General features: G+C 31.8%; 3 protein-coding genes across 10 annotated transcripts in view; 2 read left to right on the top strand and 1 right to left on the bottom strand.

Annotated features, from left to right (window-relative positions):
* LOC139498086 (uncharacterized) overlaps positions 1 to 8,533 on the top strand; it is a 21,214-nt gene extending 12,681 nt beyond the window's left edge. Inside the window, exons 9-14 of the mRNA XM_071286427.1 lie at positions 1,287 to 1,351; positions 1,868 to 1,996; positions 3,010 to 3,255; positions 4,441 to 4,547; positions 4,828 to 4,966; positions 5,683 to 8,533. Coding sequence (XP_071142528.1) covers positions 1,287 to 1,351; positions 1,868 to 1,996; positions 3,010 to 3,255; positions 4,441 to 4,547; positions 4,828 to 4,966; positions 5,683 to 5,828 — 832 coding nt within the window. The 3' untranslated portion in view covers positions 5,829 to 8,533. The remainder of the gene's footprint in view (positions 1 to 1,286; positions 1,352 to 1,867; positions 1,997 to 3,009; positions 3,256 to 4,440; positions 4,548 to 4,827; positions 4,967 to 5,682) is intronic.
* An 8,696-nt stretch (positions 8,534 to 17,229) lies between these two features.
* On the bottom strand, positions 17,230 to 54,893 carry LOC139497786 (CAP-Gly domain-containing linker protein 3-like). Of its 8 annotated transcripts, none has more exons than XM_071286036.1 (13): positions 54,743 to 54,893; positions 36,056 to 36,326; positions 35,509 to 35,764; positions 34,503 to 34,646; positions 33,663 to 33,862; positions 29,959 to 30,094; positions 28,727 to 28,924; positions 24,443 to 24,565; positions 23,870 to 23,993; positions 23,149 to 23,231; positions 22,252 to 22,291; positions 21,389 to 21,483; positions 17,230 to 21,111 (listed from the first exon to the last, which is right to left on the bottom strand). In XM_071286036.1, the coding sequence occupies exons 2-13, from the start codon at positions 36,323 to 36,325 to the stop codon at positions 20,861 to 20,863; spliced, it is 1,920 nt and encodes a 639-aa protein (XP_071142137.1). In that variant the 5' UTR covers position 36,326; positions 54,743 to 54,893; the 3' UTR covers positions 17,230 to 20,860. The 8 variants fall into 8 exon arrangements, with proteins under 8 accessions (XP_071142137.1, XP_071142163.1, XP_071142157.1 ...); XM_071286062.1 differs by having other exon boundaries at positions 28,781 to 28,924; XM_071286056.1 differs by lacking the exon at positions 54,743 to 54,893 and adding an exon at positions 41,688 to 41,862 and having other exon boundaries at positions 28,781 to 28,924.
* A 212-nt stretch (positions 54,894 to 55,105) lies between these two features.
* Positions 55,106 to 67,538, top strand: LOC139497777 (R3H domain-containing protein 4-like). Its single transcript, XM_071286015.1, has 7 exons — positions 55,106 to 55,269; positions 58,627 to 58,781; positions 59,630 to 59,751; positions 62,570 to 62,723; positions 64,012 to 64,097; positions 64,884 to 65,025; positions 66,111 to 67,538. Exons 1-7 carry the CDS (start codon positions 55,208 to 55,210, stop codon positions 66,215 to 66,217), a joined length of 828 nt encoding a protein of 275 aa, XP_071142116.1. The 5' UTR covers positions 55,106 to 55,207; the 3' UTR covers positions 66,218 to 67,538.
* Positions 67,539 to 72,089: the final 4,551 nt, after the last annotated feature.

The following is a 72,089-nucleotide window of genomic DNA, read 5'->3' as shown; positions in this document are numbered from 1 at the left end:
ATATTTGTTGTATGAAATGATTGTAAGGTGTACATGTCTAGCTTGCAGATGTCATGTGACCTAGACCTCATTTTCATGGTTCAGTGGTCAATGTTAAGTTTTTGAGTTTTGGTCTTTTTATCTAATACTATATGCTATAGGTCAACTATATTTGGTGTATGGAAATATTTTATGATCTTTATGTCAGTGGCGCAGGTTTTATTTGACCGTGTCCTCATTTTCACGGTTCATTGCACTGTGTTAAGTTTTTGTGTTTTTGTCTATTTTTCTTAAACTATAAGTAATAGGTCACCTATATATGTTGTATAGAAGCATTGTTAGCTGTACATGTCTGCCTGACATGGTTCATCTGACCTTGACCTCATTTTCAAGGTTCATTGGTCTTTGTTTAGTTATCTTGGTTAATGTTAAGTTTATGTGACAGTTGTTATAAAGCTTAACTTTATACTTAGGACTATCAACATAATATCAATGATTATAGTATAGAAGGCGAGACATTTCAGCGTGTGCACTTTTGTTGATTATTGGCCCTGTTTTCAAGTTGGTCCAAATTGTGGTCCAAAATTAAACTAAAATTTTTGATATTTGGGCCCGGTTATCAAATTGGTCCACATTGAGGTCTATTTAAGGGTCCAAAATTGAACTTTATTTGATTTCATCAAAAATTGAATTCTTGGGGTTCTTGATATGCTGAATCTAACCATGTATTTAGATTTTGGGTATTGGACCATAATAGGTAAATGTCCAATTTAAAATTTTTAAGTTTTTAAGTTTAATTTTTTAAGTTCTAAGACCACATTCATTCTGTGTCAGAAACCTATGTTGTGTCAACTATTTAATCACAATCCAAATTCAGAGCTGTATCAAGCTTGAATGTTGTGTCCATACTTGCCCCAACTGTTCAGGGTTCGAACTCTGAGGTCGTATAAAGCTGTGCCCTGCGGAGCATCTGGTTTTGAATGTTACAAAAGTTTCTGTATGCATAATGTCCCTTATTCTTGACCTCTTTTCATGGTTTAGTGATTGCTTAAAAATATTTACCAATTGTGTATATATTTTTTTTCATGTGAATTTCTCACTTATTACCTAATTTACATGGAGCAGTGATAATGTTAATTTTATGTAAATACAATTTTTGTGTATAAGTTAATAACCTTTTTCTATAAGATTCACACATAAATTTAACGATGATCAGTAAAGCAGGCATTTCTTCAAATCAAATTAAAGTAAATATATGTATTTTTTTAATCGAATTGTATTGAATAGTCATTATGTTAAATTTTCAGTGAAGTGGATTTTGTATGTTTTGATTTAATGCCTAGACATCACAGTGTTATCAGATACAGAGTTGGTATGTACATGTATAGACATTTAATTTATCATAACATATACTTTGAATTACCAGCTGCTCATAATGTATTGAGGGTTGTAATGTTGGAAAAAGGGGTCAAAAGATACCAATGAGACAATCAAAAACCATAAGTGAAATCAGACATCATGCTAAAATAGAACTCGGCAAAATAACAGTCTACAAAACACTACTAAGAAAACTAAAGATTAAGCAATATGAATCCCACTAAAAATAATTTGGTGTACTCAGTTTCTCAGTAAGGATAGGCAGTTCCTGCTCCACAATTGGCACCCGTAGTGTTGCAAAGATGTCCTTAATCTTCAATTATTTAAACAATGTTTTTTCAATGAAATTACCATATGTAAGAAACTTATAATTTTGAAAAGTTAACCTTATTATTTGAAAAAAAGTTGTAAATTACAATTTAATCTCATTTTCACAAAAACTGTTCCTTTATATGTGTGAAATGTTTGCTTCTGGATTTAAGTGTTTATAATAATTTTACTTTATATTCAGGTAAACCCAGTAGACTGTCCGATGAAGACACAGGAAATTTCATGGTGAAGAAATTCAGAGAAACCTGTAGTTGGATGTCTTTTACCTACAACAGAGATGAAACAGACTGGAAATATGAAGTTCTTATTTGTAAGTTTTCAATTGCATACTGCAAACCAACTTAATTTCAAGAGAGATTTATTTTTGCGATTTTCCCAAGTAGGAAAATAACGTGAAATGAAATTGTCACAAATATGTAAAACTTAGATCTCTCCTTATCTAACTTCATCAAGTTACATCTTTATTAGTCTTTTAGGGGTTGCTGTCGTGTCATAAACTGACTAGTTTCTTTAATTCTTATTATAATCTGCATTTTATGTCTTTGCTTTTGCAGGTTGAAATTTAAGAATAAGTCTGTTTGGTTTAAAGGACCACTGTATTTAGGGAACAAAGTGACATTTAAAATGTAACTCATGTATGATTTTTAACTGGATTTTTTTTTTAGGAAAATGTCGGTTATTGATTTGAGGATGGACTGCAGGCGGGTGTCCGTGCGGGCGGCAGCCAAATGTTGTCTGTGGATTTACTCATCAACTGTTCGACCAAAGCTTTTAAAATTTTACTATGTTGTTACTGATGACAAAATGGAGGTCAAGTTCAATAATGACAATTTTGACTTTTACCCTTGCGGAGTTATGGTTCTTGAAAGTTTGAAAAATGGCGTTTCCAGTCGTGTCCGTGTATTTACTCATGAACTGTTCAATCTAAGCTTTTCAAATTTAAATATGTTGTTACTGATGACAAAATTGAGGTCAATTTCAATAATCGCGATTTTCACTTTTTCTGTTCAGGAGTTATGGTTCTTGAAAGATTGAAAAAATGTGTTTCCAGTCATATTGTTGCATTTACTCATAAACCATTCAACCAAAGCTTTCAAATTTTAATAGGTTGTTACTGATGACAAAATGGAGGTCAAATTTGATATTGACGATTTTCACTTTCACCATTCAGCAGTTATGCATGGTTCTTGTGATATTGAAAAATGCCAGGACACAAATAAATGTTAATAAATCCGGTTTGCTGTCGCTCTGACAGCTCTTGTATAAAGTATTTTTAACTGTAAAATGTCTTGTTCATGAAAAACATTGTTTTTTTTATTTCAGTGAACCCACCTACTCCAGTGCCTTGTCCAATAGCAGGACGATTTAACTTTGAGCAGTGGCCTGTCAGAGATAGTGAGAAGATTGCTACCAGGATCAGAGGTGTTACACCAAGACCACGTATACAGGTTGATTGCAGGATCATTGTTTCTGAAATAAAGTCTTGTCCTGTTGATATGAACAGAATATCTATAGATGCAGAGTACTGTGAAACTGTTGATTACAGGGGACGTCCCATTGGAGAATATGGTTTGTAAAAACTGTTTTACTCATTTATTTTTGTAAAATGTTGTTTTTGAATCCTCAGTATGTACAATGAGTTAAAATGGATAATTTTAGAGGTTGATATTCAAATTTATTACGGATTTCATAGTAACAACAAGACATCCTTTGTGTTAAAATATTATTTTATCATTTTATAATGGATGATGATCAGTCTCAATATGTAAGATCCGTATAAGCACTCATACACTGATGATTGAAAGAGGGAGACATCTAAATATTCCCAGAAATGAGAGATACTGCTCTGTATGTAATTCTGGTCAAATTGAAAATGAAAAACATTTTCTTTTACATTGTGAAAAATACTCAACTAAGAGGGACATATTTTACCATAAAGTTTCAAATATAATCGTTGATCCTACAAAATTTCAAAAACATGAAAATAATATAATCTTTTTATTAAATAATAATTCATACACAATCCTAAAATTAACTTCCTCTTTCATCTCAGACAGTTTGAACCTGCGTAAAGCAGAACAAACTCTATAAAATTGCTAATAATCATTGTTCATAATATTACATATTAATATTGTCATTATTTTCAATACTTAATATGTTTGACCAACTATGTAATTGATATATTTTTTTTTAATCATTTACTGTTGATGATATTGATATCGTTCGATGATATTGTTCTAAATATGCCTATTGATATTCTATGCATTATTACTATTTGTATACCAGTTGTATGGGCCATTGCCAATTATTGTAATTGTGTTTGTGCCAATAAAATATTTGTATTTGTATTTGTAATAGAGACGGGTGGTAATCAATTCCTGATTCTAATGCAACATCCATTGTAACGTTCATTTTGATTGGATAACGTCGACAAATTTAGTTTAGATGTATGATTTAATGTTGTTTCCTGTCGGATTCATTAGAATGGAGGTAACAATATTGTATTTCAAGCTCCGACAGCATCAATTGGTGATGCCGTCTGAGCTAAAAATACAATACAATTATCTCCTAATTTATGATATGTGTAAATCCCGATTTCCAGCAAAAATAACACCCCAATTCCGATATCTGGAAAATTTTCCTTCTGCTCCTTATGTTTATGTTTTCTAAAATTCTAGCATATCATCTGTTGAATTGATTTAACCAGTGTATTTGTATTTTATCAAATCTGTTAAACTTAACCATCTATTTCAGATGTATCGGATTATGATTTGACCTGTGTAGGGTTTTGGATGGAAGATTATAAATCTTACCTAATCACATGGGATGAGGAAGATGCCATTTCTAATTTTAGATGTTGGGTAAGTTCTATACTAATCTAATAATAACTATCAGTAGCAATTGTGTTTTAATTTTAGTTATTTTGTCTCTTCAAGTTCAAGGAAAATTCTGAACTATCATTTTTTTAGAGAGAAATTTTAGATGATGATAAACCTGTTTTAATTTTTTCTTGGAAATATTGCTACTTGTAGCATAGATTATCTTATTTCACTGTTACAACATCTCATTTAAAGTGTCAGCAATGTTAGCTGTATTGAAAATTATTTTTAGTGTCATTTTCATATTAAATATTTTATATAGGTTTATGAACGACTTAGCTGGACTGATGTTATGATGTCAAGGTCTCAGAACGCACGATGTGTGCCAGATCAGAGGGCAGATTCATTTCAAATACCTGGAACAGGACTGGCTTTGAAACTGACAGAAAGTGAAAGACTATGTAAGTTGTAATTTAAAATGGTGTGAACTGTTTGTAAATAGGTTGGGAATTTTGTGGAGCAAAATGACAGTTTGAATACACTTCACAAATCATTTATCATATAAAGAAGAATCCAAGATGATAAATTGTTCTATTATACTGTTTATGTCAATTAAAGATTTGAAGTATAAAAACCTCAAAATCAGATACAAGATAATTTTCAATAAAATTACAACATTTTTCACTTGAAACTTCATACCATAGAACAATTTCAGTATTTATGTACTGATATGAGATACAGATATTGAAGTGCTAGAAAGAAATAGAATTGTTTTGGATTCACAAGTTTCTGTTCAAGAAACAATAATGTAATTTGAATAAATAATCATCACGGAGGAAGCTTTATATACAAATTGTTCTCTTTTACAACCTTCTTTTCGCAATAATTTGTGGAACGAAATGGAGTTTCAAAATGAATAACTATTTAAAAATCTGATAAAGCACTGTACAGACAGACTAAATAATTGACTTTAAATGAAAATAACATGCGATTGCGTTATGAATGTTTGAATGTTAATAAATCAATTTTAGATAACCTCAATAACAAAAAAATGCTGTTACAACTCTTATCAATATTTACTTTAACCAATACAGTTTTTATTATCATTAATTTTATCATACAAGTCCAATAGCCAATACGGATGCCAGATTTCTGATTATTTTGTTTTGTTTTGCAGTTGATGATTGCCCACAGAGATTTGATCCTGGGTTAGATCCATACAGAAAGCCAACAATAATTTACATATTAAACAAAAGTGCAGCTGTTACACCGTCCATCATCATCATATCAATACTATCATTATTATTGACATTTATACACTGATCATTGAACCATGATCACTGAAAGCCTGTGCCATTATACACATTAACCACAGAATGAAAGATTCAAGCAATGGTTTTGACTTTCTAATGTTAGATATATTGTGATATAATATGTATAACAGATTCTGAATGCCCCATACATTTTGTATGGTGTAAAGATGACAATGTTATCATGAAATTATATCTTATGTTTATACATGTTATACTGCATCATGCTGCCAGGTTTACATTACATATAATTCAACATTTATTTTCAATCAAGAATTTACATGATTTCGAGTAAATTATATATTGTTTATTCTTTTTATATAGATCTGATATGTCTGAATATATGAAGGTTTTCATGTATATCTATTTATATACCATAGATACACCAGCTTGTTTTATGAATGAAAATACTGTCTGATATACACTTTCTCTATTTTTTTTTATTTAGGAAGTCACAGAAGATATTATATCATTATTTGCATAATTACATTAATCTGTTAAAATTATAATCTGCAAACATTTACTCATTCCTCAAAGAATCTCACTTTACCTTAACATTGGATTATTATTTGAAGTTAGGATCTGATAGATGAGCTTTTATTGAAAATCTTTACAAAAAATAGTTATAGGTTTATTGATGTGTTTTGGTGAACTGGTCGTCGTTTAGACTAACTGTTTAAAGGGATACGGGTGTAAACGAAAATTTATCTTATGTTTACTATGTTTATACATAAAAATGATATTTTGTTATTATAATTCAACCTCTACAATCTGAAAATACATAAAAAAAATAGACTGTTTTTAGTTTATCAGTCTTACCAGCATATTTTTGTTCTGCATATTTTGCACTATTTGAGATTTTAAAACTGTCAGATATATGTTGTACTTTATATTTTAATTCATGCAATAGTTAATGTGTTGGTGCCTTTTTCAGATTTTTATAAAAATGTTTTGTGACCTTAATTTATGAGATTCTTGCAATTGTAAAGGGCATCTTTTTCAGTGTTGTATTTTTTTTTAAGAGATTATATATTACGGTACATATTGTAGCTAGAATTTACTACATTGTTATCAATACTCCTTTTACTTTGACTCATTTGATTCTTAACTTATTCAGCTTTTGGATTTGGATTTTTGAGATTATGATTAAGCATAATATGATAAATTCCTGTGTTGTAAGAAATTTGATGTTAAAAGTGCTTCCAAAATTTGAGATTTCTATATTATATTTTTTCCTCTTATGAGATTACTTATCATATTGCTTAAAGCTTTACAGAGATTATTCTGAGGTGAAGAAAAGAAAGATTTGCTTTCAAATGTGTTTATGAGATTATTTTGGATAATGAAAATCTGCATTTGATTAGAAATTTTTTAATGTAGTTGAAGAAGTGCTAAAGCATCAAATTTGTATTTGAGATTATTTTTGGATAGTTAAAAGAGAGCTAAAACAGTAAAATCTGTATGAGAGATTATTTTAAGTACTGTTTGTTTAAAAAGAGCTATGTTAAGGATTACTTTTGGATGATGAAAACAAAGAGGCCCAGTAGTGGTAGTTAGCCAGGACTATAGTATATTAGATTTCCATTAATGAGGAAAATGTAATAAAAAATAAATTAAATTACCTTTTTAACTACTTAAAATTTATGTATTTGCTGCTGCTGCAATCACTGATTTAAATGATATTGTAAGTCAACAAATCTTCAGTACCTATATTAAAATAGTACTTTGGTGTTTCAACATAGTTGGCCGTGCTGTGTACCGCTTTAGCTTACAATCATATTAATCATTTTTCTAATGTATTTTTATTAAGAAATACATGTTTATGATGTAGATCTGATAAACGAACTTGAAACATCAAAATGTATTGGCATTTTTAGGGGGAGGGGGGTGTCATCAATATGCATTTATTGGTGATACTGGTAAGTTTTATATTTTATAATCAAAGTGCTTTTTGTAAATAGTATATTTCTTGATACTTGATTATAAATAAGATTTCTAATGTATGTTTAAAGTGTATATTGTACATATTTATAATAGAAAAAAATGTGTTATACCATTTACAGCCAAGAGTGAATACACATGTACATTAAACCATATACCTGTATTTCTATCTAGTATTATTGATTTCTAGAAATTATGAACAAATTATCTTGAAATTTGATCGCAGATAAAATATATAGATTTAATGTCGCTTGGCTACAAATATTTTGAGTTTTAGCATACCTGATGAAGGTAAATCAAGAAAAAAAACTTTTGTCACACCAAATTTATAAAATAGTATGTTCATATTTGAATGACAACAAAAATAAGTAAAAGTAACTTGTCAACAAATAAACTAACAAAAAGATTTACCAATAGTTGAAATTTATATATTTTACATATTTACTATTTTGAACTCTGCAGCTGAAATAATAATGCTTGACAAATTTTAATATGGTGTCCAAGTTGTCTAGTGAATTGTGGCTCAGTTATACATTTGGCATCTGAAACTTTACATTTTTCTTTTAAATAATTGCAATAATGTTTTGTTTTAATATAATAGGTTGTCAGTCCACATATCAGATACATATGCATGTAAAGTATCATATGTTAACTTCATACATATCATTTTATTATGTACATTCCACTTTGTATATTTTTTCTTTTATCAAATCATTGTAATTATCTTTTATATGGTTAATTTTTAATGATGTTATTTCCAATAAATATAAATCAAGATTTTGTCATTTTGTTACATTGCAATCAGACAACTAAGATGTGTTGTTATATTGCCACCAAACATCTAAAATATGTTGTTTTATTTCCATGAAGACAACTAAAATATTTTGTTCTATTCCTATGAAGACAACTAAAATATGTTGTTATATTCCAATGAAGACATGGTCACTAAACATCTAAGATATGTTGCAATGCAACATTGCCAATAAACATTTAAGATGTGTTGCCACATTGCCATAAAACATCTTAGATGTATTGTTACATTCCCTCCAGACAACTTAAATGTTTTTTTGCATTGACACCAGATAACTTAAATGTGTTGTTTCTTTATCACTAAGCAGGGTTTTGGCTGGCGGTCGCCATTTTTCGCTTTTTGCGAAAAAATAATAATTGCGGCGATTAAAATTCATCATTTGCGAAAGAATTTGTGGAAAGAAATATATTTAACGATTTAATTGCATCCATCTTGTTTATTTTATTTTTTTTGATTTATCAGACTTTACCTGATCAGACAATACTCGGTATTGACCTTGAACTCGTTAAGATTTTTTAAACAGAAAATCAATAATCAGCTGATTGCATTTTATAGCTGTCGTCTACAAAGGACTAATTAATAAAGGTGTTGATTACATTGTTTGACAAAATAATATGGTTAAATGGCGTCTGCACATGTCACACAAAGGATTTATTAACCACTGTGTACGTGTTCAAAGCAAACGTTTGACATCTCTTTCTTTTTACCGATAGTCCAGAAAGGAAAACTTGTTATGATGAAATATGTTCAAAAGCAAGAAAAATCTCCGACTTAAATCTTTATCCATTGACTTTGATATATTTAATTGAAAACTGTCGTTATAAAGAAATATAATCAAAAGGTTGGGAACAACCACTCAAAGGAGGGTAACCCTTCAATGTATGACTACCCCTTAATGAGATATCAATTTCAAACCACTTCTTAGTACGAAGGGCACATATTATTATTTTATAAAGAAACTTTTTTTCATGTATTATACATCTATCTGGTAATATATGGTCAAAATGTGTCCTAAAAATTTGCTATGTACCTGGACTTATCTCTTCTTTATTATTAAAAGTAAGTGGACCCCTCTTTTAGAAAAGTTGTTCCAAATATAATGAATTTCCCCCCTTGTAAGTTAAAAACAAATTTTGCTTTTAAAAAGAAAATGTTTAGTGTTTATTCATTGTACAATGTAGACTATAAGACAAGTTTGAGAGAATAATCATAGACAACAATTAATTAGAAAATGATCATCTCATATCTTTGTTTTTGGAGGGGGAGAAAGAAGGAAAATCTTAAACCAAATATATATTTATGCTCCTTGGCGAAAAAATAATAAAGTGCCGCAAAATATATTATTTTTGGGAAAGAGGTGGCAAAAAATAATTGACCAAGGGGAAACCCTGACAAAGCATCTAAGAAAGGTTGCAACACTGCCAATTAACATTTAAGATGTGTTGTTTCATTGTCACCAGACAACCAAGATGTGTTGTTTCATTGCCACCAGACTTCTTATATGTGTTGTTGCATTGCCAACAGACAACTAAGATTTGTTGTTACATTGCCAACAGACAACTAGGTTGTGTTGTGACATTGCCAACGGTTTAAGATGTGTTGTTATATTGCCATTAAGACAACTACATGTGTTGTTTAATTGCCATTAGACAACTAAGATGTGTTGTAACATTGCCTTCAAAAACTACGATGTGTTGTTACATTGTCATTAAAAATCAAGATATGTTGCTACATTGCCACACAACACTTAAGATATGTTGCTACATTGCCACACAACACTTGAGATGTGTTGTTACATTGCCACTATACATCAAGATGTGTTGTACTTTGCCACAATAAGTCTCAAATGTGTGGGTGCATTGCCAACAGACAACTTACTGTGCCTAACCGATCACCTTTGGGGTATTATAATACCTACAGTGTTACCTGGATAAAAAATTGTCAACACAACTTGTCCATTTAAATTGTATGATAGGTATTGTGAGAGCTCATCAACAGGTGGTCATTTAACATCCCAGTGAAAAAAAATCACTAAAAGGTAAAATTTAAATGACTGATAGCTAGCTTGCTTTCCTCATGTATCATGACCAATGTCCTGAATAGACTATTCTATTTAGAGATGGGACATTTTAAGCCATTTCTTTTTGTGTCTCTTTACAGTGAAGATGGAAATTCAAGCAGTGAATTTAGTTTATAAACTAGAGGCTCTAAAGAGCCTGTGTCGCTCACCTTGGTCTATGTGCATATTAAACAAAGGACACAAATGGATTCATGACAAAATTGTATTTTGGTGATGGTGATGTGTTTGAAGTTCTTACTTTACTGAACGATTTTGCTTCTTACAATTATATCTATAATGAACTTTGCCCATTAGTAACAGAGAACTATATTTGGTAAAAATTTACATAAATTTACCAAATTAATGAAAATTGTTAAAAATTAACTATAAAGGGCAATAACTCCTTAAGGGGTAAATTGACCATTTAGGTCATGTTGACTTATTTGTAGATCTTACTTTGCTGAACATTATTGCTGTTTACAGTTTATCGCTATCTATAATAGTATTCAAGATAACCAAAAACGGCAAAATTTCTTTAAAAATTACCAATTGGAGGGCAGTAACCCAACAACCAGTTGTCCAATTCATCAGAAAAATTCAGGGCAGATAGATATTGACTTGATTAACAATTAAACTTCTTGTCAGATTTGCTCTAGATGCTTTGGTTTCATAGTTATAAGCCAAAAACTGCATTTTACCCCTATGTTCTATTTTTAGCCGTGGCGGCCATCTTGGTTGAATGGCCAGGTCATCGGACACATTTTTCAAACTAGATACCCCAAAGATGATTGTGGCCTAGTAGTTTCAGTGGAGATTTTGTAAAAGATTACTTAGATTTATGAAAAATGGTTGAAGATTGACTATAAAGGGCAATAACTCCTAAACGGGTCAACTGACCATTTTGGTCTTGTTGACTTATTTGTAGATCTTCCTTTGCTGAACATTATTGCTGTTTACAATTCATCTCTATCTATAATAATATTCAAGATAATAACCAAAAACAGCAAAATTTCCTCAAAATTACCAATTCAGGGGCAGCAACCCAACAACCGATTGACCGATTCATCTGAAAATTTCAGGGCAGATAGATCTTGACCTGATAAACATTTTTATCCCATGTCAGATTTCCTCAAAATGCTTTGGTTTTTGAGTTATAAGCCAAAAACTGCATTTTACCCCTATGTTCTATTTTTAGCGGTGGCGGCCATCTTGGTTGGTTGACCGGGTCACGCCACACATTTTTTAAACTACATACCCCAAAGATGATTGTGGCCAAGTTTGGATTAATTTGGCCCAGTAGTTTCAGAGAAGATTTTTGTAAAAGATTACTTTAATTTACGAAAAATGGTTAAAAATTGACTATAAAGGACATAACTCCTAAACGGGTCAACTGACCATTTTGGTCATGTTGACTTATTTGTAGATCTTACTTTGCTGAACATTATTGCTGTTTACAGTTTATCTCTATCTATAATAATATTCAAGATAATAACCAAAAACAGCAAAATTTCCTCAAAATTACCAATTCAGGGGCAGCAACCCAACAACCGATTGACCGATTCATCTGAAAATTTCAGGGCAGATAGATATTGACTTGATTAACAATTAAACTTCTTGTCAGATTTGCTCTAGATGCTTTGGTTTCATAGTTATAAGCCAAAAACTGCATTTTACCCCTATGTTCTATTTTTAGCCGTGGCGGCCATCTTGGTTGAATGGCCAGGTCATCGGACACATTTTTCAAACTAGATACCCCAAAGATGATTGTGGCCTAGTAGTTTCAGTGGAGATTTTGTAAAAGATTACTTAGATTTATGAAAAATGGTTGAAGATTGACTATAAAGGGCAATAACTCCTAAACGGGTCAACTGACCATTTTGGTCTTGTTGACTTATTTGTAGATCTTCCTTTGCTGAACATTATTGCTGTTTACAATTCATCTCTATCTATAATAATATTCAAGATAATAACCAAAAACAGCAAAATTTCCTCAAAATAACCAATTCAGGGGCAGCAACCTAACAACCGATTATCAAATTCATCTGAAAATTCATGGGCAGATAGATCGTGACCTGATCAACAATTTTACTTCCTGTCAGATTTGCTCTTAATGCTTTGGTTTTTGAGTTATAAGCCAAAAACTGCATTTTACCCCCATGTTCTATTTTTAGCCATGGTGGCCATCTTGGTTTGTTGGCCGAGTCACTGGACACATTTTGTTAACTAGATACCCCAATGATGATTATGGCTAAGTTTGGTTAAATTTGGCCCTGTAGTTTCAGAGGAGAAGATTTTTCTAAAAGATTACTAAGATTTATGAAAAATGGTTAAAAATTGACTATAAAGGGCAATAAATCCTAAAGTGGTCAACTGACCATTTTGGTCATGTAGACTTATTTGTAGATCTTAATTTGCTGAACAATATTGCTGTTACAGTTTATCTCTATCTATAATAATATTCAAGATAATAACCAAAAACAGCAAAATTTTCTTAAAATTACCATTTCAGGGGCAGCAACCCAACAACGGGTTGTCCGATTCATCTGAAAATTTCAGGGCAGATAGATCTTGACCTGATGAACAATTTTACCCCAAGCAGATTTGCTCTAAATGCTTTGGTTTTTGAGTTATAAGCCAAAAACTGCATTTTACCCCTATGTTCTATTTTTAGCCATGGCGGCCATCTTGGTTGGTTGGCCGGGTCACCGGACACATTTTTTAAACTAGATACCCCAATGATGATTGTGGCCAAGTTTGGTTTAATTTGGCCCAGTAGTTTCAGAGGAGAAGATTTTTCTAAAAGATAACTAAGATTTACGAAAAATGGTTAAAAATTGACTATAAAGGGCAATAACTCCTAAAGGGGTCAACTGACCATTTGGGTCAGGTTGACTTATTTGTAAATCTTACTTTGCTGAACATTATTGCTGTTTACAGTTTATCTCTATCTATAATAATATTCAAGATAATAACTAAAAACAGTAAAATTTCCTTAAAATTACCAATTCAGGGGCAGCAACCCAACAACGGGTTGTCCGATTCATCTGAAAATTTCAGGGCAGATAGATCTTGACCTGATGAACAATTTTACCCCATGTCAGATTTGCTCTAAATGCTTTGGTTTTTGAGTTATAAGCCAAAAACTGCATTTTACCCCTTTGTTCTATTTTTAGCCGTGGCGGCCATCTTGGTTGGTTGACCGGGTCACGCCACACATTTTTTAAACTAGATACCCCAAAGATGATTGTGGCCAAGTTTGGATTAATTTGGCCCAGTAGTTTCAGAGGAGAAGATTTTTGTAAAAGATTACTTTAATTAACGAAATATGGTTAAAAATTGACTATAAAGGGCAATAACTCCTAAACGGGTCAACTGACCATTTTGGTCATGTTGACTTATTTGTAGATCTTACTTTGCTGAACATTATTGCTGTTTACAGTTTATCTCTATCTATAATAATATTCAAGATAATAACCAAAAACAGCAAAATTTCCTCAAAATTACCAATTCAGGGGCAGCAACCCAACAACCGATTGACCGATTCATCTGAAAATTTCAGGGGAGATAGATCTTGACCTGATTAACATTTTTACCCCATGTCAGATTTGCTCTAAATGCTTTGGTTTTTGAGTTATAACCCAAAAACTGCATTTTACCCCTTTGTTCTATTTTTAGCCGTGGCGGCCATCTTGGATGGTTGACCGGGTCACGCCACACATTTTTTTAACTAGATACCCCAAAGATGATTGTGGCCAAGTTTGGATTAATTTGGCCCAGTAGTTTCAGAGGAGAAGATTTTTGTAAAAGATTACTTTAATTAACGAAAAATGGTTAAAAATTGACTATAAAGGGCAATAACTCCTAAACGGGTCAACTGACCATTTTGGTCATGTTGACTTATTTGTAGATCTTACTTTGCTGAACATTATTGCTGTTTACAGTTTATCTCTATCTATAATAATATTCAAGATAATAACCAAAAACAGCAAAATTTCCTCAAAATTACCAATTCAGGGGCAGCAACCCAACAACCGATTGACCGATTCATCTGAAAATTTCAGGGGAGATAGATCTTGACCTGATAAACATTTTTACCCCATGTCAGATTTGCTCTAAATGCTTTGGTTTTTGAGTTATAAGCCAAAAACTGCATTTTACCCCTATGTTCTATTTTTAGCCGTGGCGGCCATCTTGGTCGGTTGACCGGGTCACGCCACACATTTTTTAAACTAGATACCCCAATGATGATTGTGGCCAAGTTTGGTTTGATTTGGCCCAGTAGTTTCAGAGGAGAAGATTTTTGTAAAAGTTAACGACGACGGACGACGACGACGGACGACGGACGACGGACGACGACGACGGACGCCGGACGCAAAGTGATGGGAATAGCTCACTTGGCCCTTCGGGCCAGGTGAGCTAAAAATGGAGAAATATGTTTGCTTCATGGTGTTTTAATGTGGGATATATTTTAAGTTTCTGATTCCTGATATGGAATTAAAGTGTTTGTGAAATGGATTTTTTTGGATAGCCCATCTAATTGTGAATTATTCTACAAGATGAATTATGTGTGGCTTGGTGTTTTCTAATGGGATATATTTTCATGTTATATTTAATATGATTCCTGAAATGGAATAGTAGTGATGCTAAGTTTCATTTAATATTCAGGATCTTCTTCAATTGGAATTACTGTGAAAAAATTATTTTCAATATATCAAAAAAAGTACAAATAGCTTAGTGAATAGAAGTTTCAGTGCTTTATTCTTCATTATGAAAGTGGGATTTACCAGCAACGATTTATTTGTGATTGTTAGCAAAACAAAAATTTTACAATAATTATCTTTATTAGTAGAACAAATTGTGTATTAAATGTAAAATGTCCCAGACCTAAATAGAATAGTCCATTCAGGACATTGGACATGAGGAAAGCAAGCTAGCTATCAGTCATTTAAATTAACTCTGTCAATTTAAACAACCAGGTAAATCTACAGGTAGTTAAATGACCACCTGTTGATTATAGCTCTCACAATACCTATTGTATAATTTAAATGGACAAATTGTGTTGACAATTTTTTATCCAGGTAACACTGTAGGTATTATAATACCCCAAAGGTGATCGGTTAGGCACAGTAAATGTGTTGTTACATTGCCACCAGATATCTAAGATGTGTTTTCACATTGCAACCAGACATAAGATGTGTTGTATCTTTGCAGCAATAAATCTAAAATGTGTTCAATGTGTACATTCAAGATATGCTGTGTTATTGCCACTAGTAAATATGATGTGTTGTGGCAGTACCACAATAATCTAAGTCATCTAAGATGCGTGTCAATTCTTGTTATCATCTTGTCTGGGAACAAAGTTCATTCATCTGTCTTTGCAAGTAATATCCAATTCAAACATTTTGAATGCCTTGATAGATATAGCCGATATTCATCTTTGTTGTAACAGCAGAGTGAATGTCATCAATAATGTTGGATTATATGTCTGCAAAGTCAATGTCACCATCATAGTTCAACTAATTATTCCCACAAAATACAAAGTTGAGTCTTGTTCTTGTTGCACACAACATAGAGTGTGATACATATAAAGATGGAATGTCTGTAAGGTCAACCATCATAATTTGTATATTAAGATGAATACAAGGGCTGGGGTACCATTTATGAGCTTTGTTGTAAGAACATGTAGTTTAACCTTTCAGAATTACTTGTATCTAAATTTTGTTTGCTTCTGAATACAGAAAGTGAGACATAGGTGTTTCTTTCCTGGATGCTTTGACTTCAACATATATTCTGTTTTCTACTTAGGTCAGTTTGATAGGAACTACTTGTGATAGATTAAGGATATTATCAATAAAATTGCATAATTATCAGTACATATCAGTTTGATGACTATTTTAAGGCCTTACCCCTTAATTACATTGTTATCCAGTGACTTTCAATTGATAAGCAATTTTCCATGTTAAGTTTGCATATGAACTAATTGTGATAGATCAATAATAATTTCTTTAAAGTTGCATTAGCATTAGTACAAATAACTTTTTCTAGGCCCTTCTCCCTTGATCATATTGACTAATTAACCATAAAAATGAGGCCAAGGTCAGACGAATCCTGACAGACAGACATGTACATTTTACACTCATTCCACACAACAAATATAGACAACCTTTTGCTTAATGTGTATGATTTACAGACTTAACCTTGATCACTTATACATGAAGAGGTCAGATGAACCCTGTCTGACAAAAATGTACCCTTGCAAGAATCTTGTATATCAAAAATGATTATTCTATTAAACATAATAATAGAATATTTCAAGCAGTTGCAGAACCGAGAAAATGAGGTCAATGACAATTGGCATATGACACACAGAAACTTTGAACCATTTGCATACAAGGTATAAAGCATCCAGGTTTTCTGCCTTCTGAAATATTAAGCTTTATACAAATAGTTCATGCCAGTCGGATAGTAATCCCCTTGTCTAGCATTCTGTTGTTTGTCAAAGGAAAGACAAAAATCTATGTGTTCCCCTGTAATAACCTGATAAGTATACTTCTCATTAATTGAGATCAAGTACTAAAGGCTATAAATAAAAACAGATTGTCCTTTTATGATTTTTATAGAATTTCTTTTTTTATTTTTCCTTTCTCATGCATTTAACAAACTGTGTATACAATTTCATACAAATATATCAAGCAAAACAAATCAATTTTATATCAAGTTCTTTTCATTTGTATTTGAATTCTGCTGAATCAATGTATTAAAAGTATAAATCATTGTGTGGTTTGGCAAATATAACTACATTTAAACCATCAGCAATAATTGACATACTGAAAAAGGATTGATGTGTCCTATATTTCTAGTACATGTATGGAAACGTAGGTCAATCATTTTCTTGGTTTCAACTTAAAAGCCACAAGGCCAATCTGAAATAATGTGCCAACTCGGTTAACTGCTTGTTACACACATACCCTTTTAAACCAAATAAACTGGTAAAGTATAAAATGTAGGTCATGATGACACAGTTGAACAAAAACTGTTTAAGCATATAATAAATATATATTGAAATTATTTCTAAAAATCAAGGGAGACAACTAAAGATAAATTTTATCTCAACAAAGTTTGACTATTTTTTCTCACAAATGCATGATATAAGCACCAAAAATTGTAGACGTATAAATAAATGTGGATGGTATGTGAGGCAGTAACAAAGCTACAAAGCTGAGTTTCACAAAAAATGTAAGGTCTTAAATTGATCACAAGTATACTGAATTGTTCATGACTTTTGTTGTAAGAATTTGTTGTGAAATGAAGGCCAGGAAATCCAATGAGAAGGACAAGCAGTTGTATGTATAAATCAGTTATTGTGCCATAAACAATAATTGTGTTACTCATTTTTTTGGGTTCCTTTTCCAGAATATTTTACAACACTGATGATTTAAACAATAATTGCAGCACCAGCTGCTATAAAAGCATTTACAAAAAAGGAATGTATGTGCAAGCTCTTCTGCAAATAAAAAGAAAAAGCTGGTCAAAAGTTGTATAACTAATTAAACATCAATGATGAAGGCACCTTGGTCCCATGTTGGTACTCAAAGAACAAATACGAAACTTGCAAATTCAATTCATTATATTAAACTTATCTCAAAAATATCTTAGAAGCATATATCAATACCAAAGTGTACTATGTGTAAGCTGTTGGAAATAACAATGTTTGCCATTTAATGGAGAAAACAATATTGTCAAATAAGGTTGATGATGATTAATTTATTAAAGTTTATTATTATATTATAAAATAAATATATATGAAATAGGTTTTCCTAATCAACCTGTCCTCTGAAATCTACCAAGTGTATAATTATATCACTATTCTGATAATTTACGATCAACATAAAATGTCAGAATTGTGTCTTTATAGTGAAATTCTAGCTCAGTCTGTATCAGATAATCATTAATTCCTAAAAGAATTAACACAAAGAAACTTGTGCTAGCAGATATTATCCAAAGATTAAACATTTTCTTGTTACTTATTCTACATGAAGAACTTTGTAACATTATGAAGATAGCTGCCATCAAACTCTGTCTAACGGCCAATAGTACAAATGCCTAAGAAGACAAATGATTGGACAAAGCCAAGTTGAATTCATCAAACAGACAATCATTTCCGTTTAACACAGTTGTTGGATAAGGTTGGTACTGATATCAGTATATCAATGATATGTCAAAATTAGGCAACATTAACAGAAATTTCTGATCTCTCTTCAACTCTGGATCAAGAGTTAAAATTACATTATGACTTCCAATAGATTAAACTTATTGAATATTAAATTTGTGTAATAATCAGAAAAGACTAAAATGAATCATGATTTGATATACACTCTGCACTGTGGGAATACACAAAGTGACATACTATAAAGTTGTCATTTGGTACCTTCATCTTTTAACTCTGATCATAAAGTTCAACCAAACAATAATAATATATACAGCCTTTAAATACGCTTGACAACATAGCATTCTGTTATGATTTTGAATAATGAAGCTTTTGAAATTTTTCATATGACTGGAATGACTTTATAATGATTGATGAGAAAATAAATAAATTAAGCAAAAAATGAAATAAAAGAAAATATATCAATCATTAAACCACAGAAATTCAGCAACATGTAATTGAGTTATATATTGACATGCAAAGGGCATGATTTATTTCTCTCACAAAGTTGACAGCAGTTTTTTCAGAGAATTCTTGGTAGAAGGATGGCATAACCATTTGTATTATATATATGTACTAAAGTGCTCTTATAGATAACTCATAACAAAAAAGTCAAATTTGTAGAAGTCTTTGGACAACATTATTTAACAAAACAGTAAAGTCCATTCAATTAAAAAAAAAACTTTTTTAAATATCATCTTAAAATCATAAGCAAACAATTTGAGTTCTTATTCTATGAATCAAATATCGTAAAAAGATATAACAAGTTGTAAACTTTATAAAACATCTCACCAGATGTATGTATATGTACAGTATAAAAATGTATATAAATCTTAAGTCATTAATAACTGTAATTCCTCTTTGTATCATAAACTTCAAATTAAGTAAATAATTTAGTGAATAGTCCAGTCCTTTAATACATGGTAACTGATTTCCGAAAACGAAAACTGAAATCAAAAGCTACATGTAAATTTTATAAAAACAAAACTTAAAGGGCAAAAAACTTCATAAAAATGGACTTACAAAAAAAATTCATATCAATGAAGACTAACATTAGGGCTGCTCCAGATTTAAATGCATAGGAGAATGTGAGGCACTTTTTTAAGACCCAGACACCCTTAAAATTCATTTTTTTCTAATAATTCTTACAAAATTCTAAAGAAAATGCAACCACCAATATTTAATTAATTTGAATGCTTCCCATCCTCACAACATGATTAATTTAGGAACAGCTCTTAAATAATTACATGACAACATAATTTGTGCAAAAATATAACATTTTCTTAAATTGATTATTTAAAGCAGTATGAAAGCAGATTCTTATGTAAAATTTCCCTATCATTGAAGTAATGTAGAAAATGTTGAGACTTCTTGTTCCATCATATCAGAGACTACCACAAGTCACTTCTATTACAGTCTTCTTTAAATATGTACCAGAACATAGACACTTAAATATCAAATAATGATTCAAGTATGCAAAGGTTTATTTTATTTTAACCCTAAATAACAATGTACTGTAAATTCAGAAATTATTGAGATGTTATTCTTATTGCGAAAAATGCGACAAGGTTATTATCGCAATAATTTAATCTAGCATTTTGAAATATTTGTTATGAATTTAACAGTATTTATTTCATGTCGCAAAAGTTAACATCGCATTATACATGTAGTCCAAAATGACAAAATCGCAATAATAAATGCATACAATTTCTAAACTTACAGTATAATAAACCGAATGTTGTCATTAATAATTATAAATTCAACTGGTAACAAACAATTTTGTACTCCTTAACTCTAAAATTCTCAACAACAACAAAAAATATCTGAACTTTTACCCCAGAACATAAATAATGATACTATATAGATAAAAATAAATATCTAGATTCAAGTGAAACCTAACTCCATTATTCTAAAAAAAAAAAAGAAAAGGAAAATGAAATGAGACATTTTTAATTATACAATTCATAAATATTGAAGGTAGAAATGTATTTGATTGCAATTCGAAGACTTCCAATATCACATGACTAATTATCTTCCATCAGTCCGAACATCTTCAGGCGTTCCTTCCTTGGACCCAAAGTAATCTCCTAGTAATTTGGCACCATTGATTCCACGAACAGTTATTTTATTTGGTCGTACAAGTAGTCCATGATCTGGTTTACATGTAAAGTAACGTCTTTCTTGAACACTTCCATCATTTTTACCTTTAGGAGTTCTTAATTCCACACCAACCCAAAGCCCTTCTCCAAATTCTGCAGGGCCAATGTACCTAACAATACCTGAAATATTTTAAAAGATAATCATAATGTGAATCTGTACTAGCTCAAAAGGAAATTATTGTCTTAATTATAATGCATTGCGAAAACGTAGTGTGTCCTTAATGAAAGCATTGATATTACTGATAGATTTCTTTTTTTTAGTTTTTAAAGTTAACATATTTTACATTTTTCAACAGGAGAAACTATTATAATGTCAATTTTAATGTATATCTGTTGGTGTTAATGTCATTTCATATTAACAAGAAAATACATTTCCTGTCTTTATATTATAACCTACCTAATTCATTATTGCAAAACACACTCATGCCTACTTCTAATTTAAACTCTGAACTAGATCCAGGAGTCCTTGATATGCTGTGGCCACTTTTTGGTCTGTAAAAACAATACTTTCTGTTTTATTGTCATGGTAATGTCCACAATTTTAACTTATACATACATATGCAAAATTTTCATATTCTAATCATACAGCTCATCTACCTGTATTTGACTTGATGAAAATATATTATGTTCCTTTGTAAGACTTCTAAGAGAGTGTTTAACAACTGACAAGTAATAAAGCTCCCCTCCATGGTCCTTTGAAAATTGAATATTACATCAGTTTTCTGAAGGGAGCAAAGTATTATTATGGGCCAATCAAATCATAAGATTTGTGGAAAAGGGGTCAGTTTGTTAAGGTAATAAAGAATCCATGTCCACCTGAATAAGTAAGCTCTCAGTACACATACAAATTACGTACTCATTTAGCTTTCATTTTTCAAATCAAGCATATCTGCAGTTATGTTAAGGTTAAAAATGGGCATCCAATTTTAAAAATATTTTAATCCTATACCCTCAGATTGGGGGCATAGAATTATTTTCTGCTGTCTCTTTTTATATGGATGCAGAATGGGCTATCTTAATTTCTATTTTCCATGTACTAAAATGTATATGAGGATGAAACATTCATAAAGGCTATAAACCTTTGGACAGCTTTGTATAATGTCGTCTAATATATACTTTAAGGCCATACAGAGACCTATAGTTGTTAATTTCTATGTCATTTTGGTCTCTTGTGGAGAGTGTCTCATTGGCAATCATACCACATCTTCTTTTATATACCAACAAATAACTGTTCTATCTTATCAATCAATTAACGCGTACCTTTTAATTGGAGTTCTTGATCTGCCAGTAAATGAACCACCTGAAAAACAATCAAATATATTTATAAAATGTGGAAATACTAAACTGTGAAGAGGAAATGCTTATAGGCTGTCACAGAAACTAATGTATGGAAGTGTTAAAACAGCTTTTTCAATTCTTTAGATCTTTTATTCATCTTTTTAATTTATCATATTAATAAAATACCTACCAAGCAAACATACTATCATTTATATAATCATTAAGTTCATCTAAACACTTTATCTTTCACTAAATTTTATAGCCAAAATCTGGTCCTTTTTAACATATTATGACTTATCACCAACATGTTGCTTTGCAAGAGCAAACTGACAGGTGCAGCTAGCAGAGCAGAATCTGATTACCCATTCAAGAACTCCTGAGTTCACTCTAGTATTTTGATAAAGTTTGTGATGTTGGTCAGTTTAAAGTTTTCTGTGTAGTTTCTTGTACTATGCTGCTTTGGTTTTGGGGCAAACTTTGTTTTGTTTTTTTTTGTTGGTGTTTAACGCCACTCTCAGTAAAGATGGTTATCTTGCAGTAACAAGTTTTTATTGATGAAGGAAGTCAGTGTAACAGGAGTGAGCTCACAACTTTTTTCAGGAAAGCAGACAATCCTTGTCAGTTAAGATGTCATAGGTAGGGTTGTAACTGTCAATCTCAATTGTGACAGACTTTTACTCACTTTAATGGTAAGAACATTTGATGCCCTTTTAAGGCCCTTGGAATTGTTTTCTAGGACTTTATACCTTATTTATTCATTTGGTATCTTCTGTGTCTTTTTATCATATATATATTCTTACAAATTTCTTAAAAATAGTTGACAATGTTAACTTGACATTCCTTTAATTAAAGGAAAATAATAAAAAAAAAAATACTTACTCCTCCTGTCCACCTTCTCTGATACAGCTCCCCAACTTATTGCATCTAATGATTCACTTGAACTAAATCTTCTGTCCCCTAACCTGAAATAGTTACAATTTTAGGTGAAATTTATCTAGTCAACTGGATTCAGAAATAACTGACATTAACTGACAAAGTTAACCACTTGACCTATCCAGATGACATAAAATCAGATCTTTACAAATAGCCAAATCTTTAGATAATCAAATCTAATTTTAATTTTTTTTTTAAACTGGGCTCACTTTTATTCAGAAAAATTCTGTTGTATTAAAAAGTTAAATGACTTATTTTATTATTTCAGATTAGTAAATGATCATTAAAATAAAAATTTAAGATTCCAGGTTTAAAGCATTCATTGAGAATTTTGTTCATGAAGTTATTTATACCAACGAATAGTAATGCAAATAACAAATCAAATTATTGTGTGGCTCATAATCCCTTTAAGTCGTTTTCACTGTACTGTTAATTGCATTAAACATTTAAAAGAAAATCGACCACTGTTCTTTTTAATTCAATTTTGTTTTAAGGTAAAAATAAACTCTGCACAAATAAAGATGGCATCAACTTGAAAGAACAAGATTGCTCCCAAATTATTAAGGTTTGTACTTTGTTTGAACTACATCTTAAATGTAGCATCATGCTTGATAGTTATTAGGGGTACATTAACTTCTGTCAATTATAGAAAGGAGTTACAACCTACTTCTGTATTCTGGAGAGAGGTGCAAATACACCATGTTTAGTTTTACACTGAAAATATCGCTCCCCATTCACAGATCCATCATTTTTCCCAACAGGACGGTCCAATTCAATACCATACCATATACCTGTTAGAAAAAGAAGATATATGACCAGTCATGTCTAACATGTACAGAATAAGTTGCATGATCTTACACAAACTTCATATAGATAAAATGTAAGAATGATCCTGTTCCAATTGCTCTACTTGAAGGATTTATTGGTTATCATATAAACATGATTAATTTAAGTTATAATCTTTAAAGATGACTTGACAATAAATTACATAGGTCAGCTGGTCTAAAACAGTGAGGGAGGAAATAACTTCATCTTTTGATGTCCCATTTCATTTTTGTGTACAAATGTCTTAATAATAAAATCACTTAAAAAAGAAGAAAATACAGAGGGAAACCAAGAACGACTTTTAATATATATAGCAACTGTGTGCAAAGACAATACCAACCAGAAAGGTTTTAATTATAATATGTCAGCTAAAATAGAATGTATATCAATATTTCATAACAATTTCTTTACTAACCTGGTGCAAATTTTGATTCACCAACATATTTGACAGTTCCTTTACGTTGTCCAGCAACTATAACTCTGTCACCATATTCTATATCACCAAGATCTGTTATTGATGGTGCTCTACCCTTTAATCCTGCAATATAGGAAGTTTATATGTGTAGTTTTATATATATATATAATTCCCCTGCTAGTAGTTTTCCAGTCAATAAAGGGACAGAACTCCAGAACAGGGAAACTGATGCCACCAAAATTCACTTGATCTGGGTTTGCTGGTAATAACCATTGTGTTCAAGTGAACAGAAGTTGAAGCACAGTAAGGTTAGCATGCTGAAAACAGCAAATTCAGCAATTTTTACATTCAAATAAACAGTTTAATACAGAAAAATGCTACAAAGAATGAAAACTTGTAGAAAAAGACTGGTCATATGTAGAAGATGAAAAACCATTCTACCAAGCAGGGCTTTGGAATTCTCATTTCCCAAGGAAAGTAAAAAAAATCATTGTGTAAGTGTAGACATCTAGGTACCAGTTTCCAATCGGGTAAGTAAATCATCTTTACATGGTACTTTTTTGTGTTGTATTCATGTTTGACAAAGTCTGTTATTGGATATAGGAAGATGTGGTGTGAGTGCCAATGAGACAACTCTCCATACAAATAACAATTTAAAAAGTAAACCATTATAGGTTAAAGTACGGCCTTCAACACGGAGCCTTAGCTCACACCGAACAACAAGCTATAAAGGGCCCCAAAATTACTAGTGTAAAACCATTCAAACGGGAAAACCAACGGTCTAATCTATATAAACAAAACGAGAAACGAGAAACACGTATATATTACATAAACAAACGACAACTACTGTACATCAGATTCCTGATAAATATTGGACACATTTTAGTTTAGAAACTGGTTCCCTGAAGTTATCACTTATTTCCTTACGTTTACAGCAGTAGTTTGTTATCATCGTTAACAGTAATGAAGGTCATGAAGCAAAGAGTTTGCATAAATATTTTATCCCCGCTGATTCATCAATGAAATGGAAATTATGAGACTTAAACAGTTACTGAATGAAATCAAACCTGTTGTACAATGTTGTATGTTTATATATAAAGTTGTTTATGTTTTTTAATTGTTCAAATATCAAACTTATTTCGGACTTCCAAGTAAAAAAATTATGAATGCAGTGTTCTCCCCAGATATTTCATTTAGCATCATGGTAAACAGGGGAAATTGAAATACCACCTTGTTTCTAAAAATTATAGCATCATATTCATGACATAATCTATAAAAAAAAACAAAAAAAAACACTTCAGATAGCATCACATTACCATAAAGGCAAGAACACTGGTCAACGGGAAAGTGAAAACTGATGCGGGAAAGTAAAATTGTAAGATAACTTTTCCAAGGATAAGTGCCTTTTCAAGAAAATTCCAAAGCCCTGTCAAGTATGAAGGCTTTCTGGCAAATGAGTGTGTAGGCAAACCGACATATATGGAATATTTCTTTTTTTATAAAAGCCCAGGATGAGTATAGTATATGTAAGTATGTCTTACTACACAAATCCCCGTAAATTGTTTTTGAGCATATCATATATATACACCCCTCAGCAAGCGCGACTAATTTATGTGCAGACCAACCTGTCACACAATAGTCAAAAGGAATCTGTGAAGTTCCCATCCATATTACAGACGTGGGAAATACAGATAATGCAATGTTTTAAAGTGCAGGACTAATTCATAATTTTAACTTTGAAATACTTTTAATGTAAACTTCATTATAAACTGTCTATTTTTAACTTCTCTGATAAGTGGACAAGCTAGCTGTGTGTGCTCAAATTTTGGAAGGAATGATGTAAAGAAGGTTGCTTTAAAGCTCTAGTGATTATATATATCTTATTTCAGGCTAAACAATTCTAGACTCTTTTTGAAATATGTGTGTGGCTCTTAAAAGAGCCTTTATAAGTAAGGAGCCTCCAGATGGTCTGTTCAGCTGACTTCCATTTCGTCTATTTCATCTTCATCGTCATTATCCTCAGAATCTTCTTGTGACGAATCTTCATCGTCGTCCAATACGGCTGACAAGGAGTATCCACGAGAGCTGAAATCATCTTCATCGTCCGACATCTCTACGTTGACTTGAAATCGAAGCTCTGAAATCTCATCTGCTTTCTTGGTAGCATATTCGTAAAACATGTTTCGAACACCTTCGACAACTGCAATCTGCAACCTGAGGTTGTAACGGTACGATCGCCTGTTTTCTCGTCTGGCCATGTCGTATCGTTTTGAAAGGTCTTCGATCCTTCTGTTCAGCGATAGGATCTCGTCACACGCTCTCTTAAAACACCTCTCGGCTTCCATCAACTTTGTTGGAGTGTTTGATAATATGCTACTCATCTTTGATCTTGTTCATTTAACTGTTGAACTGCTTAATTTATAAACTTGATTTTACCGCTTTGACAAAGCGGAAGTACTTTAACGTTTGATTGTTGAGTAAAAGCCCGAGAGGTTCCGCGAAATTAAACCACGTGACGAACAGGTGGATATAGAGGTTCAAAAAAGGGTTTTTACAATAAAAATAGTGTAAGCAATACTAAGTAAAAATGAAATAGGTATAAAATAATGACCATTTAGATGATACAACTAAACTATTCATCAATTTTGTTTGAGACAAAAATAATGAGCTATCTAAAAAAAATTCTCACAAAAAACTTGTAGTAAAAAAAATAGGCTTTTCATCACACTTACAAGATTCATTATTTTTAAATAAGTATAATCTGAGGCATTTGATACATGCGAAAGAGGACATATTCCATAAAATATATTTCTTTTAATACTGATTTTTTTTGGAAAATTAATACTGTAGAAAAAATGTACAACATTTTGATCACCAAAATTTTGTTTTTATTTTACAATTTACAAAGGGTAGCAAATAATTTACTAATGAAAATATAAAAAAATCACTGTAATTTAAAAACCATCCATAATTTTAGGATAACTGTCATCATTGGCTTAATGACTGAGGGATTGGCAATAAAAACCTCTTTAACATATTCCCCATTTCCATTATCAATTTTAAGTATGTCAACTGCTGTTTTTACCACAATTTTAGTTTAAACATATTTATTCATAGTGGATTAGGAAACAGTTTTGCAACTTATATTAATCTCTTTCCACTTTGCGGTGCGAGTACTGCCTTGTAGCGGCATTAGCCTGCTCTTTTTCAAAATCTACAAGGGTGTCTTTTACGTGCGAGAGATTGGCTCTCTCTTAACACTGGTCAGCCATTTATCGTCTCCTTCCGATGGACTATCAACGTTTCCTCAAGACCATACTCGAAAATGGTGTCAAGGGATAGCCGAAAATTCAGTACCACAATTTACTTAGCATAACAGATGTTTAAGTAGTACATGAGATGATCAACGATAATCTATAATTCTTTTTATAAATCCTCCTACAATCCTTGTACTTAAACCTTATATCATATAATCAGATGTCATAATATTTATAATATAGAGCCAAATTATTAAGTGTTTAAATTATGAAATAATGAGTTGCATGTAAAATCTGTGAGATCATGAGAAAAATATAATCCTGCAAAATGAGCAGTGAGCTTTATGCTCCCTACATGTCATCATTAAATAGAGTATCTCTGAACAACACAACTAATTTTCATGTGACCTAATTACATCTCAGATGTCTAAAAGACATGTCTACTAGCACTATTATAATATAATTTCAAAATTGTGTGTTTTGTTACCTGTATCTACTCTTGCTTTCACATTGGACACATCTACTGGTATTGTTTTGTTACCTGTATCTACTCTTGCTTTTACATTGGACACATCTACTGGTACTGTTTTGTTACCTGTATCTACTCTTGCTTTCACATTGGACACATCTACTGGTACTGTTTTGTTACCTGTATCTACTCTTGCTTTCACATTCCACACATCTACTGGTTCTGTTTTGTTACCTGTATCTACTCTTGCTTTCACATTACACACATCTACTGGTACTGTTTTGTTACCTGTATCTACTCTTGCTTTCACATTGGACAAATCTACTGGTTCTGTTTTGTTACCTGTATCTACTCTTGCTTTCACATTGGACAAATCTACTGGTACTGTTTTGTTACCTGTATCTACTCTTGCTTTCACATTACACACATCTACTGGTACTGTTTTGTTACCTGTATCTACTCTTGCTTTCACATTGGACACATCTACTGGTACTGTTTTGTTACCTGTATCTACTCTTGCTTTTACATTGGACAAATCTACTGGTTCTGTTTTGTTACCTGTATCTACTCTTGCTTTCACATTTGACACATCTACTGGTACTGTTTTGTTACCTGTATCTACTCTTGCTTTCACATTTGACACATCTACTGGTACTGTTTTGCTAGGTGATGACTTAGAAGGTGATGATGCAGATGATGGACGAGGTGCTGGTGTACTTCCTGGCTTAGCTATTTTACTTACTGGAGCAAAGATACCTTAAAATATAAGTTCTCAAATTATTTTTATACTACTGATTTCCAAGATAATTTGAAGCAATTTCATCAATTGATATATTTTCTGACAATTATAGAAGACAAAACATGTGCTTAACAAGAATGTGTCCATAGTACACGGATGCCCCACTCGCACTATCATTTTCCATGTTCAGTGGACCGTGAACTTGGGGTCAAAACTTTAATTTGGCATTAAAATTAGAAAGATCATATCATAGGGGACATGTGTACTAATTTTCAAGTTGATTGGACTTCAATTTCATCAAAAACTACCTTCACCAAAATCTTTAACCTGAACTTCGCACTATCATTTTCTAAGTTCAGTGGACCGTAAAATTGGGGTCAAAACTTTAATTTGGCATTAAAATCAGAAAGATAATATCATGGGGAACGTTTGTACTAAGTTTAAAGTTGATTGGACTTCAACTTCATCAAAAACTATCTTGACCAAAAACTTTAACCTGAAGCGGGACGAACGGACGAACGAAATAACGGACAAACAGACAAACGAACGATTGGACACACAGACCAGAAAACATAATGCCCCTCTACTACCGTAGGTGGGGCATTACAATACTTATTACCAAAAGTATTGGAAAGTACAAATAGAACAAGGAAACTGTACTAGAAAGTGCTTCATTTTCAATAAAAGATTAGGGAATATGAACTTTAATAATAAAAAAATGACACATATATCCTAGTATGAATACACATGTAAAATATTTTATTTATTTGATAGTATTTATACATATTGATGTATAGAACATTTCATTTATTTGATTTACCATGTTTCTGACAAAGTCTGTGGTCTTTAAATTTGACAAACCGTGATTTTTTAAAAGTCTGTGGCCAAAACCCTAATTTTAACAAAATTCTGTGGTCAGCCGCTATTTTCACACAAAAATCTTATGAGTAAAAATACTTGTAAGTCATTAACATTTAAGTATAAATTACTACCAATTTTAATCATAAGATATTTTTGTGAAAAGAATCACTGGTCTTTAAATTTGACTAACCATGATTTTGAGGACACTGGAAGTAAGATATTCCACCAATGCTACCATCATTCTTGCCACCGGGATCATCTAGTTCTATTCCTGCCCAAATACCATTGGCAAACTCTGTTGGTCCACAATATCGTAATGTTCCAGTCTAGGAAATATAATGTAACTGTTAAAGCAAAACCTTACATTTATTTCTATTTTAACTATCATGGGGTCTGCTCCAAACTTTTAAATAGGTTCAGGTAACTAGTCATTTGCAAGGTGGAAAAAAATATTGCATTATTTATACTAAAGAACAATCATTATGGAACTTTAACATATCTTCAAAAGTTGTAATCATTATGCCAAAATAAAAATAAAAATCTTTGCCCACTTTCCAGAAAATCCAGGGGGATAACTCAAGAAAAACAATGTGAAATATGTTGACTTAATCTGTATCTAATATTTTTTTGCTAAATTCCTAAATATAAATTTTTTAAATACTTCACCAAGTTATTGCATTCATGTCCAGTGAAGGATGTTTATTCAATATTGTCGACATCCCGATATCTACAATGTTAACACGATATAATGTCAACATTGTTTACATTGTTTGAACCCTTATATAATGTATACATCGTTGACATCGAGATGTATACAATGTTAAAACGATGTTGTGTTAACATCGTTGACATTGTTTGAACCCTTATATATTGTTTACATCGTTGACATCGTTAACATTGCGATGTATACAATGTAAACACGATGTCGTGTCAACAACGTTGACATTGTTTGAACTCTTATATATTGTTTACATAGTTGACATCGTTAATATTGCGATGTTTACAATGTTAACACGATGTCGTGTCAACATCGTTTACATTGTTTGATCCCTTATATATTGTTTACATCGTTAACATTGCGATGTATACAATGTAAACACGATGTCGTGTCAACAACGTTGACATTGTTTGAACTCTTATATATTGTTTACATCGTTGACATCGTTAACATCGCGATGTTTACAATGTTAACACGATGTCGTGTCAACATCGTTTACTTTGTTTGATCCCTTATATATTGTTTACATCGTTGACATCGTTAACATTGCTATGTATACAATGTAAACACGATGTCGTGTCAACATTGTTGACATTGTTTGAACTTTTATATATTGTTTACATCGTTGACATCGTTAACATCGTGATGTTTACAAGGTTAAAACGATGTCGTGTGAACATCGTTGACATTGTTTAAACTCTTATATATTGTTTACATCGTTGACATCGTTAACATCGCGATGTACACGATATCTAGTCAACTTTGTTGATATTGTTTGAACTCTTATATATTGTTTACATCGTTGACATCGTTAACATAGCGATGTATACATATAAGAAGATGCGGTATAAGTTCAAATGAGACAACTTTTTATTTAAGTTACATCTTTTATAAGTATACCCCTATAGGTTTGACATTAATACGGAGTTTTGGTTTTTATCGAGTAGCAAGCTATGAAAGGCACAAACAAACACTAATGTAAAACTATTTGAACAGGAAAAATAAAGGTCTAAGGTAAAAAAAACATGAAACCAGAAACACGTATGAACAATTAACAAACGACAACTACTGAACGACAGATTCCTGACTAAGGACAGGTGCAAACAAATGCAGTTAGTTTAACGTTTATATACGTACCATAGACTCAATATAAAATATAAACACGATTTTGACACAATATTGTTAGCATTGTTATGTGAACTAATTTAAACAGAAAGGTATTTATAAAAATAGAAGTGGTATGATTGCAAATAAGTAAAATTTCCAGTACATACATACTAACTGGCACATCTATAAATAACCGTATGGCCTTTAACATTGAGCAAAGTTTATATGTCATAGTTAACAATAAAAGACGCCGACATGAAAAATGGAAAACAATTTTAACACTATAACTAACTGCTTAACCATGTTAACTTATTTAAAAAAAAAGAACGAAAAAAAATGTATATACAACAACAACGAGATGTTGACACTATATTGTTAACATTACGATGTATACGATGTGAACGATGTAAACAGAAAGGTGTAGACACTATATATACAATTTAAACACGATGTTGACACAATATTGTCAACATCGCGATGTATACGATGTGAACGATGTAAACAGAAAGGTATAGACATTATATATATAAATACAATATAAACACGATGTTGACACGATATTGTCAACATCGCGATGTATACGATGTGAACGATGTAAACAGAAAGGTATAGACTCTATACATACAATATAAACACGATGTTGACACAATATTGTCAACATCGCGATGTATACGATGTGAACGATGTAAACATAAAGGTATAGACTTTATATATATATATATATATACACAATATAAACACGATGTTGATACAATATTGTCAACATCGCAATGTATACGATGTGAACGATGTAAACAGAAAGGAATAGACATTATATACAATATAAATACGATGTTGACACAATATTGTCAACATCGCGATGTATACGATGTGAACGATGTAAACAGAAAGGTATAGACTCTATATATACAATATAAATACGATGTTGACACAATATTGTCAACATCGCGATGTATACGATGTGAACGATGTAAACAGAAATCTATAGACTCTATATATATACAATATAAACACGATGTCGACACGATATTGTCAACATCACGATGTATACGATGTGAACGATGTAAACAGAAAGGTATAGACTCTATACATACAATTTAAACACGATGTTGACACAATATTGTCAACATCGCGATGTATACGATGTGAACGATGTGAACATAAAGGTATAGACTTTATATATATAAATACAATATAAACACGATGTTGACACGATATTGTCAACATCGCGATGTATACGATGTGAACGATGTAAACAGAAAGGTATAGACTCTATATATACACGATGTTGACACAATATTGTCAACATCGCGATGTATACGATGTGAACGATGTAAACAGAAAGGTATAGCCTTTATATATATATATATATATATATATCACAGTAGCATGGGTTCGAATCCCGGCGAGGGAAGAACCAAAAATTTGCGAAAGCAAATTTACAGATCTAACATTGTTGGGTTGATGTTAAGACGAGTTGTATATATATATATATATATATATATACAATATAAACACGATGTTGATACAATATTGTCAACATCGCAATGTATACGATGTGAACGATGTAAACAGAAAGGTATAGACATTATATACAATATAAATACGATGTTGACACAATATTGTCAACATCGCGATGTATACGATGTGAACGATGTAAACAGAAAGGTATACTCTATATATACAATATAAATACGATGTTGACACAATATTGTCAACATCGCGATGTATACGATGTGAACGATGTAAACAGAAATCTATAGACTCTATATATATACAATATAAACACGATGTCGACACGATATTGTCAACATCACGATGTATACGATGTGAACGATGTAAACAGAAAGGTATAGAACGTATTGATAGGATACAATGTAAACACAATAACGACACTATAAAGTTGACATTGCGATGTTGACAATATCGACAAAACATCGTGCACTGGACATAGTTCAGTTATTGAAGCTTTTAACTGAATAACCACCTCATATTTAGATATTTGTGAATAATTATTAAAAGACCGAATTATTCAGAGACATAATTGAAAATATATGTTGAGGACTTACCTTTAATCCTCCTACCACGACCTTATCACCTAAGTCCAGTCCTAATGACTGGAGAGTTACTTTACTTTGGACTAGATCATAATTCGGTGGAGGTAATTTAGGTGCTGGTTGACTAGCTTCTTGTAAAACTTTCTTTAATTTGATGACTAGTTTTCCCATATCTGGGTCTGAATCTAAATCACTGGGATCTGGAATGCATTCTGTAAAGAAAAACTAATGTTAACATGGTACATATAATATTGGTACATTTCTCCCAGTTTCAAGTTATATAACCATATAAGTGCCCGAGATGCAGGCTTTTGCCTGGTTTGAAAAAGACTTCCTAAATTTTGATTGCTTAAGTTGATATTGAGGACTACACTGATTTTTATCAAATGGCAATTCTACACACTAACTTTGAAAGAGCTTCTGATACTTGTACAATTTACCCTATTAATTTCCTATTCACTTATTATTGAGTATAAATCATCTAACTAGTATAAAAAACTAAAAATTGAAACAATCCAGACACCAATCTTATGTTTGTTTCTGAGTAATAAAGTCCAATTTCTTTTACAAAATCAATGGTCCTTGGTAATATTCTTCCAGGAGATTAGTTTAATGCTTTAGTTTTAGTTACTAGTATTCAAATCTTGTTCATATAGTTGTTGGTTAATGTCTTGTACAATACGGGGACTACTGTTTGTCATATTCCAACTTGACTAATACTGTGAAAAACTTGACAAAAAAATCAATTTCACCTCTTCACAACTTTATTTATTAATTCGAAAAACAGTTCATCTATTAGTCTTTCACGGCACCTACCACTTCAGTGGCATAAAAAATCTTCATAAAACATACCTATTGGTGTTCGTCCTTTATCATCTTTCAATGAAGGATTAGCACCATTCTGTAGTAACACCTTTATAGCTTCATATGCTAAATTAGATGCTGCGATATGTAAGACACCACCATTGTCAAATTCTGAACAGATACTATCTACATCTGTAAACAATAAAGTAAAACTGTGAAAATGATATCAAGTCCCTGAACATACTGAGTAATCTGCCCACATTCTTTTCATCTAATAAACAATTACGTTAGTAACCAGATAACTGATCCTATGTGAATATCTGATTTGATAAAAGCATTGTAGAATTGTAAATTAAAAATCATTATGAACATTTTTTAAAAATAGGCTTGAAGAGGATATGACTATCTCTTAACGACTTTTATTTGTTTTGTTTTTTATCAGGTTGTAGTCTCATTGATATAAACTTAACATAATCCTTTATTCACTTGTAAAGAAGTTTTGAACTTAAATTTGTATTGAATTCTGGTAATTGTCATATAGATGAGAAAATTCTGTACCCTACCTAGGGTATATTGCAATTCTCAATACACTATATAAAATATAATAATCTTTTAATAAAGTAAAGGTCAAGGTCAACTTTATCTAAATGTGGACTTTCATCATAAATGATTGATTAATTGATTGGCTTATAAGCTACTTTTGTAATAATTCATGTTGGTCAGTTTTTATTGGTGGAGGAAACCGGTGTGTCAAAAGAAAACAACAACCTGTGGTAGGAAAGTTGATAATGCTAGTCAACTAAGAATGGTGTTGAAAGCAGGAGTTGATGACAAAAACTGCCAAACTGTCCATCATACTATAAGCAAGTTTTGTGTTTTGTGCAATCTGGCATAAACCCAAAATAGGTTGTCAATGATAATTAAAAAGCCCATCAAAAAAGTTGTTGCATCAATCTAATATGGAATGACTTTTGCCCCATACTGCAAAAAGTTAAAACCTTAAAATTAATATAACAACTACTTAAATCATTATAAAAAACCTAAAATCTCATACCTAAAGCTTTAGTTGCCTTCAAAAGGACTTTTATCACAGGTACCACATCAAAATATGCAGCATAATGTAGAGCAGTCATGTTAGTCCATCTGCACCTTATATTTACATCTGCCCCTTTTGATATTAACATGGATGAAACCCTAGCTGCAATGTCTGAATCACCTATCCCAGCAGCTCCTGATTTGCTGGAATAATGTAGTAATGTCATGTCTGTAAGGCCATCTCGATCATTGATATGTGCTCCACGTTTCAAAATCTGAAATATCAATTTAATAAAAGTCATAAAATAAATGTCTATATAATAGTAAGGCATGGTAGTAGCAAAGAATTAATGCATATGAAAAATAAATGTCATAATTGATGTGGATATGTCTACCAGTACATGATTAATGCAAAATGTAAAGAAATTCACAATAGTTTATTCTTGAAAGAAAGAAAGAAAGAAAGAAAGAAAGAAAGAGAATCTATGAATTACTTTTGATGGCCTTATTTATTGAAGGGATATTTCAGGAATAGTTGAGGAAGTGAATATTAATTTTCAAAATACCTCATTAACAAGTAATTCTAAATTTTGTTGTGTCTGAGGTGTCCATTGTCGTAATACTGCAAAAATTTCAGGGACGGTGGTGTTTGGATTTTCTAGTATCTCCTTGCATCCTGGACATCCAGGATCAAAGAAAGATAACTCTAGTCTCTGACAACTCTCACAAACAGGAGGATCCACACAAGGATGAATCATTGGTTTTTCTCTGTCTGGATGGTAGTTATTGTTGTCTTCTATTCTACAATGATTTTCATCATCCTCTTCAAGAGTCATTCTAAAAATAGATAAAACTTAGTTATCATTATGGTTTATCAATATACAATAACCAGAGGATATAATATATATTAAAAGTCACAAAAGTTTCAATAATTGCCACAGTGCAAACAAGTAAGATGTAATAAGAACATTCAAACGCATATGATAAATAAGAAACTGTCATATGACGGAATAGCTTAGAAAATAAATTGCCTTCAATTTAATATTAACAGAAATATTTAGATTAAGAGTTTATTAAGAATTCTAAAAAATGGAAAGGTTTAGACCATGGGATGTTACTCTAGTGTTGTCATTAGTTTTCTTCTGAAAAAAAAGCTTTCCGTTGGCTCCATATTTTTTAGTGACCATGTATGTATGGTTACACCCCTGTGATCATGCATTTATGGTCACAACACTGTTACAATATTTTATCATATTCATGAAGTCAAAAAGAAGGTTCAATTATTTTCATTTTGACCAACCTGACTAAAACTAAATTAAAAACATGTAACAAAATATTTCAGGCAGCTCTCTCTTATTCAGCAACTAAAATTCAAATGGCAGCAACAATAATAACAATTAGTTGAAACTTGTATATTATGTATACAATGTTTACAATACAAAAACCAGCTTTAATGAGGAAAACAAATAATCTAGTAATCTCTAGTATTCACAATTATATACCTGCACTTTGTACAAAGTAAGTATTTGATGGGTGTCTGACATCCCACTGTTCCACATTGTACAGAGCAATTTAAAGTCTGACAACCAACTGATCCCGATTTAACTTTCATCTTTATTCGTTTGTGTGGCATTCCATTTTACACTATACAGTCATTAAAACCTCCTTATTTAATGTTAACTATCAAAATGTGTTAGTGACTCTCTGTAATATCCATTGACAAATTCACTGAAACTCAGACACCTTCAGAGTAGACCCTATCTGCAGTTCTACAATTTTTTAAATTATCTGATCCAGACTTTGCACTTATCTTTTCTGATATCACTTCCTTCCATATTCATTTAATTATTTTAGCTAGAATAGTTCCAATGTATTTTAAACTAGTATCAGCATATACTACACATTAAATTGTATCAATCGAACTATAGTAGTATTAAATTCCTTATTTGTTATAGCTTAATCTCATGTGATATCTGTATAATTCTCAATAGATACTCTTTGAAGAAATGCAAATATCTAGCATTTTATAAATGATTCCACACATTGTATCTTGGCAAACATTGAAGATAATTATATGTACAAAGGTGTCAATAACGCTGCTGTCAATTTAAATATTCACCCGATTTTCAGTGTATAACAATAGTTTAATGACTGTCTTTGTTTAGAGAAATAAATCTGTTTTTGACGCATGTTACAAACAGAATTTAACTTTGAGAACCAGATTTAAATGATTCAGTGCCCCTAATCCAGCATTTAATTATTATATGTGTATTTAGACATTTAAATTATGAAGCTTATAGTATTGTTATATTAGATTGTAAGATTGATAATAATAAATGATGATCTAACTATGAGTCATACAATTTTATATTTGTTTTTTCAATGCATAAAGGGTTAGGAGTATTTATAGATTTAAAAATTACTAAAATAAATGTCTATAAGAAAGATTTTACTAAATTCAAAGTTTTCCAAATTGTATTTCTTTTCTCAAAAAATCCTGTGAAAGAAATCATTTCTACTACACAGTATTTACTGTCTGAATATTGTTTTCTGTCACAACAATCCTCCTGACATTAGTAATTGGTTTTGAGAATCCTAATTAAATGATAAAACGCATTAAAATTAAATTACACGTTTTTAATGTTTTTTTTTTTTTTTTATTTTTTAGTTAAAACTTTTTTTTAAAGGGTTAATTTGTATTTGAAGCAGGCCTATTTAGATGTTTCCATGATCATTTAAGAATATAAACCAGCTTATGATTATTATCTTCAATCTCCAGTACCCGAGATTCAGATAGGAAGGTCATTTATGTTAATAAACTAAAGGTATAATTAGTAAAGGAAAGTTTTACCTTAAACCATTATGCATTAGCCATATAAGTCCAAAACATAGAATAGCATGTAAATGGACTGACATAAAACATTTATAGAATAAAGTGGTTGTACATTGTATTTGGCTGGTGTCATCTTAATAAAATCATAACAGTAAAACCTACATTAACTCCTTAATAATACTGCATACAATTTAATTGTTTTAAAAATAAAGTTGATATTTGTTCTGATTTTCATCTTTTTAATAAAAAATTAAAACATGTCATTTTGCTAATTATAAGTAACCACACAAATCATTATACTGTACAGAAAATGCTACTAACTGCTTTGTTTCCCTATAACATAAATAGTTTGCATTTAATTGCCAATTACCTGTAACCTATTAAATATTGGCTCACTTAAGTTATATGACTTTCTTTCAAGTGGTTTAATTTAATTCTGGCATTTAATTGATTTATATTGGAATCAGTTTTCAAATGATCAATAAAAAGATGAAACAGTTTATTAGAAAGTTCTTTGTCATCTACCATGCTCCAGCAAAAGGGAATCCCAAGCACAGCATTTTAAAAGTGTACCATATCTAATTAAAAACCCTATAGTGTGCATTAAGTGTACCATATATATAATTAAAAACCTTATAAAGTTATTGATTATTTGCTTAACATCCAGTTTAAAGTTATTGAGGCAATAGTTACTATCATGGAATAAAGTTATCTGCTCATTTGTATGTCAGTAATAACACTTTCAAGATAACTTTCCTTACAAACGATTTAAATTAATGTACCTTAAAAGAAACACAATAATTATGATATTATGCACATTTGGTATTAACAAGATTATTTCTCAGTGATCAAAATTCACCAGTAAGTTAGCACAGGGAATTTTTACAGGGATAATACACCAGATATTTTCTTAACAGCATTATGCACTGGACCATAAAGACAAACCAGCAGCAGGTAGTTTATATTGATCCATATGTTCAATAAACTGTTGGCAGAGATGTGTCTTGCATATCTGCAAAAAAATTAGAAAAAAGACATCTGATGGACAGCAAAATTAATAATTAATTCAAAGGGGCTGGACCATGACATAGAGAGCAGTTCGTCAATGATTGTCAAACTGAGATGTACTATAAATACTAATGTAACTTTATAGAAAATTCAATCATAATTAGTTCCTATCAAACTATAAACCTAACCAGAAAACTTTACATTGAAAATTTGGAATAAATTGAAAGTTACATGACCTAACGGATCAGGGCATTGAAATAGTTATTAAACTGATATTAACTGATAATATTAATGCAACTTTAGTTTAATGAAAATATCATTGATCTATCACAAGTAGTTCCTATCAAACTTAATTAAGGATGTACTTAGGTAAGGTTAGGTGAAAATTAATAAATTAAGAATCTAAAATTGATACTATAAGCTGGTAGAGCATCAATTAAGGATAAAAATAAGCTAAAAATATTGATAGGTCATGGACCTCCTTTTCGAGATATTTGAGATTTAAAATATGGCGGGAAAAGTCTGACTCGGACTTTTACCTTATATTTGATTTGTATTATTTGGGTCTCAAAACAAAAGAAAGAAAATCAAGAATCTTCTAAAATTTTGGTAAAAGATCTTTCATAAGTTATTAAAGTCATAAGAAACCTCAAATTAAAAAAAAATATGCATCTGTTTTTTATAACTAAATGGATAGTTTTCATTATAAAACTTTTGTACATATACTTTTTTCTGAGGAAAATTCTTTAATTTGTCCACATTTAGAAGAAGTTTACTTATTTTTAATTGCTTGCTTCCAGGAAGCAATTCGCCGACATATTTTCCGTATGCATAGTGACCTGAGCGTAACCCTCCTCGTAAAAATCCGGTGGTCGCAATACGCATGAATCTGTCATTAAAATAAACAATTATCTGATTGTACATGTTAAGCACGTGCTCAATACCCATGCTTTTTGTTATTTATTTACTATAAGGTGACAATCGGTAAACTTCGGCTTCAAAACACGGCATTTAATGAGCAGCCATATTTGTTAAATCATAACAGACAGAGAGATTAACAATTGACGATTATACGATATATTTGCGTAAATAATGATGAAATCGTGCACAGAGGACTTAGTTTGTGATATATACATGCATTGGTTCAAGAATTGGAAACACATTATTTTTCACCACTCACTCGTTTCATATGACTTTAAGTTTTCTATGAAAAAATAAATGGGTGTTATGGGGCAAAATATTTTACATTGTATTGTATGGAAAAACACCAAGGAGTCAGAACATTTGACACAAATTCCAAAACCTCACCTAAGAACATCCGTAAGCAGACAACTTTAAAAATTGTTCATATTCAAAGGCCCTGGACTATGATTTAGGGGTGTGTGGGTCAAAACTCTACTTTGGACTATACTAATTAAAGATAACATGATAATGAACATGTCTCTAGTAAGATTCAAATTGATGCCACTACAACTTCTAGGTGAATTAATACCTCAAACCAAAACATAAACCTGATACAAAACAGACGAACAAATGGACTATCAGATGGATTTACAGACAGAAAACAAAACACCCCCTTTACTATCAAAAGCAGACCATAAAAAGGATTCTTGGACTGGAGTATTGCAGATGTACTTATGGTGTTTCAGGTGTTTCCAAGATAATACATATGATACATTATACCCCTAAAGACTAGCAAAAGGAATAGTCATTCTAATGTCTCCCTTTTTTATTTATTTTTTAGGATTTAACAGAGGCATAAAATATATAACTTGTACAATAGCCACATATATTCAGGACATAATCCACTGGCACAAAGCTTTATACCTTACACTTCCCAGTAACAATGAAGTGGTATACATTTTTAAATGGGAAATGAAAATTACTCAATCAATGGGTTTTTGGTTTTTAAATTGTTTCATTAGAAAAGTAAAGGAACAATGCCCTCTTCTCTCTACGTTGTAGTAGTACTCAAATGAGACATTTTGTTACACATAAATAATTAAGTAAAGAAATCAAAATGAAACTTCAAAATATTAATGAAATAATAAGAATATACAAAAAGCTCAAATATAAAGGCAGTCTTGAATAAAAGGAGATGTAAGTACAAATCAATGAGACAGCAGCCCAATCACAGACACAAATAACCAATAGACATACATGTACATAAATAATAAACATTGTGAGACTTCAAATGTAAATGTACATGATGCAGCTTCTTTACAAAGCAAATTAACATGTATGGAGTGCCGGCATATCAAAATACACTTATACACATGTTATATGTATGTTTCTGCTTCTAAATCGTTTTTGTGTGTTCAAAATATTGAAAATAAAATAGTAAAACATTTACAAACCACAACAAATGCCTTCTTCATCTCCAGATATCGTCTTGTGACACAATACAAGTACATGTATAAGATTACAGAGATTAAATTTATCTTGTTTATTTCGAGAGTGAAAGGGAAGTCATCATTGAACCAGACAGGAAATAAAACAATGTTGTCAATATCAAGAACATTTCTTGTCAACAAATGATTCATATTTCTTCCTTAAACTAGATCAAATTTAATCTTTTTCTCTTTAACTTACAAAAGTTCCCAGTAAAACAGTTACAGAACAATGTACATGGCATAATTTTTTAACTATGAGAAGGAAATAAAAAAGCATTTTATTTTTACTTAATGTAACTGTTGTTAATTTTTTAACTATTATATTTCAAATATAATCAAATATAATATGAACAATAAATTTGTTTTACTGATACTTATATAAAAAAAGAACAAAGACCAAAAGTTCCTAGAATAGTCATGATTGTAACTTTATCAACTAACAAAAATGATAAATATTTTTCCGTTTTATAAAGATAATTAAATTCAGAATAGATATGAGGAATATGTCAAAGAGACCCCCCCCCCCCCTCAAGGCCTTCAATGCATCTAGAAAATCCAGCACCCGGAGGTGGGCCTTAGCTGGCCCCTAAATAAAAACGTGTGTATATATAAGGCAGCAACCATTTGATTTTCTGGGGGGGGGGCTATGGTTTTTTTTTCTGGACAAATTTTTTTTTTCGCCTGCGGCAAAAACAATCTATTTTTTTCGAGACAAGTCGAAAACAATATTTTTCTTTCAATTTTAGCATTACATATAGTGGCAGCTGAGGGTGAAACAAACAATTTTTTTTTCTCAGAATCAAAAACAAATTATTTTTTCTCCAAAAACTCGAAACAAACTTTTTTTTCCAAAAAAAACCATAGCCCCCCCCCCCCCCCCCCAGAAAATCAAATGGTTGCTGCCTAAAGAACAATATTTGTTTTTTTTATATTTTTATTTTATTAACCTGGCAGCCTCTGACCAAAATTTAGTTTGCTATGTTTATTTTATATACTGTTGTCTTTTAGTCATTGTTGTCATGACAATTTATTTCTAACTTATGAGTTTGAATGTCCTTATCTCTATTTTAACATGTTTAAAGTTGAGAAAATTAAAAAAATAAATTATTTCCATCCTTGACATGTGTTACCTACATGAGACAGAAAATTGGCATAGATTTATTTGGGAATAAACTTCCTTGATTGATAAGTAATTTCCACACGGCATTCAAGATGCAAGGCAGCAGTATATAATGAATCAGTTTAGTTGTACATTTACTTTACATTTATGGAAGAAGGAAAGTATACTATAGAACGTAGTACATATGTTTTTTCAGCATTGTGCTTTCATACAAGACAAGAGTGCACACGCTGAAATGTCTTGCTTCTTTATTAATTAATAATATTATATTGATAGTCCGTAATATAAAGCTTTATTACAACTGTCACATAAACTTTACCAAGAAAACTAAACATTGACCAATGAACCATGAAAATGAGGTCAAGGTCAGATGAACCATGCCAGGCGGGCATGGACAGTTTACAGTTCTTCCATACAACAAATATTGTTGACCTATTGCTTATAGTTTCAGAAAAACAGACAAAAATACAAAAACTTAACACAGAGCAATGAACCATGAAATGAGGTCAAGGTCAAATAAAATCTGCAAGACTGACATATAGCTTATAAAATATTTTCTTACACCAAATACAGTTTCAAGACCTATTACAATAAGTATTAGAAAAAAAGACCAAAACTCAAAAACTTATCTTTGACCACTGAACCATAAAAATGAGGTCAAGGTCAGATGACATCTGCCAGCTTGACATGTACACCTTACAATCATTCCATACAACAAATATAGTAGACCTATTGCATACAGTATAAGAAAAACAGACCAAAACACAAAAACTTAACTATAACCACTGAACCATGAAAATCAGGTCAAGGTCAGATGACACCTGCCAGTTGGACATGTACACCTTACAGTCCTTCCATACAGCAAATATACTAGACCTATTTCTTATAGTATATGAGATATGGAGTTTACCACCAAAACTTAACCTTGTTCACTGATCCATGAAATGAGGTCAAGGTCAAGTGAAAACTGTCTAAAGGGGCATGAGGATCTTGCAAGGTATGCACATACCAAATATAGTTATCCTATCACTTATATTAAGAGAGAATTTAACATTACAAAATCTTAAATATTTTTTCAAGTAGTTACTGAACCATGAAAATGAGGTCAAGGACATTGGACATGTGACAGACAGAAAATTTGTAACATGGGACATCCATATACAAAGTATGAAGCATCCATGTCTTCCACCTTCTAAAACATAAAGCTTTTATGAAGTTAGCTAATAACGTGACGCCGCCAGATCACTATCCCTATGTAGAGCTTTTTGCGACAAAAGTTGCAGGCTCGACAAGAATTAAGAATCACTACTCAAGTTAATAGATAGGAACAGAACTAGTTGATTGACACCATTCTATTTGTGGAATGAACAATTTTATCAAATTAAATAAGGTCTGCAGTAACATTCACTTTGTATCAAATTATGGAAAATTTGATTATATAATTCCCAAACCTCTCAGGATATGTTTTCCAAAAATACAAAGTACCTGGATAATCCCTTTGATAAAAATAAATAAATCTGGAATGTGTCCATAGGGACACATATGATACCCCTGCTAGCATATAACAGAATAAAGGGACTTTAAAAGTAATGCTTCTGAAAAGATTATAAAGGGACAAAACTAAAGAACAGTAATCAAAGTGCTTGTAAGCCCAATGGGTAAAGATTGTTTTATTTTTTTCAGTGAACATTGCATTGTATGAGCATGGGTTATAGTTGATGTAATTATTAAAATCCCTTTTATCTTCCTTTGTCCATAATTGTAGTTGCATAAAAAGCATAAAGCATAAAAGATTTATTTAAAGTCGGTTATACATATAACAATACAACATACAACATGTAAGCTCTGTAGAGCTTTTATCCGACATACATAATTGTGTCAATAAGTGTAGTTGAAATTTCTACAATTGTGGAAAAAGGAAGATAACTCCAATTTTTTAAATCAATTTTAACAATTATACCATTGACATTTTTAGAAGAAATTTGATTCCCTTTTTTCCCATTTATGAAGGAGCATAAATCTAGAACGGTTGAAGTGACACCACCAAAATACAAAATTGATCTGTATTTTGTAGTAACAAGTATTGTGTATAAGTTTAATAACGTTTGGTTAAAACTCTGGCGGGGGCATAAAAATCTTTGGTATTTAAAGCATTCTGGGTGGACAAATTAGAATTTTACCATATGATTTATGACAAATATTAAGAAACAAATATGTGCCCATAGTACATGGATACCCGACTCGCTCTATCATTTTTTTATGTTCATTGAACTGTTAAATTATCTTTGGCATTCAAATTAGAAAGATCATATCATAGGGAACATGTGTACTAAGTTTCAAGTTGATAGGATTTCAACTTCAGCAAAAACTACCATGACAAAAAACTTTAGACAGACGGAGGAAAGTATCATAGGCGGATACAGAAGGCCCAGGCCCCCCTTTTGGTGGGCAAAATCTGGTTATTTATAGAATGAATCACTGAAGAAGCAGTACAAGAGCACACCCCCCCCCTTTTTTTTAGGTCAGTCAGTGGGCCCCCCTTATGAAAGTTCTGAATCTGCCACTGTGGATGCAAAAGAGACACTGTTTTAGTTTACTTAACTTATCATTGAATTCATGTTGAAAGCTTGTCATATGAAGGTTTTACTACAACATGTACAACTATCACATAAACGTTACATTATTATTGTTCAATGAGAATAAAGTCATGGTCAGATGAACCATTTCTGACAGACAGACCATTACTGCGACTTTCAATGCAAGTTGAGACAAAAAGGAAAAATGCAAGTACAAATCCTCTGATAAGCTTCATAAAATGATGTCACAAAAGAGGAAACAGGGCAGGACTGTGATTACTACAAATTAGTACATATCCGTGGTCATATGTGATGCTGATATCTCATATATAATTGTTGACACATTAAAAATGGCTTCTGTAAAGCTTCCAAAAAGATCATTTTAACTTAAACACTGATAACATCAACTCTTGGTTGAAAAAATAGTACAAATGTATTTCTTCTCATGATTTCAAATTTAATTAGATTGCCTGAGTGGAGTCATCAGTGTTAGTTACATCTTTTAAAACTAGATGCAGTATTTTTTTGGTAAGGGAGCTACCATTTGATTTTTATGGGGGGGCTAGGATGAAATTTGAAAAAAATAGGCAGGACAGGAGTTTTGAGTAAAAAAAAAGGCAGGATGAGACACTTGCAAAAAAAAAAAGTCAGGATGACAATTTATGTAAAAATAGTCAGGATAAACTAAAAAAAAAAAAACCAGGACCGAATAGAGTGAAAAATAAAAAGGCAGGACAGAGATTAGAACTAAAAAAAAAGGCAGGACAAAATTTTTCATCCTAGCCCCCCCATAAAAATCAAATGGTAGCTCCCTAAACTGATGATGTAGGGTATTTCCACAAATGTACATCTATTACAAGATTTGTTGTACTGTCATTAAAAATGTAATCATATTGCTTGATAGCTCTAACTGAAAATGTGACCAATTGTTTCCCTTGATATCACCATTTAATACAATTATGTTTTTTATACGTCTCTGGTATCAGTATTCTCTCCAGAAAAGACTTGAACTGGATAACCACTAACCATTATAGAAATAATACATTGCTTTGCTGAGCACAGCCTGACATGACAGCAGAGGTTGAACCCTAAACAGTAAATTTGGACTCAATATTCAAGCTTGGTACTGTCTGAATTTGGACTGTGATCAAATTTCTAACATAATATAGGTTTCTGATGTTGAGTTGTACAAAACAAATGTGGTCAAAGATCTTACAAATCAATTGTGCAATACTGTGCAATTGAAGGTTTCTTCTTTCTTCTTGAAACTTTTCAAAAATTTGAAAATATGAACCCCTTAAAAAATTGGAACCCCCCAAACTTTTTGAATCCCTCCTTGGGGCAATTACCCTCAATCACAATTCAAGCCTTTGTAGTATGGAGCCTTGTAGTACAATTTTAAAGAGAACTATTCTGTTAAACACAATTTATTGTCTTGAAACTAGAAAACTGCTTGTTTGTGGCACTTTTTGGCCCCTATTCCTGCATGTTTGGGGCAATTACCCCAAAATTCAATCCCAGACTTCCCTTTGTTATATGGAACAATGTAGTACAATGGCAGAGAGATTCATACACTCACACACAAGTAATTGTCCAGAAACTACAGAAATGCTTGTTTTTGGCCCCTTTTTGGCCCTAACTTCCTAAACTGATTCAAAACCTTCTATATGTACCTTTGGTATTAAACATTGTGGTATGATTTCAGAGCAATCAAAATACTTATACACAATGTCAAGTTATTATCCTAAAACTAGAAAAATGCTTGTTTTGAGCCCCTTTTGGACCCCTAATTCCTAAACGGTTAGGACCATCATCCCCAAAATCAATACCAACCTTCCTTTTGTGGTATTGAACCTTCTTAACAAATTTCATAGAGATGCATTCACTTAATTCAAGTTATTATCCGGAAACAAAATGTGTCTTCGGACAATGCAGACGATGATGCAGACGATGACATCATACCATTATACAATCTTGAAAAAAAATAGTCCACATTTATTTTATACATTATCCCTGAATATATAGTGTTAAAAAAAAACTGAAAAAAATCTATCTGCAAATAAACAGCTAGACCAACATACTGAGCAGGATTTTTGTAGTGCTAAATCACTGTGAGCCATAATTTATTGGGGACATGGCAATTTAATTTTTTGCCCTCCTCCCCCTTTTTTCTTAAATCTGGCGTTAAGGTCAGATAAACCATGAGTCCATGATTGACCAACATGTGAATTTTGCAAGGATCCTATATAATATACCAAATGGAGTTATCCGATTACTAATAAGTGAGAAATACACCTGACAAAACATCAAACTATGCAGTTTTTTAAACAAAGGATGAAACATGAAAATGAGGTTGAGGACAATAGACATATGACAGGCAAAGCAAGCATAAGGTATCTGTATACAAGGTTTGAAGGCCATTGGAGAGGAAAAATTAAACAGACCCCTCTCCCCCAAAAAAATAAAAATATATAAAAGTAAAATCTTCCTCAAATATGCTTACATTACAGTGTGGATTTTATAATTGATCGTAATAAGCCACATCAGGTTAGTTCAGCAATATCAAATAGGGGGTAAAAAGAGGTGGAAATAGTATGATTAAATGAAACAAAAGTGCACACGCTGAAATTTCTTGCCTTCTTTACTAATCATTGATAGTTTTAATATGTTGATAGTCCTAAATAAAAAGCTTTACTACAAATATCACATAAACTTATCATGATCCAGGAATAGAGGTCAAGGTCATATAAACCAAACAAGAAATACATGTACATCTTACAATCATTCAATACACTAAATATAGTTGACCATTTGCTTATAGTTTCTAAGAAACAGCTTAACCAAGAAAACTAAACATTGACCTATGAACCATGAAAATTAGAGCAAGGTCACTGTCAGATGAACCATGCCAGGCAGACATGCAGACTACAATTCTTCCATACAACAAATATAGTTGACCTATTTCTTATAGTTTAAGAAAAACAGACCAAAACACAAACACTTAACATTGAGCTATGAACCGTTAAAATGGGGTCAAGGTCAAATAAATCCTATGGGACTGACAGTGACATGTACATCATAAAATATTTCCATACACCAAATATAGTTGACCTATTGCATATAGTATTAGAAAATAAGACCAAAACTCAAAAACTTAACTTTGACCACTGAACCGTGAAAATGAGGTCAAGGTCAGATGACTCCTGTCAGCTAAACATGTACACCTTACAATCATTCTATACACCACACACAATGTATAGTAGAACTATTACATACATTACAATGTATAAGAGAAACAGACCAAAAAACAAAAACTTAACTTTGACCACTGAACCTTGAAAATGAGGTCAAGGTCAGATGACACCTGCCAGTTGGACATGTACACCTTACAGTACTATCATAGACCCAATATACTAGACCTATTGCTAACAGTATCTGAGATATGGACTTGATCACCAAAACTTAACCTTGTTCACTGATCATCCATGATGTTGAGGTCAAGTGAAAACTGGCTGACAGACATGAGGACCCTGCAAGGTATTCACATACCAAATATGGTTATCCTATTACACATAGTAAGAGAGAAATTAACATTACAAAAAACATTATCTGTTTTTTCAAGTAGTCACTGAACCATGAAAATGAGGTCAAGGACATTGGACATGTGACAGACGAAAACTTCGTAACATGTGGCATCTACATGTCTATATACAAAGTATGAAGCATCCAGGTCTTCCGGTTCTTAAATATAAAGCTTTTGAAAAGTTAGCTAACGCTGCCAGATCCCTATGTCCAGCTTTCTGCGACTTAAGTCGAACGCTCGACAAAAATCTAATGCATTATTTCCAAGAAACTGCTCTGTGTTAATGATGTTTTCCCGTATTTTTCAGACCATTTTTACCTTATTATGCAAATCTGCCTATTCAATATGGCCAAACTAACCATGATGGGGTCTATTTTTATTTGATAAGGTATAGTGATAGTGATACAGGAGAATGACATGTCTACTAGAACAGGTTGGGAACATCCCCCCAAATGAACGGTATTCTTTAAATGAGGGACTGTCATTTTACTGTTGTAGAAAAGTTAAATAAAAAATTTAGATTTTTTAACTCAAAAGTGTGAACATCCATGATTCATTATATCTGGAACAATTTTTCTAAAAGAGGGGTCCAATTACTTATTATAATAAAGAAGATATAAGTCCAGGAATATTACAAAAATTCTTGGACATGTTTTGACCATATATTATAACATGTAAAATGTAGATTTATACTTCTTTGGGAAAAGTTTCTTCAATTAATATGGGGACGAAGTCCCCAATTAAAGTAGAAAAATTAATAAAAAAAAAAACCCATTTTACTACATGTACTTATGAACTTATTTATTTTCTTACCTTTTGATTTCCCTTATTTGACCAGAAACATCTTTTTTTCTTCCAGTCTTGTTTGACATGAGACTTTGAGTAATATACATGTATATATCAGTCGAGTAAAATATAGGAAGGAGCACATTTACAATTTCATTTTAATAAATATTGTCATGATTGTTTGATCATCTTCGCTAGCCAAGGGTTACAATCCCTCCTCTCCAGCCTTGGCGGACTGAGATAGAATTTCATAGACACAAGGTAATGATTTTTATTTGTTGCAGTCGAAACGCACTGCATCCAATCAAAAAGCGCCTATAAACATGATCACGTGTAAATGTAGAAAGTGTATGTACACAATTGCCACCTGCTTATTGCGCAACATTCAATAAGTCTTTACATCCCTAAACATACGACTATATCTAGTGACAATTTGAATGTTTTTAATCAATTAATAAAAGTTCCTGTGAATGTTTCTTGCACAAATGCATGAATGTCAATGTATATTTTCGTTTACTGCTTTACCAAGTGTGTAGAATCTAAACGCTCAGGGATCTCCATGGCCTGTTTAGCGATGGCGCCCCGCCATCGTTCAAATGTCTTGCGCCATCGTCAAATGACCCGTGCCATCGTTCAATTGTCTTCCGCCATCATTCAAAACTGTAATCGGTTTTATAACCTGACGCCAATTTTTTAGCAATTATAATCAAATGCATGTTATTGCAAAACCCTCAGGCTTTTTATATAGTATAATCAAATAAAGTTTAACAAGTCGAAAACGTGCTTACCATTCGTAAATATAGCTCAACATGCAGACTTCTAATACGTTCAGGTATTTCACATCCAATTTTTTATGGAAATATTCTTTATAAAGCACAAAGGTGTCAGTATTCACCTCAGAAACTTACAAAACCTTTGAATAGACTTATTAAGAAGGGATATAATTACGATACTGTTGTCAAGTCATTAAAGATTGCATATTTTGGCGTTAATATTGAGTCACTGATAAGGTCTTTGCATCGGAACTAAACACATTTATTCTAAAAACAGTTGTTGGCATGACACGGGTTATGTTCTTCTCATATATGTTATGATGGTATGATACTAAACCCCTAATGGGAAGGATTGTGCCTGATGTTCATATGATGAAATCATAATCTTTCAGTCAGTTTAATTGAAGTCTGGAGCTGGCATGTCAGTTAACTGCTAGTAGTCTGTTGTTATTTATGTATTATTGTTATTTTGTTTATTTTCTTTGGTTACATCTTCTGACATCAGACTCGGATTTCTCTTGAACTGAATTTTAATGTGCGTATTGTTATGCGTTTACTTTTCTACATTGGTTAGAGGTATAGGGGAGGGTTGAGATCTCACAAACATGTTTAACCCCGCCACATTTTGCGCCTGTCCCAAGTCAGGAGCCTCTGGCCTTTGTTAGTCTTGTATTATTTTAATTTTAGTTTCTTGTGTACAATTTGGAAATTAGTATGGCGTTCATTATCACTGGACTAGTATATATTTGTTTAGGGGCCAGCTGAAGGACGCCTCCGGGTGCGTGAATTTCTCGCTACATTGAAGACCTGTTGGTGACCCTCTGCTGTTGTTTTTTTTTTATTTGGTCGGGTTGTTGTCTCTTTGACACATTCCCCATTTCCATTCTCAATTTTATTTTATTTTAACTTACGCAATCAGCATCCCCCTTTTTAAGAAGTATAAAATAAGACGTAAAACAGTAGTTATTATTTCATCGCAAATAACTCGAGTACTGCTGTATTGTAACTATAATATAGAATTACTTTAAAAGTTAAAAAGTAAAAACTTTTAATATTTCCTGTAAATCGGTTGAACGATTATCCGAGAAACCGGTTAGGAAAACTGTATGATTTGACAACACATAGATATACGGATATGAACGAAGATAACTTATATTATAATGTTAAAAAAATATTGGGTACAACTTAGTAGAAGCACTAGTTGGTAGAAGTAAGAGTTGGTAATCAAAGAGCTGAAAGCTATGAAGAAAAATGACGCCACTGTCTCTAATATTGGGATAGTTTTTATGCAAGTCTTGATTTTCACATACCGTATTAGTTTAACAATGCAACATGTCTCGTAAGCATATAATTGATATTCGTATGTGTGTGTGTGTGTGAAGTGAGGGTGACAACTGGCTGTTTTTTAAGACAAATGAATAGGTCAAGACTACCTGAATTGTACAAATAAATACCGTAGAAAGGCTTGTATATTTCTCACTGGTACATAGTCTGAATCCGGGTCCATTCGCGCCCACTCATGTTCGCCCCTTTCACTTTCACACCCTACATGTTCGCACCCAATCTTAATTGGTTTTGTGTTTAATAACTCTGTAAGCAAGTGTTTTCTTATAAGTATAATTGTTGTCATTGTCTCAAAATAAAGTGAGACAGCATTTTTTTTTGTGTTGAATAAATCTTAATCATGTTTTAGATAGTGTATTGTTAAAAATTATAATAATCCTTTCTAAATAAAGTGGTATTTTGTCAACGTTTTATTTTGTGTTGAATAACTCTTAATCATGTTTTGTTAGTGTATTGCTATAACTTTGTTTCATTGACTTCTTTCAAAATGAAGTGAGATTCTGACTATGTTTTTTTCTGTGTGTTGAATAGATTTTATCATGTTTTGGTTATAATAGTGGATTGCTATATTTTGGTTCCTATATTTTATTGTTTCGTTGTTTCAGATCAAAGGGACCAAGCTGTTAAAAACAATTATCTTTTGTGTTTTTCCTTTAAAATCTTCAATGTTTTTTTACTCATACCAAGCTATAAATACATTCAGTATTTACACCAAAGCAATTTAAAACAACAATCATGATTTTCCAATTATTCAACTTGAATTTGAATTAAAATTGGGCGCGAATGAGTAGAGTGCAAACGGACCTTGGGTGCGAACGTGCGAGGTGCGAACGTGTAGGGTGCGAAAGTGTATTGGGCGCGAACAGACCTGATACCACATAGTCTGAACCCCCTTCTCCCACAAAATATAAAGTAAATAATCTTTTTGTTACTGTTATCAAAGGTCTAATGAAACTCAAGTAATTTCAAACATTTGTCAAAGAATTCTAGTCAAACCGGCACCTGGTTAAATTGGCACCTGGACAAATCAGCACCTGGTTAAATCGACACCTGATATAGTCAATTCGTCACCCATGTTAAATATAAATTTTAACAGTATTTTAAGCAAAAAGAGTAAAAATAAGTAAAGGGTTGCCAGAATTTTTTTCAGTATTTAAGCAAAAAGAGTTAAATACTAACTTTCACATTTTTGGGTGTTCATGTACATTTTGTATATATTTATTTTTCTCAACTTAATGACTTTTTTGGTGTATTTTTAATGTTATAGATATGAGTAGTCAAAATAATTATTACGTCTGGCAAGGCTTTTTAAATTTTATTCTGGGACACCTTTCTATGACCGCAAGGCTACATGTATGTTAATTTTTTTCTGGGACGCCTTCCTACGAACTTCGTAGGAAGACATCACAGAAAAAAAATAAAAAAGTCTTGCCAGACGTCATAATTATTTGGACTAATACATGAGATATTGGATATTTTTATGCATTATTTAAACCAGTTGAGCATTTTACAGGATTGTTTGATTAATGCTTTTTAAATTTTACTGAAAAAAAACACCTTAAATTTGCTTATTATTTGGCATGAAAGTTTGATTTATTGAAAGGGACTCATAGTTTTCCATTTTATTTTAATAATTGTCAAATTGTTAAAACAACAGCTTGGGTAAGGGCTTCGTTGTTTACCTTTATACACAACAACATAATTTCACTTTGGTTTCGTTGTTTACCTAAATACACAACAACATATTCACTATGTACTTGGTAACAATTATTAATTAATTGAATAGAAAATATCATAACAAATATTATTGGATGCCGAATTGACGTCAAATAGGTGCTGATTTGACTAGATGCCAATTTAACCAGGTGCCGACTTGACTTGTACGTTTCAATTCCTCTGCGATCGTTTGCGGTATTTTCTTGAGAAAGACCTATTTTCCATCATCAAAGAGAAGAAGAAACTGCTTGAAAATGATTCTGGAACGCTTCATGATTGTTAAAATAAGTTAAATTCACTCAAAAAACAATTTTAAAACTTGCGATGTTTAAACAGGAAGTTTCAAAAGCACGTGTAAAAGAAGAAATTAACCGGTGAGAGTGGAAATCCGTACATAACAGATATCACTATAGTACGACTTTGAAAGCAAAACAGTTCCATCCTTTTGTAAAACAGTCTTTAATATACCTATCACATTAATGTTTGAAGGGTCTTAAGCTTATTCAAACCATAAAAGTCGGTATGAAACACCAAAACGGAATGAACAATAACCGATTACGTTTTGTAATTTACAAATTCTAAACTGGTTCCCGACAAACTACAACACTTTGTTCGAGTGTAGTGGAATACAAGCAGAAACCAGTTAGTTTGTAAACTGGTTCCTGGCTGATTACTACACAATGACCTCTCATGCATAATGATAACACGAGCAAATTCCAGTTTGTATAGAAAATAGTAAATACGAGACCAAGCGCGGTAGGCAGAGAAATGTAATGAAGTTCAGGTCGCCAGTAATGGAACAATGACTGCGTCATTTTCCAAAAATAGGGTACGAGTTGGTGGAGTACGAGTTGCCAAAAGTATGACTTGACATGTATCCAGTATGGTAATCAGTAGTTGATAGCATTCTTATCAATTGGTCGTTTTGGTAGACAGTTGTTTCATAAGCAATCATTTAACATCTACTAATTTTTCAAATACTGATAAATTTATCTTGTGTTGTGCTTGTACAGGTTATGAAGTGGTGAATCAGCAAGTGTTTTACCTTTTCATTTTCACTATATGCTTTGGATTACATGTTTTGTTTTTATTATATTTCAAAATAATCCAGTTATGATTACCTGCTGTTTTCTACTAACGACTCCAGCTGGATTATTTTTCTGGCTAACAAAAGGAATATTTTTCTCCTTTTTATGTTCGATGTATTTCAAAATCATTTTATTGCACTGTGTTTGGAGGGACACTCAAACATTTTACTGATTGTGAGTCATTGAATAGGCTTCATTGGGGGATTTAATATCAAAAATATTATTATTATCGTTCATGAATAACATATTCAACAGATTTCTACAGATGATCACCAAAAATATGAATAGCAATTATTAATTGATGTAAGGTTCTATATTTTGAGTTATCCCTCTACACTGCTAAATGGTTAACAAGTCCGTAAAAAACCCTAAGAAACCTTAATTTACATTCGGACAGTCTCTGGACTTTCCCCTACCTAAATGTCAAATTTGACGTTTCATCACCAACGGAAATCCTTCACTTGTGATTGTCAGAAGTAAACATACAAACTAGTAAATATGGGAGTTACAAGAGATGGAAAAGATGTATTCTTTTATGGATATATTGAAGATGAACTAGAGTAAGTTTATTTCGAAATATGTTTGTGTCTCACATTGCTCTGTAGTGTAGGCTGTAGCCTTGGAAAAGTTTACAACTGTCAAGTTCAACTAATCAAATTATGTCCCATATAAATTACCCCATCTGCCTCCTCTTACAGATGTTTTGCATTGTTGTCGTGTACATGTACATGTATGGGGACCTTAATTGGCCGTTTCAGAATCTAAAGCATCATGGGTAATTTCATTGTTCGTACCCCAAAGTGAAAATAACGTTACGTCATTGGTTGAATTTCCATTGTTTATAACGTTTTAAACCAATCAAAACGCTTTGGTGTACGCTTTTGAAAATATTACCCAGGATGCATTAGATTCTGAAAGGGCGAATTGACCTTAATATAGCTTATCGCTAATCCCGGCTGACCCGGCCGCTTGAACTTTTGACGTCAACAACAATCACTTTTCCATTGTGGCGTCAGATGTTTTGTTTTATGACGTCAACATTTTACGGGAACCTGTGTGATATCCAGCAATGGCGGACAAATAGCGATAAGGTGTATGGGGGTACATCATGTAGAACAACGGTAAAGATTCTTGCTAAAACTAAAAGATGTTAACTGTAATTTTAGATGCATGACGACAAAATTTTGATTTCTTTTCGAAAAAAAAAAATGATTAGTTTTGACAAATCACGTCTAATTTTTTCAATAACAGAGTATTCCAAACTCAGATTTTTCAGTTATAAATGGGGGTACCTTCATGACGAATAACGATAAAAATTCTTGCCAAATGACGTGAACGGTATTTTTTGGTGCATGACGATAAAATGTACACTTTCTCTTAGATGCTAAAAAAATGGACTGATTTTAACGAGTCACGTTAATTTTTATTTTTAAATGACGTTATTGATAAATATTTGAGACCTCTGACAAATCATGATAAGGATATTTGGAGGAATCATGATAAGGATATTTTGACAAATCACAGTAAAATTTCAATTAATTTCATGCTAATGCTAGCCGAAAATAACTGTTTGATGTCTGACGGTAAAGAGCCTTACTACCCTCATGTACATGTATATCCAGCAATATATAATGTTAGGTAAAAACTAATCATTTATTATAATATAATTAGGGTACATTTGCAATTGTACCCAATTATAGTTTTTCCTGCAGGAGGTTTTGGCATGGTATAGTGCCCTGCTCTATTTAGGGAAACAAAATTGGCGCCATGGCCCTTTTCTGTCTTTTATTTGGGAGCTCATCCAAATTTTATTAGTCAGCATTAATTGAATTTCATAAATTGTATTTAAACAGTTTTAAAGCAACAGATTCCAAATACAATTCATGGTTGAATCTCATTGGGACAACAACAATTACCCTGACATATTTAGAATGTAGACAATTTGAATAGGACCCAGGCTATCTTTTGAGATATAAATATAATTTTACAATGCATGGGATGAACAGTACCATCGATTACATTTATCATTTAGCTATTGTTTATATTTTCTATAAATTCCTTAAACAGTTGGTGGGGGTGTCAGATTGGATGTGAATTTACGATGGCTATCAAACTGTTAAAATTAATAGTAAAGAATATAGTCTTTTAGTTATTTTGTACAATTATAAGCAAAGGTATCTTTGGTTGTAATTAACATTTGAGAGTCCAAAAGGTACAAATGTATTTGGCACTAATTTTTTGATACAGCTAAAATGCAATGCAATATTGCATAAATCTTGGTCATGCAAAGTCCATCATTAGACAATCAATTATAGAAATGTAAAGTGTATAAATGCATCATGACAAGTTACAGATCAAGTTCAAATTTTGTTCCAGTCTGATGATTTTGTCCAGAGTTATGGTCCTTGGACGTAGAAAATTAACTTAAGGGGGCTCGCGGGTCTAAATCAAATTTTTTATTTAATATAGGATTTCTCTATATTTTTCTATAAATGAACTTTATCTTATACTTAATAGAAAAATGAAATAAAAAAATGGGGTCACCGTTCATTTACGCTCACAATCTGCCTTCAAAAGAAGCATACATTTTTGTTAAAGTCCTTTTTTTTGTTGAACTAATAGGAGAAATAGCGGTAGTATCGAAATAAAAAAAGAACTAAATTACAAAAATCACTTAAATTTTACAATTATTTAGTTTATGTACAGCTTATTTGAAAACAACAATAAAAAATATAGGTCACCTATGAGTTGAAAAAGATATTTCATTTTAATGCAAAAAAATGGCATTTTTGCACCAAAGGGAGATAATTTGGAGCTTTTCCAATGATATCTACATTTTAAAAGTCACCTGGGACAAACAAGTATTGATTTTTTGGAATGATTTTTGTACCATATGGATAAAGTAACAACTACTAAAGGTAATAAATAAAATTTGTAATAAAAAATAAATGTTTAATTTTTTCTGAAAATCTTGTACATTTGTACCTGCCATCTTCGCTAGTCAAGGGTTACAATCCACTCCCGTTCTCTTCACCCTTGAAATGAAAATATACGTCAATATTCATGCATTTGTGCATGGAACATACACAGGAACTTCTTCAGTTGATTAAAAACATTCAAATTGTCACTAAATGTAGTCGTATGTTTAGGGATGTAAAGACTTGTTGCACAATAAACATGTGGCAATTGTTTACAAACACTTTCTACATTTACACGTGATCAGGTTATAGGCGCTTTTTGATTGGATGCAGTGAGTTTCGACTGCAACCAATAAAAATCCTTACCTTGTGTCTCTGAAATTTTATCTCAATCCGCCAAGGGTGAAGAGAACGGGAGTGGATCGTAACCCTTGGCTATTGAAGATGATACCCGTGAGCCTCCTTAAATAATCAGTTTTCAACACTTTTTTTGTCATACAAGTAGATATTGACTGAAATCCCTTTTGTGGGGAAATTTGATTGATTATATAGGGAATCAATGAAGCATGACAGCTCAGCTGTCCCCTCTTAGGTCAGTCAGTGGGCCCCCCTTTATGAAAAGTTCCGGATCCGCCACTGCTGAACTAATTCTCTTCTGAGTCTTTTTAAAAAAAATGAATTTTGGGGATTCTTTGATATGCTGATTCTTACAATGTACTTAGATTTTTTATATTGGACCTAAATAGGTAATAATATAAATGTCTTATTTCAAATTTTTCAGTTCTTTGACCACATTCATTTTTTGTCACAAACCTATGATGTGTCAAATATTCGATCACAATCCAAATTCAGAGTTTTTGACGCTTAACTGTTATATGTCCATACTTGATCAACTGTTCAGGTTTCGACCTCTCCTGGAAAATCTGGTTTGCTGTGACTACGACAGCCTCTTGTTTTTATTTGATTTTTTTATTAATAATAAGGCTATTTTTGTTTCAGGGAATTGCAGCATGATATAAAAGAGGAAGTAAGATCAGAATCTAAGAAAAGACGTGTGAATAGAAACCGCATATTTGCAAATACATATGATAACAACATCAACTATGTATGCAGGAAGAAGACAGGAGCAAAGCAGGCTAGGAGAGTTGAAAACAGTAATTATTTGCACTTGTAGTAAAAGATTAATTAATGAAAGCCATGCAGCATTTTATGTCTCCATTGCAGACAAAAGCTCTTTAAAATATAGTCATCATTATTATTATTTATAAATGCACATGGGAAATTCTGAATTTGCAACTACTCAAAACTTCAAGTTATATTTTTAATACCTACAACTTGACTTTAGTTTTATCTAAAACAAATAGAATTAGACTTACACAAATTGATTGATTCCACCAATCAAGTTCTAATTATGGTGATGTCACTTTTACCTTTCAAGAGTTATGTCCCTTTATAAATTATGGAAAAATTGTTGAATTTGCTGGTAGTCATTTTGCTTTAGAAAATTCTCACAAGTATTAAATCAGTTTCCCCCTTTTATTGTCATGCTGTATGAAGAAATTGTTTTGATATTTGTTATAAAGTTTAACCATGACAAGTTATAGATCAAGTTAGAATTTTGTTGGGTTGTATTTTATCAGGAGATATTGTTTTGGATAGAAAATATTACAAATTACTGATAAAGCTAGATTTTTCTTCTAGTACAATGAATTTTTAGCCAGTAGGGGACTATGTATTGCCATGCAATACTCTCAGAATGCTTGTTAATTGACAGGTAGCTTATATTAAGTGAGGCACTATTTGTACTATGCTGTTTTAACAAAATTTATCAAAAGAATATCCATGGTTAGCTGGTTTAATTAGAATGCAGCTGGTTTAACTGGTTTTATGCTATTTGTCATACTGATTTGGATTTAATGTGGTGTATATAAATTAATGCAATAACATTTACATGCCAAGAGAATCACAAGCTTCAGAATAATCATGTATACTTATATTGCAGTGAAGTACCTGCTTAATTTGAATGAAAAGGATGATGGCACTTCAATTGATATTGAGACTGATTTGTTTGAACCATCAGTATCTCACTTTGCAGAATTGTTCATGGAACAAGAGAAGATGCAGGTTTGTTCTCATTTGTTCTGTATTCAGACAAGAGAAGATCAAATTGTACAGCATCAATACACTTGAGTGTGTATAAAAAAAACCAATGAAGTTAGTAAAGTTTGTTAATTGGACTATAAAATAACTTTAACTTTAGTTTATTATCTAGTTAAAGGTTATCAATATATTTCTTACTATCCAGTATCCAATTAAATCATTGAATTAATTGTTGACTTTATGTTGACTTAAAAACCTCTTCGACCATTTTTAGCTCACCTGGCCCGAAGGGCCAAGTGAGCTTTTCCCATCACTTGGCGTCCGGCGTCGTCGTCGTCCGTCGTCTGTCGTCCGTCGTCGTTAACTTTTACAAAAATCTTCTCCTCTGAAACTACTGGGCCAAATTAAACCAAACTTGGTTACAATCATCATTAGGGTATCTAGTTTAAAAAATGTTTGGCGTGCCCCGGCCAACCAACCAAGATGGCCGCCATGGCTAAAAATAGAACATAGGGGTAAAATGCAGTTTTTGGCTTATAACTCAAAAACCAAAGCATTTAGAGCAAATCTGACATGGGGTAAAATTGTTTATCAGGTCAAGATCTATCTGCCCTCAAATTTTCAAATGAATGCGACAACCCAATATTGGGTTGCTGCCCCTGAACTGGTAATTTTTGGGAATTTTTGCTGTTTTTGGCTATTATCTTGAATATTATTATAGATAGAGATAAACTGTAAACAGCAATAATGTTCAGCAAAATAAGATTTACAAATAAGTCAACATGACCAAAATGGTCAGTTGACCCCTTTAGGAGTTATTGCCCTTTATAGTCAATTTTTAACCATTTTTCGTAAATCTTAGTAATCTTTTACAAAAATCTTCTCCTCTGAAACTACTGGGCCAAATTAATCCAAACTTGGCCACAATCATCTTTGGGATATCTAGTTTAAAAAATGTGTGGCGTGACCCGGCAAATCAACCAAGATGGCCGCCATGGCTAAAAATAGAACATAGGGGTAAAATGCAGTTTTTGGTTTATAACTCAAAAACCAAAGCATTTAGAGCAAATCTGACATGTAGTAAAAGTGTTTATCAGGTCAACATCTATCTGTCCTGAAATTTTCAGATGAATCGGACAACCTTTTGTTGGGTTGCTGCCCCTGAATTGGTAATTTTAAGGAAATTTTGCTGTTTTTGGTTATTATCTTGAATATTATTATAGATAGAGATAAACTGTAAACAGCAATAATGTTCAGCAAAGTAAGATTTACAAATAAGTCAGCATGACCAAAATGGTCAGTTGACCCCTGAAGGAGTTATTGCCCTTTATAGTCAATTTTTAACCATTTTTTCGTAAATCTTAGTAATCTTTTACAAAAATCTTCTTCTCTGAAACTACTGGGCCAAATTAAACTAAACGTGGCCACAATCATCATAGGGATAACTTGTTTAAAAAATGTGTGGTGTGACCCGGCCAACCAACCAAGATGTCCGCCATGGCTAAAAATAGAACATAGGGGTAAAATGCAGTTTTTGGCTTATAACTCAAAAACCAAAGCATTTAGAGCAAATCTGTCTGTGGGTAAAATTGTTTATCAGGTCAAGATCTATCTGCCCTCAAATTTTCAGATGAATCCGACAACCCGTTGTTGGGTTGCTGCCCCTAAATTGGTAATTTTAAGGAAATTTTACTGTTTTTGGTTATTATCTTGAATATTATTATAGATAGAGATAAACTGTAAACAGCAATAATGTTCAGCAAAGTAAGATTTACAAATAAGTCAACTTGACCGAAATGGTCAGTTGACCCCTTTAGGAGTTATTGCCCTTTATAGTCAATTTTTAACTATTTTTCGTAAATCTTAGTAATCTTTTACAAAAATCTTCTCCTCTGAAACTACTGGGCCAAATTAATCCAAACTTGGCCACAATCATCTTTGGGGTATCTAGTTTAAAAAATGTGTCCAGTGACCTGGCCATCCAACCAAGATGGCTGCCATAGCTAAAAATAAAACATAGGGGTAAAACGCAGTTTTTGGCTTATAACTCAAAAACCAAAGCATTTAGAGCAAATCTGACATTGGGTTGAATTGTTTATCAGGTCAAAATCTATCTGCCCTGAAATTTCGGATGAGTCGGACAACCCGTTGTTGGGTTGCTGCCCCTAAATTGGTAATTTTAAGGAAATTTTACTGTTTTGGGTTATTATCTTGAATATTATTATAGATAGAGATAAACTTTAAACAGCAATAATGTACAGCAAAGTAAGATTTACAAATAAGTCAACATGACTGAAATGGTCAATTGACCCCCTAAGGAGTTATTGTCCTTTATAGTCAATTTTTAACAATTTTCATAAAATTTGTAAATTTTTACAAACATTTTTTACTGAAACTACTGGGCCAAGTTCATTATAGATAGAGATAATTGTAAGCAGCAAGAATGTTCAGTAAAGTAAGATGTACAAACACATTATCATCACCAAAACACAATTTTGTCATGAATCCATCTTCTTCCTTTGTTTAATATTCACATAGACCAAGGTGAGCGACACAGGCTCTTTAGAGCCTCTAGTTTTTTATAATATTACAAACAATAACTAATGAAATATTCCTGATTTACCAGACAAACAAGCAAACAACTTATATGTTATAATTATACACTCTGAGAGTTAGGCTGGAATAAAATCAAATAGTTGGCACTATGCATAGAATTGTATTTGTCATTGTTCAAACATTTGTAGACATTAAATGTCTCATTCAGGTAATAGCTTAGATAGGCAACACATATCTTTTATGATAAGACATACATCTAAATGGTTTCTATTATCATTATATATAGATTTGGAATGATTTCATCAACTCATCAGAAGATGAGCAACAGCAGTTTTTGACAAGAGCAGAAATGAAAGATTCAAGGAAGAAAAATGACGAAGGGAACAACACTGACAGCAGTGATCTTGATGAAACATGGGAAAAGGTGGACATGAGATCATGTACGGGTTATAATTATTCTGTCCTGTAATGTAGGGTTTGTCTACATTAATATACAGGTTACCTGTACATGTATGATGAAAATGTCTATGTATGTAGTTCTCTTCTACATGTATAACATATTTTGTCCTTACCAGATATAGACAACTTCTTCATTTGTCTCTTAAACTGAGGTAAAATGTTTTGAACTTTAAAGAGCATGTTGTAATTTCTAATATGTATTTGAATGTTTTAACTAAAATAAAGCACAATTTTGAGATGATAAGTCCTGCACCAGTTATATATATTGTTAAGGTTTGTTATCTCAAACAAAGATAAAAGAAGCTCCAAAATGTTGTTGAATTTTGTACAGTTATATAACAGGTCCTGAAAACTTTGAATTAGGTTAAGGTAAATTGAGTTTGATATTGTAAGAATCAGCTTTGATGTTATTTTGACTTTTGTCATGATTGTAGATTTTTTTTCAGGATATGCACATGCACTGCACATTGTTTGTGTTAGTTCTATACAGTCCCATAAAATTGTAGATTTTCTGTAGAGTTATGGTCCTTTGACTTCACTAAAATATTCAGTTTTCCACACTCTTTTTGTCATGCTTGAAGATATTGATTTGTTGTATTGTTAACGGACATTATGAAAATTTATAGATCAAGGTAGAATTTTGTTCCATACAATAAATTTTTAACCGTTAGTGGACTATGTATTGCCATGCAGCACTCACAGAATGCTTGTTAATTTTACATATGATAATTGTAGTTGGCAAGTCTATAAAGTTTTCTATTTTCAGTACTGTAGAAAATCAAGTGTTGAAAATAGAGATAAATTATTTACATTTGTTTTAACACAGGCAATTTAAAAATCTTGATTATATACTATTACCAATGTTATTTCAACTGATCGGGCGGAGTTTACCTTTTAATTTGCATAAGAACAGTCTATTTAAAGATGTGTGTGATAAGGATGATTGCCGTTATAATTATTACTGATCACCTAGCAGTGTCATCAAATGAATTTACAAAACAATGATTGCACACACTTTATTGATGAGTTTATCCTAAAACACCTATGTTAAGATGGACTGGTTTATTATGAGCGAACCGGCTAGACTCCGCCCAGTCAAATGAAATAACTTGAGTAATAAGTATATTTTACTGTAATAAGATGACACCTATCTTTCAATATGTAATCCTTAATCTGTAATGAATTTTGTTGTAAATATTATTCAAAGTTTTGTTTGCTTGAAGTTTGCTATAATTATCTACAATACAATATTATTTTGTTACTTTGTAGCTCATCCAAGCTTTAGTGCCAAAGAATGCTTCCAGAAAATTGATAAGAATATCAAATCATTCTTGAAGAGAAGACATGTTCCAATGGTTTGTATATCTTTAGTATATTTTCAGCTCACTCCCACTAAAGGAAAGACTGATTTATTCAACCTTTGTGTCTAACATCTTCTAATGTATCGTTATAGCTTCTTTTGCTGAAGGAACATACAAACTAAAGGCATGACTATACATTGTTAGCCATCTATCTTGAAAAACTTGTAAGAAATCACCAAGGCAATATGAATTGTGAACTACAGTAGTACACAAAAAATTTATAAAAAGCTATTATGATATTCTCTTCTACTTATTCTAATCTGATCAAAACATGGTTGTCAGGGGGGGGGGGGGGGGGGGGGGGTTCTTCTCCACTTTAATTATATATCTACGTTTATTCAAACATTATAGGCATTATAAGGTAAGGAAACATTTAGAGAGATTCTTCATTTTGTGTTCAAACATCAAAGACTTTTTAAACAGGAATCTTATATTTACAAGATGTAGAAGAAAATGAGACAAGTCACCCAGTAACACAAAAACCAGAATCAAATGAAGAAAGTCAACATACAGTATTCAATAATAGAAAAGTTGAGGGAGTTGGACAAGGCTACATCAGAGTCATTGGCGGATCCAGGGGGGTTCCGGGGTTGGAACCCCCCCCCCCTTTTTTGGCCTGATCAATGCATTTGAATGGGGACATATAGTTGGAACCCCCCCTTTGTCCTGGGTTTTGAACCCCCCCTTTTTAAAATGGCTGGATCCGCCCCTGAGAGTTATTGTATTGAATCAATGATATTGTATCTTAAACATAATAACACCTTAAGACCTTTCTTTTAGGGAGTATTAGAGAGCTTGGAAAGAGATCTGTTATCCTTCTTCACAGAGTGGCCTTCATCGGTCTATCTATCAGACTATAAAAGCAGTTTTGAGAGAATGATGTTGCATGCATTATGTCAGTATCTGGATCTCATTTCATCTAGTAAGTGTTAAACAATCAAATCTAAAGTCAAGAACGGTTAAATGTTATTCACTGCTTGGTTTGTTTTTTAGAATATAAACATATAATTTGTACAATATAACTTAGTTTCATACTAATCAGTAAGCTTCCTTACATGTACAACTAGAATATGCGACAGGTTTTTTAGTGCAAAATTTTATATATTTTACTTAAGGGCATACGATACAGTTTTGAACCTGTATTTAGAAGTTGATGAAAATTTGCATATATGCTATTTTTTACCTGATTAAATCAAATATGTCATAAAAAATATACCTTCATGTGCTACTTTTTGAGTAAAATGAGGTCGAAATTTTGTATATTTGCTCAAAATTCAGATTTGTGTCCGTATTTTCTTTTTCGAAAGAACGACGTAACTTTTTTGCTTTAAAAGATAAACACAAATTGTGTTTTGTTAAATAATCGGTAATTTCTGTATTTTATAAGTATCATTAAAAATTATGCAATTTTTATTCCGAAATAACTCTATATTTATCAAATGTTCATGAATAGAGGAAAAAACATCATTTTTTGCTGCATGTTTATTAAAATTAAAAAAATTGCGCTATTTACAGTTTTATAAAATTTGGGTCACATAATCTCCTTGCAAAATGAAACAAATTTCTATTTTAAAAAATAGGGGTCCATGCACTCGTTTTCAAATTAAATCAGTTTGAATGATAAAAATCAGTCGAAAAATGAATCTTTTCCCGATATGTCACAGTTTGACGTCGCGAAAATAACATTTTACGTTAGCAACGTCTTACCTTCCCTGTAACTGTATCGTATGCCCTTAAGAATGGAACAGTATTTTACTGATAGATAGACTTCGTTTTCACATCAAACCTTTACAGACAGTCCATGATAAAAAAAATATTTTTTTTTATCAAATGTGTTTTAATTTTAAGCATATAAATACCGGTAGGTAAAAAATAAAAAACACAGTTGACCATTTATTGCTGAAATAACAGATAGTTTCTTTTGTTTTATTTTCACCAGATAATTTGGACATTTAATCTGATGCTAGATTTTATTGATAATTAGTATACTTTATTCATTTTCCCCAGGTTATGATGATAATGGAAATCGTCGAACACAGGTAGAAAACAAACATCAGCATTTCTTACCGCCATCACCACTGCTTACCCAGTACCTTCTACAGCAACGGACATAATATTATTTTATTTGTTTCTTTTGTTCTCAATGTTAGGGATTTTTTTGTCCAATGTTCTAACATGCATGTATTTTAATGATAATATAAGTTTTATGTACCAGTAATAATCCATCAAGGGTTTATAAAATGGCTGACTTATATTTACTGAAAGGTCAATGTTTTTATCCTGTTACATGTGTTTTTAATTATTTTAATTTTTTCTTTCAAAGTAGGTCCAACATTTATATATGTTATTATTTTGAGACTCAGTAGAGTAGTATCTGTTATTGGTTGGTTTCTGAACACTTGTTTTAATTATCAATCCCTTTGAAACTATTTTACTGATACAAGATTATTTCCTTGCCAGCATTATTAATTCACATTTGTCCATGCCTCACAATTTTTCATATGCAGATTATTTAAGGGACGAAAAGGAAATGATGCCCAAAATAGTTCCTTTCTAATCAAGTTGAAATGTGAAATACGTTTTTTTAATTTATTTTTTGAAGGGGGAGGGGGGCAGAAAAAAACAGCTATTGTTTCTTTGGTTTTTGTAACAGATTATATTTTATTTTTTGTTCCAACCGATTGGTGTGATCAGCATATATGTTTATGTTATTTTTTTGTTTCATTCTTACCGACGATTTCACCTACTGGTATTTTTTACACATTTAACTAATACCTAACAGGGATAAATATTTCATGCATAATGTCTTTTATTGATCCCGATATCCCAAACCTTTATTGGCAGTTACTGATATACTTTTCATTGTGTTAACAACTGGCTTAAAAATTGAAGAACTATATTGGTGGTATTTGTGGTTTAAGTCTTTCCGTATGTGGTGGAGGTTGTGGATTTATTCTCAACTGTAGATTTCTACCCATGAACTAGCTCTTGCAAATATTTGACTTGCTTACTTTTTTCTAGTAAAATGCAGAGTATATCCATAAAACATACTGATTTTGTTTGTAAAATTGTTGTTGGGTGTTAAGCATCTATCAATCAATCTAGACTTGTTGGAAGAAATGAAACCATGAATACATTTCTTGAGTTTTAAATTACTAATCGAAAACTTCTACATAAAGGGATAAATACTTCTTTCTCTTCAAACTTTATAATAATTAACTGATAATAGTGATATGTATTACCTGTACATAGTAATTTTTGTAATATTATTGACCAATACATGACAATTTGTCAATTTTTTTTCAATATTTGGATTTGATAGGTAGTACAATGAAATGTACTATTACCAGCTTAGAAATACATGCTTTATCTTTATGTTATGAATGTCTTGTTGTTAATGGTATTGTGTACTAAATAAAGTTATTAACATATTTAGTTAGTGATTTCTTACTTATTTTAAACAACAGTTGTGATGTTATGTCTCTGTTTGCATAATAAAGTAGTAAAAGAACTTTATTACTAAGAAATATGTCAACTGTTATTGGTATGTAATATCATGGTAAATATGTTCATACCTGTCATTTTCATGGCTAAATGATCATTGTAAAGGTTTAGTGCTTTTGTCATTTTCTCAGTCACTTTTTTTTTATAGAATGTTTGTGGGGTATACATATAAACAATAATATGTATGGAGTCTAGTTTTGTGGGACAGCAACTAACAGCATAAAAAGCTAGATAAATCTAGTGGTCAACATATGGTAGTTTTTGTCTTGATTGCCACAAAAATCATCACGATATGGGAGAAATAGGAATTACAATCCAACGCTTGTGATGACAAGAACTATTTATGGCTTTATATTTCAGAAGCTTAGAACACCTAGATGCTTCATACCTTGTATGCTGAAGCCTTATTTTATGAAATTTCTGTCTTTCATATGTTCAATGTCTATGACCTCATTTTCATTATTCAGCAACTGCTTGAAAAAAGAATTGTAATGTTTGTGATATGAATTTCTCACTTGCTATCAGTAATAGGATAACTGTATTTGGTTTACAGGTTCCCTGCAACCTATCTATGTCCATCAGATAGTGTTCATGTGACCTCAAGATCATGGATCAAGATTAAGTTTATGTGGTCAAATCTGATGATATACTCAGATATTATAACCATTATGTCAACCATATTTGGTGTATGGAATGATTGTAAGGTGTACATTTCTGACTGGCAAATTTCATATAACCTGGAACTCATTTTCATGGTTAATTGATCAATGTTAGTTTTTATACGACCGCAAAAATTGAAAATTTTTTGGTCGTATATTGGTATCACGTTGGCGTCGTCGTCTGCGTCATCGTCGTCCGAAGACATTTGGTTTTCGCACTCTAACTTTAGTAAAAGTAAATAGAAATCTATGAAATTTAAACACAAGGTTTATGACCATAAAAGGAAGGTTGGGATTGATTTTGGGTGTTTTGGTCCCAACAGTTTAGGAATTAGGGGAAAAAAACAGGTCCCAAATAAGCATTTTTCTTGGTTTTTGATCAATAACTTTAGTATGAGTTAATAGAAATCTATGAAATTTTAAGACAAGGTTTATGACCACAAAGGGAAGGTTTGGATTGATTTTGGGAGTTTTGGTCAAAACGAATTGGGGGGGGCCAAAAGGGGCCAAAATTAAACTTTGTTTGATTTCATCAAAAATTGAACTATTGGGGTTCTTTGATATACCGAATCTAACCATGTTTTTAGATTCTTAATTTTTGGTCCCGTTTTCAAATTGGTCTACATTAAGGTCCAAAGGGTCCAAAATTAAACTTAGTTTGATTTTGATAAAAATTGAATTCTTGGGGTTCTTTGATATGCTGAATCTAAACATGTACTTAGTTTTTTGATTATGGGCCCTGTTTTCAAGTTGGTCCAAATTGGGTCCAAAATTAAACTTTGTTTGATTTCAACAAAAAATCAATATATGGGGTTCTTCAATATGCTGAATCTAACCATGTATTTAGATTTTTAATATTTAGGACCGGTTATCAAATTGGCCCACATTTAGGTCTAAAGGGTCCAAAATTGAACTTTATTTGATTTCATCAAAAATTGAATTCTTGGGGTTCTTTGATATGATGAATCTAACCATGTATTTAGATTTGGATATTGGAATACCACAAAGGGATGTCAAGAATTGTCTTTGGGAGTTATGGCTCGAACCGTTAAGGAATAAGGTGCAAAAAAGGGGGGAAAAGGGTTTCCAGGTTAATAGACAATTACAAAACATAATTTAAAAGCAATGTAACTCATTTTATTATCTCACCTAAACTGCTCTTAAGGTAGATGGGGTGTCTAAATTATAATCCATAGAATTTCTTAATAATTTGCAGAAATGTAGTTTATATCCTGCTTGTTTAAGAACAATAATAAAAAGAATGGGTCACCGGACTTATTTTCAAACTACAGGTTGTGCAAAATTGTCAGATTTTGTATAGATTATGCATGGAAAACCCAATTTTCAGTCATAAACGAAAACTACACCATAGAATTTTGAGATAAAATATGAGAAGATAGCTCCAATAATATTATTTCAGATAAGAAGAATAAAAAATGGGGTCACCGGACTCGTTTTCTTGCTACATAATAAAATTGGTAAATTCCTAACACATTCTATTGTAAAAGTAACACTGTCTGAATTATCTGCCCTTGCATTTGAAATGTCTCCCCTTATTTGGCAAAGTTGGAAAAAAAATGAAGCAAACAAAAGTGTTTGCTTTTTGGTAGAATACAACCATAAATATGATAAAACATGACATTTTCTATATTATAATGAAAAATCTTACACATGAATTACCTACTAATCTCAAAATTTTCACATTTTATCTAAAATCTAGACCTTGTTTTCTGGTATTTCAAAATCCAAAATGGAGGAAGACACCCTATCTACCTTAAATTATGTATATTGGAAATTTGCCAAAAACTTTATTATTAATAAATTCCATTGGAAATTTGCCAAAAACTTTAGTTTAATGGACTTCATTGGAAATTTCCCAATATAAAATGTTGCATTGGAGATATCTTTCTTTGTCCAGAATAGTAGTAATATCAACTTAAATCATGACTGTATGACATTTTATATTTTATGATGTATTTAAATGAGTAGTTATTGTTGAAAACTCAATTAGAAATTTGAATTGAGATCATTTTTGGAATAAGGGAAAGGGGGAGGTGAAAAAAAATTGGTGGGGTTCAATTTTCTTATTTCAGATTTCAGAAATGAAAAAGAAAATTTCTTCAAATATCAAAGGATTAATATTCAACAGCATAGTGAATTGCTCAAAAGCAAAAAAAACATTTTAAGTTCATTAGACCAAATTCATTCGGTGTCAGAAACCTATGCTGTGTCAACTATTTAATCACAATCCAAATTCAGAGCTGTATCCAGTTTGAATGTTGTGTCCATACTAGCCCCAACCGTTCAGGGTCGACCTCTGCGGTCGTATAAAGCTGCGCCCTGCGGAGCATCTGGTTTTCTGATTTTGTCTATTTGTTAAGATACTGTGGATTCATTATTATTCCATGGATACCAATTTTCGTGGGTTTCATGGGAATAGGTGATCCACGAATTTAAATGTTCAACGAAATACAAATTTCTCTAAAGTTGTATCCAGACTATATGTATTGCTCAGTGTAAATTTTTGGTCTGTTTTTCTTATACTGTATGCAATAGGTCGACTATATTTTGTGTATGGAATGATTGTAAGGTGTACATGTTTAGCTGACAGGTGTCATCTGACCTTGACCTTATTTTCATAGTTCAGTGGTCAAAGTTAAGTTTTTGAATTTTGGTCTTTTTTTCTAATACTATATGCAATAGGTCAACTAAACTTGGTGTATGGAAATATTTTATGATCTATATGTAAGTCGCGCAGGTTTTATTTGACATTGACCTCATTTTCACGGATCATTGCTCAGCATTAAGTTTTTTTGTTTTGGTCTGTTTTTCTTAAATCAAAGCAATAGGTCAACTATATTTGTTGTATTGAAGAATTGTCAGCTGTACATGTCTGCCTGGCATGGTTTATCTGACCTTGACCTCATTTTCATATGGTTTAGTTTTCTTGGTTAATGTTAAGTTTATGTGACAGTTGTAAATAAAGCTTTATATTTAGGACTATCAACATAATATCAATGATTAGAAAAGAAGGTGAGACATTTCAGTGTGTGCACTCTTGTGATTGTTTTATAAGCAATAGCACACTTATTTGGTGTTTGGATTGATAGTATGATGAACACATTGTCTGCCATGGTTCATCTGACCTTGATCTCATTTTCTTTGTTCAATGATCAAGGTTAAATCTTCGTACTTAATTATGTTTCGTGGATAAATATTGTATGATAGTAAGATGCACATGTCTGTCTGATAGGCTTCATCTTACCTTGATCATTGATCATTTTTATTTATTTGAAACTTTATTTAATTATGTCAAGTAAAGCAGAGGAAACATTTCAGCATGTACACTCTTGGTATGGTAAGTATAGGTCAAAAGGTCTATTAATTATTTCACGGTCCAGATTGACTAGATAACCCTCTAGAAAAGTGGTGAATACATATAACAGAGAGATTTGCCAGCAATAAGAAATTTGATAATAGTCACTGTTAAGTTTTCCTGCTGAGGCAAATTTTTCAGTTACTAAGTTTAAGGTCATCTTTTTTGTTTTAAGAAACAACTTGTACATTATATTTTAAAAGAGATCACCTGACATGACTTCACTTTGGTGTAGCCTGGAACATAAAATTTAGTGAACATGACATCTGTCAGTTTTGCATTAAAACCTTTGCTAAAGTTAGGCCATTGTTAGGCTGTGCAGCAATGTGGGATTTGAATGGGAATGTTAAATCTTATTCCTTGTGTAGAAAGTGAAATTCCCTCTGTATGTTAAAGAAACCTTGCACCAACTCTTTGAAGGGTCCTTTATTGACTTTTCAATGGCCT

This window comes from Mytilus edulis, chromosome 1, assembly GCF_963676685.1.
Source record: "Mytilus edulis chromosome 1, xbMytEdul2.2, whole genome shotgun sequence".
NCBI lineage: Eukaryota > Metazoa > Mollusca > Bivalvia > Mytilida > Mytilidae > Mytilus > Mytilus edulis.
The sequence above is the reverse complement of the archived record's forward strand: the minus strand, read 5'-3'. Positions and strand labels throughout refer to the sequence as shown.

Coding starts and splice junctions, on each gene's coding strand:
- LOC139497777 (XM_071286015.1), top strand. CDS start 55,208: ATGGGAGTTACAAGAGATGGAAAAGATGTATTCTTTTATGGATATATT. Junction 58,782..59,629: donor GGCTAGGAGAGTTGAAAACA/GTAATTATTTGC, acceptor CTTATATTGCAG/TGAAGTACCTGCTTAATTTG. Junction 65,026..66,110: donor TCTGGATCTCATTTCATCTA/GTAAGTGTTAAA, acceptor CATTTTCCCCAG/GTTATGATGATAATGGAAAT.
- LOC139497786 (XM_071286022.1), bottom strand. CDS start 37,122: ATGCCACACAAACGAATAAAGATGAAAGTTAAATCGGGATCAGTTGGT. Junction 36,327..36,991: donor TTACTTTGTACAAAGTGCAG/GTATATAATTGT, acceptor ATCTATTTTTAG/AATGACTCTTGAAGAGGATG. Junction 23,232..23,869: donor CCTCTCTCCAGAATACAGAA/GTAGGTTGTAAC, acceptor TAACTATTTCAG/GTTAGGGGACAGAAGATTTA.